Below are 71,796 nucleotides of genomic sequence, written 5' to 3' on the forward strand. Positions count from 1 at the left end.
TGCCCTGTTAGTTGACTGCAGGCCACCCAGGGTAACAAAGACATATGACAGAAATATAGTGTATATTTATGTTGGCTCATCTTGCTGCAATCTCCTTCAGGGTATGACCTGATTTTAATAACTCAAACTTGCCCTATCACTTTCTGGCTCCTTTCCTTAAGTGCTTATAACTTATACAGTGGTGTTTTTTTTGGTTTATTCTTTCAGCACATTTGGAAAAAAAAAATAAAAAGAACGAAGAAAATAAAAAGGAGAGAGGAAGTGGGAACCTGGCTACAAAAATTCGTTAAAATCCATCTACATCCTAAAAATATTTATTAGCATGGATCACCTACTGACAATGTTTCCCCACAGACAGCAAGAGCATTTTCAGAACAACTGGAAGATGTGAGTGCTGCCATCTGTTCCACCCTCAGTGAACTGAGAACTATAAACATCTCCAAGGCTCAGTCATTTATCATTACAAGAAAGTTTACAAAGAGGCAGGAGTTGAAGTAAAATCGGTTTCATCGTGGGAAGAAATCTGATTGTAAAGGCACCCAAAATATCTTCCAATGTATCTGCCTTCCTAAAAGCTTGCAATGGCTTGTACATTCAGTTCTCTGGAGCAGAGACTGCTTAAATTAATTTAAACCTGCCTGTTTACAATTCTTTCTGTACTCCTGACATTATTAGTTTAGATAGTTGTGTGGCATTGATATAGTTATGCTGCCAGAGTACATTCAGAGAAATAATGAACTTTAATGGGAATTTCAAATATGTTACTGAGATGAAGAGGAAGAAAACCTACTGAGCCTCAGTTTTTTAGGATGCAGCAGAGAGGTATCTGAGGTGGAAGCCTGCAATCAATGATCTTACCTCAAGACCTTTTAGTTTCCACATCCTCTGTTCCACACTGCCTGTTCACCCTGTCTTAAAGCAGGTACTTCCCAAAGCTGAGATCAGAAGAATTAGAAGAAAATTTCAGACGAAGGGAAGCTCATCCCAATGAGAGGAATGAGAAATGCCAGCCAAAGAAAGGGAAAAAGCAGCTGAGAGCTGATTGAATGAGAGATCCCCAGGCACAGTTGTGCCTCCACGATGCAACAAAGCGTTCAAAAAGAGCCAAACATCTTGAGGAAAGAAAACAAAAGAACTGGCCTCACGTGAACTTTAATTTTGTCCAGAAATTCCACTCTGGATCAAAGAGCTACAGTGAAAGTTGAGTTGGAAACAGCATTTTCCTGCACAAAAGTTCAGCTTCAGCAAGTGGAAAACTTTTCCCCTCCTCATGAAAGGCTAGTTTTGTCAAAGCCCTGGCCTGTTCTAGCCTAAGTCCAAAGGTATCTTTTGAGTAAAAAGCAAGTGTAAGCCATGTTTGGACTGTTATCTGGGCAGAAAGGGCAAGGCACAGAGGGAGCATTGGGTGACCCCTTTAGCCACTGCTCTGCCAAAAGCCTGGCAGCTGACTGTGGGTTGTGAAGAGCCAGGAAAGAAAGTGGCTGGTCCACGGGGAGATGTGGACACGTACCTTGGTCTGAACTAAGAGAATGTGAAGCACAAGGTGACCTGGAGAAAGAGTCTGAAATGTGTCTGCTGAGTTTGGTGCTGTTCCTGAGAGGAAAGGAGCTCCTGGGTGATGCTGAGGGAAGAAACTTCTGTGAACACTGAGACGAGCAAACAGAGAGACAGTTGTCCCCTGTGTGCCTCCTGTTGAGGCATTCCAGCACAGCAGGAGCACACAGACACACCTGTGAGCTGTGTCCCATTGTGGGACAAAATTTCACGTTCCTGAAAAGCAGGAGCTATACCAGCTCTGAGTATTAACCACCCATGCTGCCCTCTGATGAGGATTTAACAATTTGGTTTATAAAGATGAGACACAAGAGATTTACTACCTTCTCCCCACAGTTTATTATCTGTTGACATGGTTTTCTTTGCAAATTTCAGTTTCCAATGACTTGCTAGTGTTAGCACTGGAAAAGCCAAGTGCAGAATGATGCCAGTGAGCTCTGTTAGATGAGCTGTACATCACTCCCGGGCTGCTGCTCTCAGTTTTCCTGAATAGACTCAAAAAGTTATTGGAAATCTAAAGACTTTTGTCCAAAGCTGTAATTACTATGATTTGGGTTTTCAAGGAACTACAGAGGGAGGTCTTTAGGAAAAATAACTGACAAAAATCTGCCTTTATCCTTTGAAATAGGAGCAGAGCTCATATGTGTTCATATACACCTAGTAAACTTCATCTTAGGGGAGCAAAAAATCCAACCAACAGTTTGTTTCCCATACTCCTTGAATGAAAGGAATACTCTCTGATGGCTAGAGAGACTTTCTTTCAATAATATTCCACCAAGAATATTTATGGCTAGCCTACACTTCTTTGTTCTTGTGCCAGTGTTGCCCTGTTTAAATAGTTCTTTCTCTCTGGTACTTTACCCTCCAAAGCATTTATTGCCCTCCTGATATAATCCAGTGAGGATGGCTGGTACTCAGAGAGCTTTTACATCTTTCCTCTTGGTTTCTCTCTTGCTGTCAGAGAATGTAAGTATCTGTCCCAGGGGTCACTGCAGCTGGTGGCTCATCCCAAGGTGACAGCACAGCAACAACTGGATAACTCACAGATTACAAAGAGTTACTGAACATCTTCCTATAATGTCACTGTTAACTTCTCTGAAAATGGATGCAGGAAGAGGAATCTGACTTTTAATCACAAGGCCACCATTTAGTGACACCTCAGCTATTGGAGAAGTCAAGGCAGTGAGACATCTGCACAGAAAGAGTCCACAAAGGTATAAATGCACTTCTTCATTCAAACATCATTAGGAGTTAATTTATACTTTCACAACAGGGACCACGACTGGAGACAGGAGCTGGTGGATCAGTATCCCAGCCCACCCCACCTCCCCATGGTGCTGCAGGTACTCAGTGTCACACAGCAGCTCAGGGCTCTGGCAGATGTGTCATGGCATTTCAGACGCCCAGAAACCGATGCGTTATTCTCGCAAAAATTAGGATACAAATGTAAAGAAAGGCCAAAAAACAAAGTCACACCACACGGATCTGAATATTGGTTCTGCCCACCTCAAAACCTGTGGGTGTTTGCTCCTGAATGTTTTTGCTCAAGTTGAGGTTGGAAAGGAATCAGCTTGGCACGTTCGCACTTGGTGTCTTTCTTTCGCAGTGATCCCATTGTTCTGAAACATAATAGGGCAGAGTTTTCTATAGTCCCACTGGGACTGTATCAAAATTGAAATCAGCACTGAAAAGTGTGCTGTGTAATGCTGCTGCCTGCTCTTAACACCATGATTTCAGCCAAGAAACAGTAAGTTATTCACATTTACGCCCAGTGAACTGGAAGGTCTTTTATCCAGGCTCCACATCAAATTTCAGCTGCCAAAAATGGTCTCATTCTTATTCAGGTCAATACTTTTGACTTCTTAGGTTTGTACAGTTCCCAGGGCAGCTCAGGCCTGCAGCAGCTCTGAGGAGCTCTGTTCTCATGGTGTTGTTACTTGTCAGCATGTTGATTTTAGGGCACTGCTTTCCTTCAGACTCCTTCTATCAATACCCAGTAAAGGAGTATGGAAAACAGGCTGGTCAAAGGCATTGTATTCTCCCTCAAAATTCTGAATTCTTATCGACATCCTCACCTTTAGCATTGAATCTTGAGGCTAGACCTGATTGCAAGTATTTTGTACTTTTCATCTTTCACCAAAGACCTGTGTAGGGCTGAGGTGAAAGAGCAGAAGTCAGATTGACTAGCAGCCATTCTTCAGTGCCACATGCTGGCAAGCATAAACCCTCTATCAGTGTCCTCACAGTGCTTCATTTTACTGATCATATTTCTTCAGAAAAGTCACTGATTAACCTTTTCCCTGCCATTTACATGTGAGTCTGTACCAGAAAATGTCCTGCTCCTGGACATGCCTCGTCATGGTAAAATCCAGTTCACCACACCAAGCTTCATCCCCAGCTCAACACAAGGCTGTATCAAGGGTCATTTCCTCTGTGTCCTCAGGCTCTGCTGGGAGATGTGCTGCTGTGGCCAGCACAATTCCCTGCTGGGTCAAACCCAGGGTACATTTGGCACCTTGACATAAAGCACAAGGCCAAAACTGAGCAAAATCCACAGTTCACACCAACAAAGGGCAGAAGGTGCTTTGCTTCCTTCTAAAGACCAGCCAAGGTGGCATTAAAAACCTCACCCAATGATATGTGACACACCTGAAAAGGACGGAACACCAACACTGAGCTCCCTGCTCTGCTCTCCACAGGTTTGGGTGCTGGAAACCCCAAAGATACACACTGAGGAATTTTGGGACCTGTGGATGTTTCTGCACCTGTTTCTAAATGCAGCTAATCCAAAATTAGCCAGGAGAAGTGGAAGAATCATTTGTCAGCTCCTGGTCTCCTCAGCCATCTTGAAAAACATGTCACAGATACATTGACACTTCTGCTGCTGATTTAAATAGCAGCCACCAGCCAGGATCTGCTGCTGGGCGAGGGGCAACGTGGAGCTCCTGTCTCGGGCTCCTCCTGTATCAGATGACTCACCAACATGCCTGAGAAACTCCCTTACACCACAGACTCCAGTAGCAACCCCACAACAAACACTGTGTAGGGCTTGCAGCCACCCCTCGGGGTTTGGGATGTGATCCTGGCAGGGCTCAGGGAGGGGAAGGGAGGTGGCAGAGCTTTGCTCCTTCTGCTGCAGCCTTGTGGCCATGGTGCTGGGCTGGCACTCAGGTGACATGGAAACCACCACTTGGCCATCATTTCCTTTGCCTCCTAGTAAGTTGTTCAGTCTCCCAGTCGTGTTTTTTCATGAGTACATTCACGACAGCAAAATCTCCTCCCCAACCTCTGCAGCCTTTCCTGTGAGCTCCTTGAATAAAAGCAGGCTCGTATTCACATTGAACAGGGTGGCCAAGCCCTTGTGCTGCCCCATCTCTGGGCTGTGACTGCTTTTGTGGGGCTCCACTGAAGCGTCCTGATTCACAAAAGCATCCTCACAACACCGGGTTTGTAACACAGAAAAAGTCATACCCCGGAGCAGCTCCTGCACCACCCAGCATCTCCTGTCTGCAAAACAGCCTAAGGAGGGGTTCTGCTGCAGCCCACGCTCTGGCAGCAGGACCTGCCAAGGCTGCCTTTCCCACATGGAAATGGAGAGCTCCTAGCAGTGACTTGGAAAATCATTTCCCCTCTGCCTCTCCTGTCATGCTCAGGGCAGGAGTCCTGATTGCAGTGCCTCCACCCCGACCCCAGGAGGGTGTAGCTCCAACTCCAAAATACAAGTTAAGTGTTCTGCCTCCTCGACTCCTCAGCTCTGGAGAGGGCACTCCTAAAAAAACACTTCTCATGTGGACCAAGAGAAACTACAGAGCTTCCTGTCAGCTCGTTGTGATCAGCAACAGGACACTCTGCAGCTGCATCAGACACACCTTCAGTCTCCTCCAAAAGCTGCCCAGCTCCAGCTTTACTCACAGGAGTCATTTCTGTTCCACCAGGATCAGTGGGGCTGCACATGGTGAAGGGCAGGACTTTAACAGGGCTTAACAGGAACAGGCACTTTGTGCTTTAAGCTATCCCAGCAAGATCTTAGCACACCAAATACTTTCTCTTCACCTGCCAAGAGAATTTGACCAATATCCAGGGATTTCCCCAGAAACATTTGGAAAAAAACTCCGGAATACAGATGATGTATAATTTTCAATACAAGAGTGAAACTATTACATAAAGGACTTCAGAGCCAATACAAATCAACATCCTTTGAGGTTCTCATATATCTTCCAAATGAGATTCTGCTGTGGCCACATCAGTTCCAGTTTTGGTTTTTTGGTTTCAGTGTTGCCTTTTTTTTTTTTTTTTTTCCTTTTAAGATATTTGTTAAAGCAAGGGATTACTTACATTTTAATGAGAAACAAATAATTTTGATAGAAAACCAATTGCTGAATTAAATGTCTACAAGTCCTAGAATATAACCACTGGGCCAAGTACCATGATCCTTCTCAACAAGACAAAATAGGGCAATTTTTGTTGAAAAGATTATTTTATATATGTAATTTAATATTGAATTTTTCCTGCTGTAACTTCACTTGTGCCATCTTGCCTCCGCTGATTATTAATTCTCTAAACACATAGCAATTCAAGCTATTAAAGTCAGAAATTTACTTTGTGGGAGTTTTTAATGCTCTGCATGTTTATATCTGAAATCATGTCTTTATTTGGAACCCAACTCTCCAAGCACATAATTATGTAAATACTTCCTGGAAAGGAAAAAAAAAAAACCAAAAAAGTCTTCAGGATTTGTCAACTGCAAGCGAAGATCCCCAGTCTGCTGTGGCTGGGTCAGGAGCGAGCAAGAAATGCACACCCAGCTTGGGCTGGGGTCAATATTTGGCTGTATTTATTCTCCATTCAATACTCACCTTTTTCACACAGTTAAGGAGTGTGGTGGAGAGGCAGCCACAGGATCACTGGGTGTATCCCCTGAGCAGCAGAACTGCCATCCCTGCTGTCCCAGGTCACACACAGGTCCTGCCAGCCCAGAGCCCATCCCCAGCTGTGGGAATACACAAGAGAATAAGACAGACTTAATTATCATAACTGGTCTAGTGACTAGGATGCCGTGGCAAGGACAAACAGAACTTTGAGCTTATGAGAAGCTGGGATTAAACCTGCTTAAGGGAAAAGATTCGATCAACCCCCTACAATAAAGATGTTATAAAATGCATAAGTTGCTTGGATGATCTTTTAACCTAATTATTGTAGTAAAAATTATTAACCTTACTGAAATGGTATATAAGGCTTGGAAAAGCTGAGTAAAATCGAATTCTGATCATGAATCAGTCTTCTTGTCTCTCCATCAATTGCTGATACCCAAGAGCCACAGGTACCAGTGCCTGTGGGATTTGATGTCAGCAGCCCAGGAGCCAGCCCTGTAACACATGATGTGTATAATTCATTGTTCTCACAGACCCAGGAGAGGCCCAGGGCTGTGTGTATATCCAGATGGAAGCACAACCCTTCCCCACTGCTATCTACTGCACAGTGTTTATCAGGGCTTACAGACCACTTCCTTTTCAAAACCCTTATTGAAATCTACACAATAAACAATTTGCCCAATTCGGTTTAGGAAAGCCCTCAGACCTTTTCCTTTTGAGGTAAAAGAAAAAAGATTTATTTATTATACAGTCTGGACTCTGGAGAGGCTGGGGGAGTCAGAAGAGAAGGTTCGAGTCTCTGGAGTGAGCACAGATATTAAAGGGGGACATACCTGCCCCAGGAGACTGTAAGACCTTAAGAGACAAGAATATGTAGTGCCTACACCCCAATCTAGTAAAGGTCACCCAGATCCCAGGGTAAAGCCACTTAGCTGCAGTGTGGCAGCAGCACAGGTTCATTGCAGTCACCAGAGTCAGGAGTCACACACAGCACAGCCTCTGCCAATCCCTTCATACAGGAGCCTCCAACAGCAAAGTCTGAGCTCCCGGAGACCCCACGGCCCGTGTCTGCTGTATCCAGACACAGCTCTGCCCTCTGCTCTGGTTTTGGTCCCTGGATTTTCATTTTGTTCCTGAGGAAGCTGCAGAAGGCATCCCCAGGGACATGGGAACTGCTGAGAAATCATTTATTCTCAGAGATGGGTGGCACAGCAGGGAGCACGCACACTTTCCTCCTACTGGGTTGGGCTTCCAGTTGTCTTCCACATCTTCCAGGTGCAAAACTCACCGTGAATGCTGCATCCCATAGGAATTTGACTGCCCAGTGCATTAAGGATTTGAAGAGCAGGCACTACATGCCAAGCATGCACTGCTGCATTCAGGGCATCACATGGGAGGCTGAGGGACAAAGGAAGAATCTTTCTGAACAGAAAAGGTACATTTTCAACACCATTCCTCCAAGAAGAGGGGCCAAGAGAAGAAAGGCAATGCTTGCTCCTTGGGATATGATGCCCACTCAAATGAAGGTTTCTGAAAGCCACAGAGTTCCAAGGAGAACTAAGGAAATCTGCTCCCAGCTGAGAGCTGCTGAGACCAAAACCCTGCCCCAGGTGAGCTGTTACGAGGCAGGGATGCAAGTGCAGGAAGCTTTGAGCCTGCTAAAAATTCCCAGGCACAGAGGACTCTCAAAGGGGAGCAATAGCTTCTCTTATTCTTTTGATAAATGAAGGATTTCTACCAGCCTGAAGCCTGAACAGTTCCCTCTCCTTTTTCTAACATGAAAAACTCTCTGTTGGATTTTTGGTGAGATTTTTAGCTTTTCTATCTGAAGCTGTTTTTATTACAGGGTACAGTGGGGAGAAGACACAGTTATAACCAAATATAACCCAAAACAGTAGCTTTGGTGCAAGATAGAAATAATGTACTTTCCTCTTTGAACTGTCATCATCTGCAAGGGGCAGAAGAGCCAGGATGCCCTTCCCACCCTGGGGGAGGCAGGCAGCTGGTTTGGGCAGGAGCTCCCACACTGCCTGGAGATTTTGAGCCTTTGCCCAGCCAAGCAGTGGAGATAGTTTTGCTGGGGAAATGCTGACCTTTCTGCAGGGCAGGAATTCAAGGCAATGCTGTGAATATGAGAAGTGCAGCAGCCCTTGGTATGAGATGCCACATTAATGATCCACATAACACCGACAGGGGGGCTTTCATGTTAAAGAGCTCCACGCTTTTTTGATGGACTTTACACCACTGGCAGATTTGGCAGGGAATGCAGCCACACCTGGAGGAGAAGGAGTTAACCAGCCAGCATCAGGCACGATGCAGACAGAGAGAAGTCAGGGATGGAGACAGTGGCACCAGGCAGCATCAAGTGCAAAATGATTAGTGCTTCCAAAAAAAAAAAAAAAAAAAAAAAAAAAAAAAAAAAAAAAGAATCAAACAAACAAAAGAAAAAGAGGGTAGAACACAGATTTATGCTGGAGTGCTGGGTAGGAAGTATCACAGCTGGAGCTGGGGTAGCCCAGTCTTGCAAAATTCTGTTTGTATTCTCTCAATGCAATGAATACTTGCTGGGCAAGCCAAATGCAATTGATTCATGGTTAGAGCTGGCAAGTACAGTTCCAGGACCAGATTTCCACCCTTCCTGTCCATCCTGACACACACATTCTGCCTCCAAGAAATATACTCTCATCAGGAAAGAAAGTGAGGAGGAGTTCTGTGTTCTGGGTTCCAGCTCTGCCTCCCAGCACTGAGCTTCAATATCCAGCCTTCCAGACATTTTTTCTCTCTGCTTTAGCTGTAGTTAGCTTTCTTTGGGGAGGGGACGGCAATTAAATTCACAATTAATCACAATTTTAAAGCACTTCTCTACTTTTCAGAAGAGAGATGCCGCAGATTGGGAAGTGTTAGCAGGGAGCAGTAAAAGGCTGTGATTAAGCACCTGAAGGTCAGGGATGGCCTCAGCAAGGAGGAGGGAAAACTTCCTCCCCACTACCCCCATCCCTTCTTGATAGCACAAATTGAAAACAAAGACAGCTGTTCAGTCGGGAGTGACTTTAGTTTAAATCCTTCTGTTTCTTGCTCAATAACTCTTTCATTATAAGCTTCCTGCTGGGGAAGTTTGGAGCCAAGGCTTGCTACTGAACATGCAGCACTCCAGGGCTGTGGAGCACAAGCAGCCAGTGAGTCCCTGTCCACAATTTCTGAATCATTCCAGTTTCTAGATCTGATGGGGAAAATCCACCATTAAAAAATAAAAATATTTAGATACAAGCTGTTCTCTGAGCAGCTAATCCAATGCTGGAAAGTTTTTTAGCAGCCTGAGGAGGAGTCAGGAAAACAGAAGCTGCTCGGGGATTTGTGTGCAGCAAGTTGTTCCTAGCCCTGCACAGATTACAGTCATAAAATAACTTCTAATTGAAAGAGTTTGATCATTTATAAGCTAGTTCCAAAGTCCTTTGAACTCTGTAGGAAATTCCCAGGATCCTGGATGGGCTTTTGCTCAAGTTCTCCATTGTTTGCATGAAGGGAAAAAATGAATATTGATATAAACCCTGCAGCTTGGAGGCCTTGCTAACAAACACTGGATCTGAACAAGGGAGGATGGAGACAAATTAAACACAGTCAGAAAACTGACCTGGTCCACCAATGGAATGTTTAAAAGAGCTGTTAATGGCTCTGGAACACTTAAACCATTTATATTTGCTCTGTAGATGCCAATCAAAGAGCATCCCACTGGTGCCTCCAAAAGCTTTCTCTGAAGCATTACCCTTAGAAGTGACTTTATCTAAATCACTCCTGAGTGGCTGGGTGATGACTGTAAGTTCACTGAGCAATGTTATTTTCTGTGTTACCTGCCTGCCCACATAACTCCAGGGGCAATGCACAGACACCCCAGTGTGGGCTGTGACTGGACAGACACTGCAGGCAGGCAAAGCTGCTTAGTAGCACCCAGAGAGCCCAAATATCCCCGTGGCTGGCAGCAGCCAGCTTTCAACCTTTCAAGTCCCCCTAGCTCAGATTTTTCTTCTGCTGAACCATAATTAAAGTCAACGACCTCTTGTAAGCTTCAGACCTGTCCACACAAACTTGGTTTATTCAGACTTGTCAGCAGTTTAAGCAAACCATACTCAACTGGGCTGACTCCATCCCCACCAGAACACTGTGGCCATTCTTTTCTCTTCCAACACCCCTCGACCTACATGTTACTGACACCTGAGAGCCCACACCAGCCCTCCTCCCTGAAGCACTGCAGTGTCTGTTCCATTCCAACAGGTTCACCATCTTCATCCCCAAAGCTGCCATTTTCTCTCGCTGGGTTACTTGTTTTGGGTGTATTTATTTGGCCAAAGCTGGAATATCCCGTGTGTGCTGACACAAGTGATTGCACAGCAGCACAGGCTCCTCTCCCACACACAGAGTCTGTGTAGGTTCTTTTGGGGTTTGCTCAGACCACACAGGCAGCTGGATCTGTGAGACATCGATCAATCTTTCAGAGCAGTGCCCGACAAATTTGTTTTAACCCCAGTTTCTAACCAAAAAAAATCCTACTGCTCTTCTAATGCAAAAGTTGAAAAAATATCTTTTTTTTTCTTCCCCTATAGTGAAAGCTGAATACCAGGCCTGTTTCAGATGACAGAAAACATGAATGTTATGATTACAGAATTTAGCATGCAAGTGGATACTGCCTTCTACCTCAGCATGAGATTGCACTGTGCAGCAACAAAAACACACGGGGGAAGGTAAAGCTAATGCCAAACCCTGATGGCTTTCAGTAGCTCTGCAGCAGAGGCAGATTTTTATTCCTACAGCAATGATCCCTTGGGAGGTAACGCACCCCTCTGAGCTGAGCCTGAGCACACCACCATTCCCAGAGTTTCATCCAGTAATTTCTTCCATTTTCCAATGGCCTAAGATAGAATGTAACTTTGAAGAGAATCAAACCTATTAAAGTTTGAGAGCAATAGCCCAGCCAGTTTAATCCCTCATCTGAGAGGCAGAACATTCATTAAATGAGCTCGTAATGTGCTAATTCGGGGAATATCTTTTTTCCGAAAGGCTAGCGTTACAAAATAGTGTCACTAGGCACTACCAGGAAAACAATCCAGTCCTCTCTAAAGTTCAGCAGTGCTCATGACGACATTCCTGTCCCCAGACTGCCACCAAGATGTTCTCAGACAGCCCAGGCATATGGAAATCATAGCTCCCACAGAACAGCTGTGATTTTTGGAAGTGACTTCATATTTTTGGATGTTGTCTGCCACATGGAATCTAACATCTTCAACAGCAAATAAAGCTCTTCCTTTCATCCCCTGCCATGTTTCCTTCATGTAATAAAGGTGGTAGGTGATTTTTTAACTCCACAATCACTTTTTTCCCAGCCTTTCCTTAGAGCACAGGGACTGTCTCTCTGTAAGAGCCTTTGCAAGTTTGTGGTATTTCTAACATTAATTGCACTGGGATTTTACCCAAGGCTGGAAGGATTCTTCTTCCCACTGGCCTTACATCTGGGCTGATCTACTGACTCACTCTCAGACACTCTGGCAAGTAAGTCCCTTCCCCAAAACTACGTGTTTCATAATGACAGTTCCACCACATGTTTGCCTGGCAAGCCACACACATTGTTTGCTACCATCTTCAGGAGAGGTCCAGACTCTGTGCCAAAACCCACCCTGGGCCCAGCCATGCAAACCAGCAGCTCAGAAGGTGTGGGATTGCTGCTGACCAACACTTCTGCAACCTCTGCTAGTTAAAGGGGTGGTTGACAAATCTTGTAAGAGGGCAGTGAGAGAGGAGATGCCAGACTGCAGCCACAGGAAGGGATCACCTTCTGGGTTCACCTTCTTTATGGGTGGAAAATAGGAAAAACTTTGCTTTTGCTTGGCATCTGCCTTTCCCCAGCCACTCCCTGCAGGTGCCACACTTGTAAGAGGAGGCAAAGCATCCTGGAAGCAACATTTGTCCCCACACACTGGGGCAGACAAGCACAGGTACAACAGCAGCCTGTGGAGTCCCAGAACAAGCCCCCATAACCATGAGCCAAGGCAAAAACAAATGCTCCAGTCATCCGTCCTGCCCTGCTCTGTGTGATAACCAAGTGCCTCCTCACCCTTCTCTTCTCAGTAAACAGTGCTCAAGCCTCACTACAAACAACTGGAGAGCTTTTGTCCTTTTGTCTGCTCAGGAACACGCTCGATAAATAAACCCCAAACATTTCCATTTGCAATAACAACCATCTGCACACACCACGGCAGTGGATCTGCCATTCCATCTCACCAGTCAGCTGCTCGCCCCTGGAAAGCAGCTGGATCTCCACAGGAGCCAAGTGGATGAGCACCAAAGGCAGCTAACGAAGCACAGGGAATGCTGCTCCCTGACCCTGCCCTCAGCATCTGCCCCAGCTCTTCTGGTTTGAGCGGCTGTGCCAGTTTCTCCCAGATCCACTAGCATACGACTCTCATGAATTCAGTTCCTGTAGGTGACCAGATTTACTCACTGGTGTGCCAGGAATTGATAAAAGAACATCTGACTTAAGCATTTTGAAATAAACTCCAGACATACGTCAGGATGTTCAGCTGCTCCAGGCTCAGCTCATTTTTCCGCTTCACCCAGATCCCTCAGGCAAATTGCAGATTTCACAGAAGGGCTGAGGATCCAGATGCTCGAAACAGCACCAGTTTCCTAAGGGGCTTAGCAAAAAAATTTTCTTTTTTAATTTTTAAATCATTAAAGGCCTTATATGTACTTTAAAGTACCTTTGAAAGTGAGAGGCATGTTGGTGTAAGCAATACTTCGGTTCATTAGAAACTAATTAAAGGCACTAGCAGCTGAAAGCGAGCCAGTTAATCAATTAATTGGTAGTTCTAACGTGCACTAAAGGCCTTTGCTTCAAATGGACAGACCTAAAACATCAACATTTGCCCTCGAGATCTCTACTAGCTGCCTTTGCTTTCCAGGTTCCTTACACTGAGAGCACTGCTCAAGATCACAACATGTAATAAAACATATGTACATGTACATAAAACATATTTTCTATCCAGCTTAGAATTAAAAGCAGCAAGAGAGTGCCTTATCAAAAGATAATAACTCAGTAAGGTAAATCGAAGTACCTAACAGAGCCCAGGTGAGGAGTCTCAGACAGGGATTTGGAAGAGCTGCAGACTGGTTTGTTTTCTTGGGTAAGTCCTGTCTGGAGTTGAAAATTTGCATACATTTATCAATTTATATGCAAGCTTCTGCTAGCCAGGAGGGAAACAAACAAGGAAGTAGTCAGGAATTGGGAATTGCAGGGTGTCTTTTAGTTATTTAAGGTACTAGCTGAGCCAATGGGCATGCCTTTCCTGTTTTAAATAGACACAATAAGATAAAGGTCAGCAGGGGAATTGGTTACGTTTCTCTTTTCCACGTATAGGTATGGCTGTAGAGGATGTAATCCTACCAGAGCACTTTAAAGATACAGAATAATTTGGAGATTTTGGAAGCATCACATTGGCTTCCTCAGCCCAGAGCCAGTGCATTACAGGTACCAATTCCCTGGCAAAGCCAGATTTATTTGGGCTTTCTCAGACTAAACAGCAAAACTAAATCCTGTTATGCAAATAAGGGATCCCACAGGAAAAATTACTCAGCATCAAAGCTAAATACCCTGTATGCTTATCTTTATAAAAGAAAACATCACATTGTAGGTAAAGAATATTTTCAAATCAGCTTTTCTGTGCTTCAGTAGATAACTGAATCAGAAACCAAGCTCCTTGTGCACCAAGAGGCTTAATAACTACCAACAAAACCAATAATTGCTTAGGCCAGGCAACAAGATACTCAGTGACATTCTTCCAGACCTATTAACATGCAGACTTGATACAGACACTGTGGCAGTACAGGCAGCCTGTAGCTGGGCAGATAAATCTGGCTGTGATGGGAAACCCAGTTTAGCTCTCCTAGTTTGATAAACAAGTCCCTGGTTAAACAGTGATGGGACTCAAACAGAGACCCTCAGCCAGCCCTGTTCAAGCTTAGATCCAGACACAGCCCTGGCCAGAGATCACGGAGAGAGATCCAAACCAATCAGCCATCTAAACCCAGGAGAGTCAAACCCCCTATGAAAGGACCAACCATATTAATTCACTGCTGTTTGTTGAGGACCCTCAGTGAGTTTGTGTCATTTCTGTCTTCAAACAACGACGCCTAACAAAATAAGACACCACCCCAGCCACAGAACCCACCTTCATTTTAGTGACTTTCCTTCTCAATCCATAATGAAGCCCGTATTTTTTTCAGTTCACTGAACAATTATAGAAACAGCTCTTTCAGACAACAAGAAAGAAAAGATGTCACAGTCTTACAAACCTGCGTATCTCTCTGGGATCAGCAAGAGCCTTACTGAGAGTTCAGGCTGACTTGAAATTACATTTATAATGCACTTGGGTTCATTAGAAACTAATTAAGGGCACTGGCAGCTGAAAGCAAGTCAGTTAATCAATTACCAGTTCTAACCTGCAAAGAAAATAACGCTTCTTATTAAAAATTACTTTTAAAGATTAAATGGTTTCTTAAAGGAAGAGTATTAAAGGTTGAGATTTGTATATACATAAATACACACAGAGGAACACATTAACACAAAGGTGTGTAAATAAAAGCACAACAGAATTGGTCTCATGGTGAATTGTAGAAGGACCTCTACAATGGGCACAGTGGGCATTCTGAGTGCTGCTTCTGTAGTCTTCAACATGAAATATAAGGCTGACAAGTACCCAGCAGTCTGGCTGAGGCCCCAAGGATGCTGTGTCTTGTACCCAGGTCCCCTTTTACAGTTTCCTTGTAGCCTCCAGAATCAATACCCTGGAGAACTCGTTGTTAACTCAGCAAAAGGCAGAACCCTGCTGTCAGGAGTTCAGACAAAAGCTATCACAGAAGCCAAAGTATAAGGTGGGATGTTATTGGAATGTTCCTGAATAAGCAACTTTAAGCAATCAATTTGTTCCGCTTTTGTTTTGGAAAGAGAGTAATGAAATATTACTCTAAGGGCCCCAAAATGAACAAGTGATCCATTCCCTCCCTTTGTTGTAAAAAACACACATCTTGCAATATCTGCTGTAATGGCTTAATTCTGGTCCAGGGATTTCAAAATGCATATGGCTGTCCTCCAAACTTTCCTTGAAATAAGAGTGTATTTTGGTTTAACTTAGAAAAAATATTCTCATTGTGTGCAAATCCCTTCCCTGGCCTGCAGCAAAAATAACATCAGAGAGACCGAGAGCTGTGAAACCTTCATTGTACAAACCACAATGGCTGGAAAAACACCTCATTGCATCTTTGTGCTTGGCCACTTGAGCTGTCACTGAAGGGCAGAGGTAGAAGAATTTGCACAGGGTTTGGCTCAGGAGCCACATGCATTAACTCAAGTTTGGTCCAGCAGAGCATCAGCACCTCAGTTTAGCCTTTCCCATCTCTGGATTCTTTGCTTGATCCACAACAACAGCAGAAAGTCCCAAAGTCCAGCCCTTTCTGTGGCTTTTATCCCAACAAATGTATTCAGTGATTTGCAAATCAAATACGTAGGCCAGGGAATAAGGGGATTTGATACTGAGCTTAACTGCTGCTCTTTGGATGCACACAAACACTAGTGTTTGGAAAGGCTGCTTTTGCAGCTCATTGGGATACTACCAAGAACCTCTGGCATGGGAACAAACAAAAGAAGTGCTGAAGATGCTGAGGCTGGCTCTGTGAGAGAGCAATTTAAAAAATAATAGACCTCCAGTGACAAAGTCTCTGTGCTGTGCTATTCTGCTGGCAGTTACTGAGGAAGTTTGTCTAGGATTTAGCCAAGAGCTCCTAAGAGAGGCTTGTAAACAGCGTGGAAGTTGAGTTTCCTGTTGGCGATAGGAAGATTGACAGCTCACAGCAACCTTTTGTGTGGCAATGACAACTGTGATTACTGTGCAGTTCCCCTGCAATGTGATTAGATTGTAATCAGACCGTGGCTCTGCTGGATTTCTTGATGCCTTAATTGATGGCTCCATACCAAATTACTTTCTCCAGAAAGAAAAAAACCCTGAAACATTAATTCCTTGACACAGAGCAGGTTTAACACACTCTAGTTCCATTTCATGCTTGTTGAAATGAACCTTCTTTCCTTATGTTCTTTGGTCATAACCTATAGAAAGCATGGAAAGATGCAGTGACAGATTCCGTTTCCTATTTTCTTTTAGGGAATAGGTATAAATTTCTTATCTCAGTTCCATAAAGTTTTCAAGATCAAACTCCTTTCAGAATTAATAAGCAGTTGTCAACACTTAAACAACTGTGGGTACAGTCTTGGGTTTATGGAAATGTGAAGGTTGAGTTATTATCACCAGTGAGACAAAGATATCATTTGGTGCATTAGGAATAAAGTAAGCGCTGTAGTTTCTTTATATTATATAATTTTATAGGTGTGTTGCTCAGAGCACATTTCTAAATTTCGAGAATTAATATTTACAGATCACCTACTTCAGTGAAGAGTAAGGCATAACAGGATGATTGCTCACATGCACAAGGATAATATGTTTAATTGAACAGATGTGAAAACCAAACAAAAAACCCAAATATTGTCTGTAAAAATAATGCTGACAAAACTAAATCAAACTAAATTAATTTAATCAGCTAATGTAGTGGTGTGTTTTCGGTTTTGTCAGTTTTATGTATGTATTTGTTCTTCACCTTTATGCTGTTTTATATGAGTTGTAATGGTTTGTCCCTTGTACCTCCATATTTACCCCTTTGTGCTTTACCCTGGTTATTGTCATCAGTCAGTCATCAGTTATATAACTCCTGGGTCCTGTCCATCGCTTCAAACCCTCACCCTGTGTCTAGAAAGTTCCAGAGAGGGCAGTGGGTGATGGGGCAGGATCCCTGTTATTCCCTCCCTTGCACTCTTGATTTGTCCTACTGTTTGTCCTTTCTGTACAGGGTCACCCCCTTCATCCCCCCGACTGGTCCCACACTGTGCCTTCCCCTTGCTCCTCCCCTGTATTTAAGATGCTGCACAGAGAGGATCTCTGCTCTGTTGGGCAGAATCTCTGCTGGTGAAATGGTCCCACGTGGACACCAATAAACCCCAGCTGCTGCTCACCCTTCAGAGTCCTTCCTTCTCCTCCTCGTCATCGCTCACGCTTTCATGGCAGCAAAGGACCCAGAGGATCAGGGAAGTGTCCCAGGATACTGACCCTTCCCTGGGGTCAGGGCTGGCCAGGCAAAGCAGGACAAGGGTCCTGAGACCCTTGCTAAGAAAACTTGTCTCGTGGAAAGTGTAGCTAATAAGCCCATCTTGGAAATTTTTTAATTATCCAGAATCCCGAGCCACAAACTTGTATTTGGCAAACACCCCCAAAGTGTTCCAACATCATATGGTAAGAGTGTGTTATATAAACATAGCCCATGCATGAGAAAGTTGCCTATTTATGTTTCATAAATCAAAAAGATGATGGAAATATACGGGTATTTAAGAGATGCTATTAAAACATAAAGACCTCTTTTACCATTCTCCACAAGAAAGAGCAAACTCAGAGACAGGAGCTGAGTTCTCTTCTTGGGCCCACAGTCACAATTTCCCTTCAAACAAAAGCAACACAGCTTTTTGTTTTTTCCCTTTCTGGCATTGAGGTTGCTCAGTGATCACAGGGGAGGAGGCCACTATGTGGGTGTACATGTTTATTAACAAATAGACTAATAAGCCCTCTAAATGAGCTGACATTTCAGCACGTGTCTTTCCTCCATGGGGAGCCTGGGGTGTCTCTCTACGCTTAAAGGCCTTCCATCAGCAGCTGCCAGCTCTGCTACAGGCCCCTCTCTAATCTCTCATTCCATCATCACTTTGGGACACTTGTAATGCTTGATGGGACTTTAATATAAAACTTCCCAAAGCAGTTGTCAGATGGCTGTAGGTCTGACCATGACGTAATTCACATGGTCAGGAATGTAATTTCATGCTATGCGTGTTGCTGAACTGCAAGCTTTTGGTTCTGACTTCACGGTACTTAATCCCTTCCATGCCAAAAATTGCTTGATAGCATCTCGTATGTTCAGCTGAACTGCTGCACTAGCCCAAAGGGAAAACTTCGTTTCAAGGTGGATTTAAACTTTGCTGGAAAAAAGAGAGAAAAATCTAATTAGACTACTTAACATGATTCACACTGTTGCTCCTTCTGTCTGTGATGTGCAGGGAACACAGAAAGCCTCTGCCACCTCAATGAGCAAACTCACCAGCAAGGCACATCAAAACCCACCATCTGGGCTGAGTTCCATGAACCTCACAAAGACTGGAAGACCTAGAAACTAAATACACATCCCCAATCACTTTCATACCCACAGAACAACCCTCCCACTGCCACTTTTGAGCTGGGAAGAAAGTGAAGAGTCACTTTGCAAGGTGTCCTTCACACGGCTCCTGCTCACACTTGTCCCACACTTGTCCCTGTGATGAAATGATCCCTCTGCACAAAGCCCATCCAAAAGCAGCTAAAAAGAGTGGCTGAACGAGACGGAAATAAATAACAGCCATCCCCCACAGGTGGTGTGCCAACATCAAGGGACTAACGGGGCTGGAGTCTGAAGAGCAGCTCTCTAACTCCTGGGCAAAACTGGCCACTTTTTGCAAGTTATTTGGAGAGCAAGCTGTGACTGCAGCTTCTCCCCCAAGCACTTCTCTGCTTCAGTCTCTCCAAATCATTCCCCAGCCCAACTGGATGCCTACTGCCCTGTGACCACACTGCAGCTTTCTGCAACAGAGGCTGGCTCCCCAAAACCTAATGTTCAATGATGCCATGAAGCTGGGGAGACTGGTGGAGCATTTACTTCTTTCAAAGACAGATCTGCGCAGCTGAGAGCTCCCCAAGTGCTCTGCAAAGCTGATGCCAGTCACATTTTCAGAGTTCCAGCGTTTAACAAAGACTTCACTCTGGGGATAAGAGCATTGTCCAGCAGAGGAGGTGACAGAGACGTCAAATCTATCTGCCAGATGTCGGTGTCGTAACTTGTACCGAGGCTCCTTTCTCTTTGTACATTTGGCCCTGCCGCCTGCGACGTGCATTTCCCAGCTGGAAAGGCCTCACACACTCCTATTACTGGGAAAAAAAGAAAACTGCCCAAAGGGAGAAAGTACAAAAGGTTTGCCTTTGCTACAGGAAACTGGAACTGCCAACAGTCTTGCTGAACTGAGTGCGTCGGCAGAATTAGGGTTTAGCAAGGTATCAGCAGTGGGACAGAAACGGAGAGAAAGAATTTCCCAAGTCAGGTTATTTTTCTCTCAAAACAAAATAGAGTAGAGAAATAAAATTCAGTGATCAGAGCTCTTCACAGTCTGGAATTTCACGGCATGAAAAACTCCACAGTCGTTCTCATTTTGTTACCTTCCCAAATAAGGATGCAAGTCTCAGCCTCATGAGTTTATCTTTGCATGGATTTAGGTACAGAGTTTTCATAGTTGTGTGTATTTCATTTCAGCAAGATGAAAATTTTTCCTGTTATCCTGTTCTTTCTGATTTCTTTAAATACAATGCAGTTGAAAATTAAATGTGGTAATCCAATGATTACAACTTCCTGTAAAAATGAATAAGCAATAAAATTTACATTTCTGTGAAATGTTTTGACTTAATAAAATCATAGTTTTCCAGTGGAAGACTATTCCCTTGAGAGTTTCTGACCAGCTGTAACTGTAGCATTTGGAATTCATCCGTCACCCTAGGAAATGAGGGATTACAGAACCACAGGAGCACAACTAAGTGCTTGTTGTGAGGCTAAGGGATGCTCTCAGTGTTGGGAGCACCAGGATGCTGAAGTCTTCCTTTCTCATTCTTCTCAATTTTAAATCCTTACTACATCCGAACACAGAGCATTATATTATTGAGTCGATGTGTGACTATAAACACTAAAACTGTGCAATTAGAAAGCAGACAGAACTCCAGTAGATGGCGCTCAAAAATATCCCAAATTTGTGTCCCTGCTCGGCTGGCAGCACCTCGGTGCCGTGCAAAGGGCTTGGGGAGGCAGCTCTTGTCACCATCGTTCAGAGGGACAGGGGATGCTCAGAGCTGCAGACCCATAACATAGGTGGGCTCAGCAGCGGCTGGGAACACTGAAAATAAACTAAAAGCAAATGGATTAAGGTATCTGGGTCCTGTAAAAACACAGCAAAATTCTGGAGAAGTGCTGGGAGCCAGGGCAGCTGTAGAACATGACTTTCCAGGCAGGGAAATGCATGGCTGTCAGTTCCTGTGCAGTCCTGTTGTTTAGTAATGGTCAGCTCTGGAGTCACTTTTAAATTTAGTAGCTCTGACTGGAAGGAGCCTGTTGTATTTCAAAGGCTGTTGAGCAGTATTTCTTCCACAGAAGCACAATTGGTTTTACCACCACCAGGGGAATGGTTTTTATTGACCATTCTGACCAAAGACTAGAGCGAAAGTTGATGCCATCTGATGGAGTCTCTGGTTGGTGCCCCACAGGAGATGATCTAATGGCCAGTTCCTCTGCAGTCCCACAAAGCCACTGCCACAAGGGCACCAGCCACTCCACGCTGTGATGCAGCCCATGCTCTGGGGTGTTTGGCAATGCTTGGTGCAGAGCCCAGAGCTCCTGGCTGCCCTCTGCTTTGTGCAGAGGAAAACAAAACCCTTCACACAGCCAGGGAAGAGAAGCCTCCCCAGGCTGGTTGCCAACATGCTTCAGTCCTCCTCTGCAATACTCATCCCTGCTTTAGCATTAGTGTGAGCAAAACACACATGAGCACATGGATTCTTCCTGATTTTTCTGTCCCATCCCGAGCTCCAGGCTCCATGCTTTCACTTCTGGTCACTGTACAGACCAGCTGCACTTTTCTGTGTCTGTAGCTAAGTCCCTCTAGCCCTGCTTGGCATGGAGCAGCCCATGCCACAGTGAGGAAGAGGTGGCTGCTCAGAAAAGCCTCCTGAGCCCCACTGATGTCAGCACACAGAGCAAAGCAGTGACTGTGATGTGAGTGCTGGGCTCAACACCGATGGTTCGTGTCTTCCACAATACTTTGAGCTGGTGGCAGCTGAGGCTACAGCACATATCATGGCCCAGCTGCTGTGATGGAGGAACTGAAAGATTTTGCCAAGGGAAGAACAGCTTGTTCTCTTAAGTTGTTGGGGTTTTTCTTATAAAAGACTAAGGAGGTGTTGGTCCTACATGCATCAGTTGCTCATTTTGCAAGAGCTTAAACATTAGCAATAACTTGACCATTTTTATGATCTTTCACATGAGTTATATTATTCACTTCAGCAGTTTTGCCTTTGGGGGGCAAAAGGGAAAGGGGTGACAGGATGCTTTGCTTCAAGCCTGCATTTCCTTAAACTTCTGTTGTACCACTTTTGCCCCAGATTAGGAAACGATTTTCTTCCAGACCCAGTCATTAGGCTTTCTTGAGAAAACTGTTTATAGAGAAATGGTTAAGAGATCAGGATGCTTCTTTAGAAGTTCATTTTGCAATCCAGACTGAAAAGTCTTTTGTTCGTGTGCTAGCAGAGGTCATTCTTCAAAGCACCATCAGTTGGTAGGCAAAGAATGAAATTCTCTAGACAGAGGCACAGCAGAAGTGACAACAGAGACGGTCATCCATAACACAGCCCACGGCTTCCAGGGAAATAAGCCTGTTCAGGGGAATCTCAGCTAATTCACATGAAGGCCTAATTTTGTCCTTTTTTTTACTATGTGAAGCAGCAGATTTCTCTCTGCAGGGGAGAGAACAAAGAGCAGCAGGCAGCGAGAATGTGAACGGGGCTGGAGCCGCGCGCTTCTGACGCCCGGTGAGCCCGAGGCTTATTCATGTTCAGGAATGGGAGGGTCAGGGCCATCGACACACACCAGCATCCTGCTGCCTATTATTTCCTGCCAGCCCTGGCGTTGCACCAAGCCCTAACATGACAGGTGGATGGAGTTCACAAGGAAATAATGTCATGGGCCAGTTTTCCAGGAAAGCTGTTAACTCTATTCACAAACCCGCGCCTTCAGATGGAAAGGGAACGTGGCTGAGAAGAGGCAGGGAAGGGCTGCTCTGCTGTTATTTATGTTTTTGTCACAGATTATTCACTGACATCTCTTGCTGCAGCACAGCAATCTTTACCTCTGCACAGTGTCCAGCCCTTCAAGGGCTGACTGTGGCTGAATGCCTTTGAACTTAAAACACCATGGGGACACTGCAAATCCCACATGGCCATTCGATGTCAGTCAAGCTGCAAAAGATGGTAAAAGAATCTGCCTTTTCCTGAGCTAAATAGTTCCTGGGAAACAGAAAAATAAATATGAGGTGAGTATCGAAGACTGATGTTAACCTGGGGACTTCAGGCATTTTGTAAGAATGAAACTGAGGATAAAGTCCAGGATATATCAGAAACAAGACCTACATATTTTTAAAAGTCTCCATCAACAAGGCACATTTACTATCCTTTCATTACTCTATGCAGTGTCCAACATCTGCAGTTGTATGTTCTTCTCTTTCTTTCCTCTTTTTCTGTTTTTAAAATGTAATAATTTTTCTATTAGTATACAAAGCACAGAAGAAGAGTAAAGAGAAAAAGCAATCAATCCAAAAGAAGTGTTTTTCAAAACTGCCACGTTTGCTACAAATGCAAATTTTAGGATGCACAGAGTCAGGACAATAGGACTCCAACTGGCTGTTCTCAAGAGGAAGGATTAGGTCCTGTGTCATGTTAATAGTGACATCAACAACCTGAATAAAAGCCAAAAATTCAAGTTGATTTTGCAGTTTAAGACCATTGTTCTCCCACATCATTTGGCCTGTAAGATTTAGTCTACACATAGCTATCTGCCAGAATTTATACTTTTCACATCATACAGTGCAATTCTTGACATGTAATGTACTTCAATATATAAAAGCCCTTCATGACTGGCAAATATTTATATTGATACAGGTAAAATGTCATACAAGCTACAGGCATCAAAGGTATTGGAAAGAGAAAAGCAATATGATGTCTGTCAATGCTCAGAGGTACTGGTAATATCTATGCAAAATGATGGTGGCCAGTATTGCAATGCTCTTCTTATTTTGCACCCCATAGTAAAAACAAATTAGGCGAAACCTGATAATAATATGTAACAATTTCCATCTCAGATATCAAAGGAGCAGCTACCCTGGATTTGACTCTGGATAAGCAAAGCTGAGGCAGGAATATGGGATATTCCAGAGGGCTTGTTCCTGGCCTGACTCTTCCGGATGCTGATGAGCCTCTCAGGCCTCTCTTCGTTCCACACTCTGAGCTGGTTCCTGTTCTGTGGAGCTGCAGTAACACTGTACGTGTGTTTGGTAACAGGAGCTCTCCCAAGTGTCCATGGCAGAGAAACTTAACTCTTGACACAAGTCCATGAAACTAACCTTTCTCTCTCTCTCTCTCTTTTTTTTTTTTTTTTAAAACCTGGAAAATGATGGTATTAGAGCCAGAGCCATGTACAAAACACAACACGTGAAATGACTGGGGAATTGGAAATTGGGCGTTTTAACTTGAACAAAATCTAAGCATTGTCATACCAATCTGATTATTATTTTAAAATACTGTCCCAGGCTATAACTGCCTTTGTGTACAATAGCAATACAGGGTGTAGTTACAGACACAATTTCCTGTGCTTAGGTTTTGAAATTATAATTTAAGATCGCTGTAACATTTGCCTGGAGCAGCAGTGCAATTCCTCTATTAGATAATTTTCTATCCTTGTGAGGGCAGTTTTGCTTGTGCAGTGCTGCCAGGACTTTCAGGAAGGGATAGACAAGCAATTGTGATAATAAAATTTGCATCAGTTCCCACCCAGCCTCTCCCAGAACACCATTTTTGGCATACACAGCCTCTTCACACCAGAAGGGAAGGTGTTTCTGAACTGGAAAGTCACTTTGATCTCCACAGGGTTGCATCCTTCTGCTTCTCAGATCCCCATGAAAAACACCAAACAGCAATCGTGGAGTTTCAGATGGTTTTGTTTCAAAGACTTGGTGCACTGCAGCACCCAGGCATGAAACTCCAAATCGATCCAGATTAGGTCACAGGGTTCAAAATTTGCAGCAGAAATTTTTGTTGGGCTTTAAGGGCTGAAAAGGATGTGTTGTACCTGGGTGTGCAGAGAGAGAGGATAATAATGAAAATATCTGAAATATATAAATTTGCAAGAAGAAAAATACATGGACTGTGAGACATTGGTCTGATGTCATCACTGGTCAGTCAGAAAAAATGCTACTACTGCTTCAGACTGGCCCAAAATCAGTGCAAACAATTCATGGGGGAAAAATCAGTTTCTAAGGCCATGTGAACAAATGGCAACGAAACCTTTGGAAACACCTTCAACGGCATAAAAGTCTCTGCCTGAACTGCTCAAAACTTCTGCTTTGCTCCTGCAGGACACCAGGATCAGGTGCTGGGATTCTTCCCCATAAAATTACTATTTTGCTCCTCTGAGTAAAGGACAAACAAGCCTGACTTCCTGCACAGGCTTTCATTTGCTTCCTGGTATGAAGAAGCTTGTGCACATACCTCATCTCTAAAGGACACAGATGATGCTGCTGAGCTCAGCAGCCCCTCTCACCCAGAGACCTCCCAGCCTGTCCAGTTAGGTGCCACTGCAGGAGACCAGGGTGCCCCTGAAGCTTTGCTGTGCCAGGGGATCACATCCAGGGTCACTGCAATGTGTCTGTCACTGCTCAGAGGTTGGGTAATGCCACGTGCCCACAATTAGAAAGGCAGAGAGTGGTCCAGGAACTCTGCCATGTCCTTGCCTATGCACTGCAAAAGTCAGAGACAGCAGAGATAAGGAAAGAGAAATCATCTCTAGTAGTAGCAGACCAATTCTTACTCACTCCTATTTACCTTTCCTGAAAAAAAAAAAAAAAACCCTGCTCCAAAACCCCCATTGTCTCCATTCCACCAAGTTTGGGTTTTCCTTTTTGACTTGGAGCTGAGCCTCACCTTGTGCCTCTACCTTCCCTCCACAGCAAGCTCAGCTGTACCACAGTGATGGCCAAAGGAGGACCCGTGTGTGGGAAAGATTTCTGGAGAGGGCAGTGGGCAGCTCCTGCTCTGGGCTCAGCCTAGGGATCATGGAGCCAAAGTGGTGGAAATCACTGCATCTCTACAGCCCCTGCAGTTCTCTCCTCAGCAGCCCCCAAAATTCCCCTGATTATAAAAAGAAATGGGGAGGGGAAAGAAAGAGTCAGAAAAAACTAGTGTTCCCAGGGAGGGAAAAAGATGAACAGCTCTATTTAGCTTGTCCAGCTTTGCTGATGTCAATCACTTTTCTCATTTTAAACAGGAAAGACACCACTTTAGTCCACCTGTTCCATTATTTATCATGCTATGCATTTCCCATGAATTGTCACTCATGCAAAACCTGTACATCGTAAGGGGACACCCTAATATTTTTAATGACCTTAAGCAAAGTGATTGACACTAGACACCGGTGTCAGATGTTCTGGTGACGCAACATGTTCTCCTAGCAGCAGGAAAGCTTCCTGCCGTGATTAAGTGAGGGCTATGGAAGTGCTAAAATGTGTTGTCAGCTTTCCTCTGATGCAAGTGATTTTATTATAGCGTCTGGTAACCACGGAGTGTGGCAACGCAAATACTGACCCCAAACATCCCCTCCTGCACATATAGCTCGCTCTATTTAAAACACGAGGTGCAGTTTGCAAATCCAGGGATAAGTTATGGATGTAACCAGCTTAAACCACGGAGGGCAGAGGAAATGGTGGCACCTAAGGCAGAATTCCTGGGTGGTTTCAGCAGGAGAAGTGTAGGGATTCAGGATGAGCTGCAGAAGGAGCTCCCTGCAGCACCTCCTTGGGGCAGGTGGGCTCTGCAGCAGCATCACCAAAACTGTCCTGGCTGCCAGAGGCTCTGAGGGCAAAAAGAAGACACAGGCCTGTCTCACCTTGGTAGTGGAAAGCAAAAAGTCACACCCAGCCCTTTTCAGCCTGGAGAAAGTAAGGGGGAAAATAAAAGAAAAAATAGAAAGAGGGCCCCATGCAGCCCCTTTGCCTTCTTATACACACCAGGGTGGAAACCTGTGACTCAGCTCAGCACCGCTTGTCCTTCAAGAAGGAGAAATCATGTTCTGGTTTGCTTCAATTTGGGACAAGCCCCTCAGTAATCCATTCACTGAGAAAAGCTGGAAGACCTCTACAATGTAAGAGTTACAGAATCAACACCTCGGCCACAAGCAGGGGACACCTGGCACCTGCTTTTCATGAAGATTTGTAATCCCAAAGCACAGTCAGCAAACACTACACATAGCTTTGCTTCCACAGGTTATTATTAACAGTTATGTCTCAAACTGACTGTGACAGTGAGTGTCTGCAGAGCTGTCTGCTGTGATTTTTCAATAGCAGAGCTGTTAATCAAGCTGCAGAGGGTTGGACTGTCAAACCAAAGTCCACAGGCTGCAGAGGTTTTTGTAAGAGATCAGCAGTACATGTGTTCACAGTTACTGTCACAGGGGTTGTTCTACAAAAATAGAAATATAAAGCAGTCAGAGTTGAAGATACAAGCTATCTTGATAGCAATAAAGAAATATTTTCTAAAGGTCTAGCAGCACTGGATATTATTTTAATGAAATTTATTTATTAATTTTATAGCAAAATAATCAAAAGTGCTAAACCTGACCACTTTAATTTACAAAAAAAAAAAAGTTTCATGTTTTAAGCTATGATCATACCTCGTTATTTAGGTTAAACAATGTAAATTTCTACTGATTTCTATTCAATAGTGAAACAAAATCAATATTAGTTGGTTTAAAAAAGGGGGAAAGTACCACAGGTATTGGGAGAGGGAAGTTACATAAAATATAAGAATCAGCTTATTTGAGCAATTTGCAATGTGTTCTTATTGCTTTTTTTTTTTTTTTTAGCTACAGTTTAAGTCCCAGATACTCTGGCCATAAGCCTGTAGTCACTCCAAATGCTAGGACTTCTCCCTTGGTCAAATGTCAGAGTTTTAAGGAGACCACTGGCATCTCAAGTCAGTTCAAATTATTTTCTCGGTTGTCACAAGTTCCCTTTCCAACACGATCAGCATGTTGGAGAACACAGTTAGGATGGTTGCAGTTAGGTGACACAGTTTTCTGTGAAGGAAAAATGGGGTTTCCTCTGTCTTGGAAAGAATCACTATCAAGTCTGCAGTAAGAAATATATTGAGAGCACTTGCAGAGTCGTTACAAGCATTTCTTAATCCACTCCATTTTCATTTCAGTTCGTTTCCACAGTTAAATTAAAACCTGCAATCTCTCCTACTGATAAATAGCCAAGTTGACTTACAAAAGTTCTGCCTTCTGTCCAGCCTTCTCTCGGCTGCCTTTAACCAAACAAGGTTCTCTGGTTTGCCACGAGCGCTGTCTGGCTCTCCCGCCTCTTCGCCTTCTTCTTCTGCTGCCTGATCTTCCAGCACACCACGCTGGAAGCCAGCAGAACGAGTCCTGAGGACAGGAGGACCAGCCCAAAGACGGAGATGATGGATCCATGGGAGTTGAAGCTGTATGCCACGGCAGTCACCACGATGCCAGCTATCAGGATGACCACGCCGAAGGGAATAGTGCAGCGGTAGCAGGAGAGCTCCGCTCCCCCCGTGGCTGCTGTCAGCTGGCACTCGCTGACCAGAGGGATGGTGGTTATCACACAGTCATTGTTGTTACTCTTCTCTGTGGGTACAGACTCGGGGTGCTTTGGGGTGCCCAGGATCTCTTTGATTGGATCGTTTGTCATCTTGATTGTCTTGACTCGGCCCGTTCTTAGGCTAGAGCAGGCTCTGCTGAGCACGTGCTGCACTGTGGAGAGAAGAGCATGAGTTCAAACAATAATTACCAGTTATTTATGAGACAAATGAGGACACAGAAGTATTCCCTTGAAATCACAAAAAACCATATATTCCGACCCTACAAGGATTTATGCACAAGATCAAGAGTGACACGACTGATTCTGAAGGATCTGAATCACTTCTTAAAGCAGTCAACAATATGTATGTAAGTGCTAGAAAGAACAGAGTTACAGACCAAGACAGACAACAACATTAAAGTGTTGTGGGCCAAATCCTACAGTAAGTTACATCCTAAAGTCAGCATTTCTGGACATGATTTAGATCTCAGTGGCATTACATTTTCTCACAAAGAGGTGAAATTCACACATTGTTTTGATTTCTGCTCACATACTTTTTCTACACAGGTTTCTTTACACATCTTCACAATACATTACACAGATTTGCTCCACTGCACATCACAATAACATTGCCAAGTACTTGCTCAGCAAAAACTATGATGAACAGTGAGCCCTTTCTCAGTGCAAGTGCAACTTAGGGAAAAAATTCAAATGGTCATGACAAGCTGTAGATGTGGAGGGAGTGGAGATGCAAACAGATTCCCACACTTGGCTCAGCTCAAGGCTGATGAACTTCCAGTTACAGCAACATCAGTGCCAGACTAACAGCTTGCCATTTATCATCCAAAAGCAATGTAAATCCTAGAAATTACATCCCTGTTACTATGTGGGAGGTAAATTTACCATCACATTCACTGATCTCAGAAACAGCAAGTTGTTTTCCTCCTGTCTCCAGACTGTAAACACACTCTCAGTCCTGACAGCATGCAGTTTGCCTGAATCCACACAGGAGGCAAACACCTTTTGGCTCTGGGAAGCCCAGGGAATAATCATAGCCCACCTCAGAGCTCAGCCTGTCCTCTGGGGCTCTGGTGTCACTCTGGGGGTCACTCTGGGGCCTGCAGTGAGCTTTGCCAACACCGAGGCTGTCACAGATGTGCTGTCCCAGACCCAGCTCAGTGCACCCCAGCACATGCTCCAGAGATCAGGAGAACCACTGGGGAACCACTGGGGAGCCACTGGGGAGCCACTGGGGAGCCACTGGGGAGCCAGGGCTTTTCCTGCTGTGAGTAGCTCCCTGAACTCCTCCACCACTCTGCTGTGGGCTGTGCCGCTTTTGCTCTCATGAGCAGCATGATATGCAGCTCAGAGAACAAGGAAGAGCGTTGGCAATGCAGTAATGCTTTTATCACTTTTATCACCTTCACATCTGGGACTAGGAAGTTAATTGCCAGATACTTGTATTCTCCTTTTCCTTTCCCACCACTCCACCCTTGTTGCTAAGATATATTCGTTCATTGTGGAGAGCTCTTGGTTTTGTATCTCAGTACCTCCTGTAACTGACTGTGGGTTTTACAAGAAAGAAGATTTCACTCTTTAAAAAAAACACAGGCACAAACAGGCTAAATGCTGCATATAGTCAGAGTGTATACAAAGTCCCCTTGAACCCTCAAGAGAGATGGAAAGCCCAGATCTGGTTTGCCAAAGCTTTTGTTCTACCGCTCTGGGAAAGAGTGCTCAGCTGCCTGTTGTATGTGCTGTGCAGAGCTGCCTGTGGGCTCAGTCCTGCCAGAGGAGCCTGTCCTGCTGGGCACACACAAGACACCCAAGCACACACAGTGACAGCCTAAGGGACAACAGGCACACAGTGAAAACATTCTGTTTGATCATCAGGAAAAACCTTTTTTATTGTGAGGGGAACTGAGCACTGGAACCCAGTGAAGTTTTGGAGTCTCTTCCCTTGGAAATAATGAAAAGCCATCTGCACAGTCCTGGGCAGCATTGCCTCAGTGACTCTGCTGAGCAAAAGGGGGGTTGGACCATATCACCCCCAGAAGTCCCTTCCAACCACAACCATTCAGTGATTCTGCCTGTTTCTGTGAGAGTACTCAGTATCTCCAAGGGCAGGAAAGGGATTTGTTCAGTGCTTATCAGACACAGCAGATATAACTGTGCTGACACCTTAGATATCCTAAATTTTCCTAGGTTTGGTGGCTTTGTTCTTTGAATCATTATGCACGATTAAATGCCTTTTAAATCAGACAGAAAGAGCCTAGGAAAGGCATGGGTTTGCCCTCTAGTGACATTGATCTGTTCCCACAAGGACCTGAGCCCAAATTCTGCATTTTCAATAATTATTGACACAGCAGTGAGACATACACTGGTGCCATTATGTTGCTGCATTACCTATCCATAAAACGTTACAGAAGTCCAGCACAACATAAGAATGTGGTCCCCAAATGTCCCCTTTTTTGATCTTACCATTCAATTAGGAAAACATTTTATTATCAGATTTGAGGGAGAGAAAAATTGACTATTTTGCATATAAAAGGTCAACTGGCTCAAATACACTGTAATAACTATCCAAAAGTCCAAGTACTCTAACAGTCACTGAAATAGGGAAACTTCCAAATAACTTGAAAAAGCCCATAATAAGCATTATTATCCTGAAAAATTTTAACCTTTAATCAAAATGTATTTGCTCCTGTCCCTTAAGTCCTTCTCCCTCTGCTTCAGATACATCTTCAATGAGCATTAAAATCTCCTAGACCTCCTGTAGAGAGATTTATAAAGAAAGGAGATCTATTTATACAATCAAATCTAGCAGGAATAAAAAATATATTTTAATCTCTAATTGTTAAGTCAATGGCAAAATACCTGTTGATTTCTGAGGAGCACAGTTTTTGTCTGGAATAGGATGTAAGAAGGCAGGCATTCATATAAAAAATAATAAACAACTCTCTATTGAAATACTATTAAATAAACAACAGAACCTATTTGAAGTGTGAGCAAAGGTATTCAACCCTAGAAAAAAGGGCACAGGATCCTCATTGCCAGCAAAGTCATTCTGACTTAAGCAAACAGGTGATTTGGTTCAAGTTTCAGGGTAAGAAATTTAGGCAAAGTTACCCAACAACAGCAGCATCCTCTCACTAATCATACCACAAGTACTATCTTAAGGAGCTACTTTGAGTCGGAGGAAGAATGTGCTTCTGTGCCAATCTGTGGCTAACCCTGAATAAAGGGGGGAGAAAATTTTTAGCCACTAGTAAGTGTAAGTTTAGATTTATCAAAAAGACATAAAATCCATCAGCATACACACCTACCAGGAGATCCAGGAGAAATCCATGATAACAGATCCTTGGCTCAGAAAGCAGAGGAAGAGTGCTGAAGATGTCTTTTATGACAATTCAAGGCAGAAAGTGCTGCTCGAGGCTTTGAAGTGTCAGATGTTGCTGAGTGATGAACTGGAGGTGACAATATTCTAGCATGGAAGTTTCCTACAAGAAAAGTCGTTGGATATTCATCAGCTCCTTAAGAATAAAAGTCATGAGTGTAAAGCTCCTGCTGTGGGCTGACTCCTGCTCCTACCCTAACCAAAGCAGGAGCTGTTTCCCCTCTGGCTCTCCTACTGGCTTCTGCCTCTTTTCTTGGAAGCAGCCACCCATTTCTGGCCAAATATAACATTTTCCTTTGATGATGTGACCTCCCAGTAGTAAGTATCATAACCCAGTAAAGTCCTCCAGAAAGAGCCAGGCAGGAAAAGGCGACGCACAAGAAATACTGTGGATAAAAATCTTATTTAACTTCATTTCTGTTGCTCACTTCACCTGTGTGAATAATGATTCAGAATACATGGGAGTTTGTCTCTTCTATGTGTCCAGTCTCTTTGACCAAATCACTCCATCTCCCTGTTCCTGAGATTTCCTACCTGTGAACTGACTGTGACAACACACCACTAAAAAAACCTGTTAAACCCCTTCCTATAAACTATAAGAAAACCTAAGTAATATAATCCCCAAAACTCTTCTCAGAATAGAAAAAGGCAGACTTATACAGTCCAAGCACTCTCTGCAATTAACACAAGTCCATTGTATTTACTGTTGTTCATTTCTGTTGCTGGATTTTTAAAAACAAGATTCCTAACTCCAAGAGGGACAAGGCAGACTGCAGCAGGGCAGTGACAACTCCGCAGAAAGCAGAGCAATGGAAATTGTTATCAACTGCAGAAACAGCTGTGAAACCACCAGGCAGCTGGGTAAAACTCATGAAGCAGCAGAGATTTACGTTGCTAATCTTATTTGACATTCCCTTTCTAGAAGTGTATGATCATGGAAGATCATTTCAACACAGAAACTGGAGTCCTAAGTGGGGATGAGAGTGAATTCATGAGAGTAAGTTTTTATATTGATAAACTTCATGAGTTCTTCTGTTTTTAAGTTATTTAGACCCTGTTAACATTTCAAAAACACAAACATTTACAAGCACAATGTGCTGGACACACAGGCTGCTGTTCTCCAGAAGATCCTTGGAAGAAGCTTGTGACATTGCTGAAGTATATTTAGCTGATTATTGAAGTTAGCTCATAGTAAGGAAGTCTACTTGTTTATCTCCTTGACTATATTCTTTTCCACACAACCTAGCAATTAGTTTAACTTTTTGAAAAGTTTGGAGGGAAATGCAGGAAAAAAAAAATCCTGACTTCAGATAAATAATCTAGATTTCATTAAAACAAACGCAGACCTCTGAAATGGGCTTCCAGTCAACTTCCACTTGGATTACAGCAAGGTTACATTTGTTTGAAAGCTCTTCCCAGCACAACTGTGCCCCCTAAGCCACTCTGCCAGCATCTTGCTTGGAAAAGATTAATTGCTCTCTCAGTTATTTATTTGTATTTATCCCTGATGCACAAAGTTTAGGTATTTTTATTTTAAATTAGTCTTTATCAAAAAATCTGACAAAGCAACTTCTTAGAGATGAAATTTCCTCCCTTCTACTCCCTCTCTCACCACAGAACTGAGAAGCAGAAACACATGAAGTATCTTCATGAAGTTTTAACTCAGAATCATTTCAATGTGGTCCTCTCTCAGGAGGCTTCCCACATACAAATATCTCTGTGCAAGGGCAAAAAAGCCACTAAAACCCTTTTCTCTTTTTCATGTCTTACATATAACCAGTGGGACTTTGAGTTTTCTGCCTTCAAGCTCTGGACGAGATTCTATCTTACACAATACTTCAGACACCCTTTTTTGCTTATGTAAAATCCCAATAAATCACAAGGCTCACACTTCACACTTATGGCTATGCATTAAAGTGACTATGGAAAATAGCCTAAGGAGCCCTTCTGTCCCCAGAGGAGAACCTGAGTTCATTCCGGATTCAACAGACTACAGCAGTTCTCAACACAACCCCGCAGCTCTGCCCCAGGGGAACACCTGGAAATCACAGCCAGGATTTGTACTCACAGCACTGCAGGACCATGCCCTGAGCTCAGAGTCAGAACACATCGCCTCCACACCAGCTGCCTCAGGATGCAGTAAGCTTCTCTCACCAAGTTTTTAAGTAAGAACATGAACGGATTTAAACTTTTTCGTTTTCCCGACGTAAGCGGGGTGTGTAGGACGGCCCCAGCCCTCCACAATCCAACTCTGTTACGTGCCAACCCGCAAAACTTCCAAACGCGCCTGCTACACGCCACACACACCCCCACACCTGGGCTAAACCCCTCCGTGTCACGGCTGTCCCCGAGTATCCCTGCAAGAGCCGAGCGGCGAGAGGCGAGGGAAGTGTGCACGGACATCCCCCGGGACCTGCGCTCCGCGGGACCCCGACCCGCACCCGGGCAGCGCCTCCGGCTGCCGAGCGCCGGCGCCCGCTGGGAGCGGGGAGAGCCCCGTGCTGGGCCGAGGGAGCAGCGGACCGAGCAGCCCGGGCAGCGGGGCACCGGAGCGGGTACCGGGAACCGTGCGGCTCCGGGGCTCGGCAGCGAGCTGAGCCGCGCCGTGCCGAGCTGAGCCGTGCCGTGCCGAGCTGAGCCGTGCCGTGCCGAGCTGAGCCGAGCTGAGCCGTGCCGCTCCGTGCCACAGGCTGGCCCAGTGTGCCAGAGCACGGCTGGCGTGCCATAGCGAGCCGCGCCGAGCCGTGCCGAGCCGAGCCGTGCCGAGCCGTGCCTTACCTCCCGGCCGCCGGGCGGGACTGCGGCGGCCAGCAGCCCGCAGCCAGCCTAACAGGGGATGCAGCTCGGCGCACAAGGGACCGTAAACAAAGTTCTCGGTGAGAGCGAAACAATTAAGGGAGCAGAGCGAATTCAGCGGCGGGAGCTGCGGCGGGCGGGGCGAGAGCGGGCCGGTCCCGCGGGGGGGCCGCGACCGTGTCCGGGGGCCGCGCCTCTCCCTCCGCCCCGCGCTGCTCCCGGCCCGGCGCGGGGATGGGGACAGCGGGGACAGCGGGGACAGCGGGGACAGCGGCTCCGCAAAGCGCCCTGCCCGCCGCAGGGCACACACACCGGGCCGGGGCCGCGTCCTGCTGCCCGCTCTGTGCCCTCCTGCAGCCCCTCCTGCGGTCCTTTTCCCTCCCTGAGCCCCTTCTGCAGTCCTTTCTCCCTCTGTCCCTGTCCTCTCTCCTCCTGTGTCCCCAGCCCCGGGCCGGCGGCCACATCGCGGCTGTCGCAGTTCGGGGTGAGGGTCACTGCCTGTCCTGAGCCCGCTCTGGGTGTCGGACGTGGGTGGTTTGAAAGCACACTCCCTGCCTAAAGCCAGATGAACCCCGAGCTTAACTGCTCAGGAATTAAAGGAGGAACATAGCTTCGGATGGCATTCTTAGCAGATAAAAGTTTTATGTATCATTTAGAAATATTTTAACTGGCTTTTCTAAGCTTTAATTGCTCACTTCTGCAGCACATCAAATACTACAGGGGTTTGGAGTGGATGGGTGTGGGTGTGTGTTAATTTTTTACCATGATTTCTGTTATTTCAGACAAAAAGCGGACAAATTATGCGTTTAAGTCTTGTAAAAGGGCATCTGAATTTTGCAATTAAGCTTATCCAAAGTTTATATTTAAAAGACAGTATTTTATCAATGATTGATAAAAGAACAGCGCACCAGATGTATTTAATCAGCCACTCTGTCTCTGAAAGCATGCATGTACTTTTGACTCCCTTTCCAGGGTGAAATCGTAGCCTCACAGAAATTAATGGCAAAACTTCTGTCAACTTCACAGGGGCCAGAGGATTTCATCCTGTGCATCGTTAAGAAATGCCCAGTGATGGAGACCCTGCCAAGGGTTCATCTCCTCCAGACAAATCAACCACGTTCTGGAAAAGCTCCACAGTTTATGCAAGAAACTGTCATTCCCCCCCCCCCCCCCACTTGCTGATGCTCCCATCAAATACATCTGCATTTGAGCAGAAATGACAAACAAACTGGATCTGAGGGGAACTTCACTGGGAAGGATCTCTTGGACGATTGTCTGGTCCTTCCCAAAGCAGGCAGCCATGTCTGTAATATCTTTATTATAGACTTGACAAGTTCCACCTCAAAAAAACCCCCAGGTTTCCTACTCCTCCTTTTGGAGACTACAGGCCTTATTCTGTTGATATCTAGGAACCTTGTTTTTAGTTGCATGGATTCATAGACAATTATACATGGACAAGTAAGCTTTTGGCTGAAGCAGCTATTCTTTCTTTTGGCAATTAACCCTCTAATGTCCTAAGAGGGAGAAATTAAACACTCTCAGGCTTATTTCCAATCATTTTTTTGCAGATGTCTTACCAATTTATTCCATGGAAATGCAAGTATTTTCCTGGCCTACCAGAAATACTAACATTTCATAATTCACTTCTGATTGTTCAGGATATCTTGGTTTTTTCTCCAGCATCAGTTTCATTTTTCACTTTGTATCAGAATTTTTTGCTGTTAGCACATGTGTGCATGACCTAAATTTCACCCCATTCCTATTACATCAGTTCCTCTCTAGTCCTTCCAATCTAGTATTTGGTCCTCCTACGTTGACAGAGAACCTCCCTCCCAGGCTTACACCACCCACTGCTCCACTAGTACATTCTTACTTTTCTATGCCAACTTCATTACTGAAAGTATTACATAAAATACTGAAAGTTTTACATAAGGTTTCTTACAAAACTGATTTTTTTAGGAGCTATTCTAATACAAATAAACAAGCACCGAAGCCGGGCTCAGAATTCTGTACAAATAAATGCCCTAACAACAGGCTAAAAAATCACCTACTGTCCCAGACATCGTGCAATTCTTATTTCTTGCTGTGAAGCAGAAAAGCTGCAATGAAGAGTGATGGGAATGACGTCTCCTCTAGTGCTGAGAGATCAGCGGGTTCTCCCCAGAAGGATTTAAAGGCACTGAAGGGTTTAAAACAACTTGGGCACCAGCCCTCCGGCCTTTTCAAGAAAGAAATGACTGACTGCCTCTGTGTTTTAAGGTTCTGCCGTGTTCTGAGCACAGCTCTCCAAGGATGTAAGGGAAGAAGGACCAGACACACCCAGAGCAGCACTTTCGGCACCTGTAGAAATTCAGTGCAAACAGCTGAGGAAACTTCAGGGCTGAGCAACAGCTGCAGTCAGGGGCTACAGGTTCACAGTTTTGGACTGCCAGGCTTCAGTGATACACAGATCCCCTTTAGGACCTGCCTTGAATGACAAAATCTCCTCCTTGGGGGCCTAAACACAGCTGCTTAGAGGGAAGTGCAGCCTGAAAGCTGGGCTGATAAGCAAGAAGCATGTGTGATTCTGGAACCCATGGCACCTACTGAGAGAACAGTTTTGTTCCTCAATTGAGCAACGCTGTTGCTCTGGCGACTGAAACACACTTGCAGTATTTCATGGCTTCCTCTGAGTGTCTAACAGTCTCCTGGGCCTTAACAGCACAGCAAACAGTGACTCACTAATCTGGCGAAGTACAACCATTGTGGGCTCCCTATTCAATTAGTTTTTCTTGCCTTTTCCCTAACCCTCCACTGATTTTTTCTTTTATTTTATCCCTAAGCCCCCCTACAGACACAAAGTGTCAGTTTACTGCATTTCCTGAAACTTGCAGAAAGCATCCTTTCAACGTGTTTAATATATTATAAATTGTCCTTGCCATGCCATGCAGTGTATGTGTTTTGTGATGAGGAATAGAGTCCAAAAGGAGCCCAAAGCCAGTTAAGCCAGAGAAGCAAATAATTTCTCATAAAATTGTATAGCTCCCCTCTCATTAACACAGTTTACAGCCCAGTTGGTTAATAACTCTGCAAACCAGCCACTCTGTGGGTAATCAGGCTCATGAAATGGATGTGCCTATAACGACTGTGAGAAACCTCCTTGGTGGCTGGGAATATGAAAAGGAATTTTCTTTGAACTCCATTAGATCCTCCTAGTACTTTGGTCAATATTGGTTACCCTGCTGTTCATGTGAACTTTGTTATTGCCTTCCTCGACTTTCACTTAATCTTCCTGAAGTGCTGAGGAAGACAGGATATCTGGAGCTGAAAACAATTATTCTTATCTCCTGCTGCTTTCATAATTTCATTTGAAGAGCTGCATTCCTTGTGTGGACATGTGCTTTTAATGAGCAGAGGGACGCATCACACCACCAGAAGCCAGTTCCTCAACCTTACATAAGTTGGTTGCAGAACCTCTGAATCCACAGCCACCGTGGCAGCTTTCTGGCCAAGTCGAGGGAAAGCCTGGGAGCAAATTTCAGGCACTGTAATTTCACCATAACCAGGATTTTTGTTAGAGACTATTGTAGTAGGATGCAGCAGATTCAGCTGAGATTTAAGTTCGAAATACATATTGGTTTTTCTTGGTTTTTCACCTGCACCGAGTAATTCAAAGAGTTTACAGGGCTCAGACATGAAGGGAAATGCAGACAAAAACTGAAAAAATGACTGGTCCAAGCTAGTGGATAGTGCCAAGAGATATTTTCATTTCATTTGCTTCCCTTCTCAGTAGGTAGGATATAAAGAGCATACACTGTTCCCTCTGCAAATGGTCTGTCTAATAAACATGGAGTGTTTCAGCCAGATGTTATTGACTGTAGAAAGAAAATTATGAGTTTTAAACTAAGCTACACAGGCCATTGGCTGAATTACTTCCTGTCTGATGAGTCTTTGTCCTACTTCACTACAATCCTTAGGACTAAATTTATACACAAGATCTATCTAAAATACTGCACAAAGTTAAAACACACAGTTTTTCTCCTACATGACAGATTACTTCTGTGAAATTTACAGTAAGTCAAGTGTCTGACCTAAAGGGTAGTTTAAAAAGAAAAAAAAAAAAAAGAATTAGAGCAGTAGGACCAGTTCTTACTGTTCCCACAAAAGAGCTTTTCATATATATCATCTGCTTTAGCATTACCTGCTAATGGAAATATTTAGAAATATTTCTACATCCACGTGAACAGGTTAAGAAAGTAGAGGCTGTGGTAGTTATAACCATTTAGCAAACCAAGTCAAGATCTAAACAGGCTGTCTTATCTTTTGAACGAGTCATTTTAGGTCATGCAGGTAATGGTGAAATCTCTTCTTTCCTACAGTGAAGTTTAAAATTACCCCTTTTTCCTCAGGGCCAGGTAAATAGGTCACACCTCTTTATCTCCAGTTTTGCACTGGGAGGACATTACTTTCCAGAAAAACTGTGGCTAAAAGATGTAAATCAAAAGTAAACATGGCCAAATGAAAGAGATGGTTCTGACACCAGGAGTCCAGCATAAAAATTTACCAAAGGTAAAACATACTTAGTATCAGAAAGGCAGAAAAACAGCAGAACTCCAGTTACTGTCTGAATCCTCTTCTATTTGGGTGGAACTCTGTTGAAACTCAATACAGAAACAGTCATAGTTTGGGGTTAAATTTGACTCTGTGAAGAAGGGCATTATATATCAGTATGTAATGGCCACTTACAACATCTGACAGCTCAAGCAGTGCATGTCTTGTGCTAGTTCTTTGCAAAAATCACCCTAGGTGACCCTCCCTGCCTAAATACTTAGGAATAAAAAATGTATTTTATAAATAAAATATATAAAATATATAAAGGTTTTGATGTAGCAGACAGGCTGTGTTTTCTGTGTATTCTAAAAATGTTGAAAAAGCAGATTTCCCTTTGACTCATACAAGAGAGGAGGATATAGACTGCATTACACATGCATGGCTGTGATAGGAGATACTGTTGTTACTTCTCAGCTTTTTGGATGAAGAATCTTCTTGCAAACTGTGAAAGTCATAAAACAATTTGTGAGAAAGGCTTTTACATGATGTAGTCAATAAGCAACAGCAGCAGAAGCTTATAATTGCTTTGGTTGTGTATACTAGAAATACAAATGTACGTACTGTATAAATGGTAGGGCAGGACTACCCAGCAGTTTTGCAAAATTTTTGGAATGCACTGAGTAAAATGGAATTACAGTAGTATATAAATGTCTGCCCAGCAGTTGAATCCATCAAAATCCCACATCTTTAGTTCATCTTCAAGAATTTCTCAAAGTGCACCAGTGCCACACAGAGACAGATAGAGGAAAACACAATATAGCTGGGAACATTCTCCCACATATAGACACCCATATCCAAAACAAACACTGAAAATCACCTGGGGCCTGAAAACATCAATGTAGTATTCATTGCTGGTTTCACTTCTGGCCACATAGGATTTTCTGATGCAGGAGTTGCCAGTTTTGTGGTTTTGTTCCACGCCACAGAATTAATTCTATTACCCTCCATTGACTTCAGTAACAAAGTGTAGATGTTAGGGGGGAATTCATACAGATTATTTCTATTCTAAAAAACAGGTGGAAGATTTAGGCACGTTAATGGCATTAATAGCCCAAATCAGCAAGTTGTCTTGAGGTATATTTCCCACTCAGATCAGCAGCAGCTAAACAGAATCGTAAAATCACAGAATGGTTTGGATTGGAAGGATCCTTAAAGAACATCCCATCTCATTCCCGCCCTTTGCCATGGGCAGGGACACCTTCCACTAGACCAGATGCTCAGAGCCCGGTCTAACCTGTCCTTAAACACCACCAGGGGTAAAAGCTAAACCTTCCCATACCAGAAAGCCTGGCTGAAAACCAGGTATCCTAACTACTACGCTATAGGGTAACTGGCCTGAGATCCACTAAGTATGTAGATCAAGTTATGGGCACTTTTGAAACTCCCCCTCATTGCCCCAGAATAGTATCCATTTATTTTCATTCAGATGGTATTTAGGTCTTTGATCCATGCGTAGGACTGGATTTTGCTGTATTCAGGCTGCTTTTGGGTTCGTGTTCCCAGACCCAGCTGCCATCCCGCAGTGTTGGGGCAGAGCAGTAGAAAATCAGTCCTGAAGCCTAGAGCCACTACTAGGCAGTGAAGATTTTAAAGGTCTTGGGTTCAAACTCCAGCTTCTATCCCAAAGCTAAAGCCAATACATGGAAATACAAGTGATAAATAATAACACTTACATAAACATACATGAAAACAGAAAATAAACTTTCAGAACAGCTCATGCTTTCTTAATAATCACCACTCCTTATTTACCAAGAAAAAAGGCCACATAGTAATGCCTTTTTTGAAAGCTTTTGTCCCTAGAGTGGCCTTATGAGATAAATATCTTTTTCTATGAAAGTGCTGGGATAAGAGGGAGTGGTCAGGCAGCTGAAGCCAATTTACTGATGCCATGTAGACAACCATATAATGCAAAACATTGACTCTAAAATAACAGGCAACATTGAGCTGTTGCCTTCAGTCCTTTTCCACAAACAAGGAGATCATGTATTCTCACTGGCACTTGTCCTTGCTGCATGTTAAAGATCAGTTCTTGACTCACAACTCCTCCTTCTCCATACTGGGTCAGAGTCACCTCTGTGCAAACAAAAGCCACAAGCTCTTTCAGTTTCACTGAGCCCTATTCCAGGAAATGAATGGGACTTAAAAGGGAGACAGCAATCTGATAAAAGTAAAGTAAAGAAAGTAAAAAAATATTTCTGCAAGAAAAACTAAATTGGTCTCACCTCCAGGCCATTACCTCATATTCCATTTTCAAGACCAGCTCCTCAGCTGGGTGGGCGGCACAGCTTCACTCAAGGCAACTTAGCCATGAAATTACTCACAAGGGGCAGGCATAAGAAATGTATTGCCTTGATATTTGGAGAACCAACTGGGCTCACTGAGAGCATGCCATTTTAATTAATGTTTAAAGAAAGAACAAAACCAAGCCAAAATATTTATACCTATTGTATAAATATCACTACTACTACTACTAATAATAATAATACACTTAAGATCACTAGAAAAATAAAAGAACTGAAATGTTTGCCTAGCAGTCTCAATTGGGAGGTGAGAGAAAGTAAGATATGAGCCGGTATTATTATCGTTACTGACATTATTTTATAAAGATGGTACATGCCAAGTTCTGGCATGAAATTTACCTAGTGGGAGGAAGTTTGTGAGATACAATCTTGCCTGTCACAGCTAGTCTTTAGCTAAGACAGAATAAATCTGGTCATGGCAAGTCCAGTTGGGCTGACCTGGCTCGTTCTAGAAGTCCCTAGGTGAATAAGAGAGCTTGTGCAGAGACCTCAGTCAATCACAGCCAGTCCAGAGAGCAGACATATCACTGGTCAAGGAGCTGGGCAAGGCTAAGACTCAGACAAATCACTGTCTAGAGGCACGAGTTTTGAACTTCCTATATAAGAAGGTTTTGAACAACAAAATAAGTGGTTTGTCTTGTGATTAAGAGCTCTTGAGTCATGATTTCTGTCTCCCTACCAACAACCATCCTGTACTACTTGCCTTCTGCCAAAGTGCTCTCTCCAAAGGTTTTCTAGACTGTGCAAGGATGAGGGTCAGCCTATACGTCCAAACCAGTCAGCCAGAAATCCTCATGCTCTGCTTGCAAACCAATTGACTGGAACTGGAAAGGACAGCTGACATAAGTGAAGTCTTTGTCAAAGAGCTCAGCCACTTGGCAGGGAAGTTAGAAACACTACATTATTCCAGCCTTGCACAGAAGTTACCACCAAATACATTGGGTGGTGCTGCCAGTCAGTAGGTTTGATGACGTCCCACTGCTGAGAGCTGCCTGTTTTAATTCTGAAGACGCAGTGTTCAGCAGGAAAATCTCACGGGAATTAGCAGAATAAAGCTGTAATGAAAACAGATTTACGACTCTCCGGAGAAAAGCTGCCGTTTTGCAAGTCTTGAAGGTCTTAATGCTTTGGCTGAGTGTGATAGGTGGTGTCACTGCAGAGCCTGAGCGAGATGCAAAATGTGTCCCTGCCAGTGGGTATCTTCTGCTAGTGGATTCCTCCTGCCTGGGAGCTCATCCCAGTGAAAGTTTTCTGTCCCCTTCTATCCTGTCCAGCCCAGTCTGCCATGGGCAGAGCCCGCTGTCCCCTGCCCTTTGCCAGGCTGCCCGGGGCTCGGTGGCTGTGCCGGGGCCACGCTCACCTGCTGTACACCTAGGGCAGCTGTATGGCACTTACGGGTTCTTTATGTCACACTCTCATACGTACAGCCCATAAGGAAAACTGCCTTTCGAAATGTGAAGACGTACAAAAATACATGTGTCCACAGTGTTCGATCTGTGTCCTTGGGGGAACACCCCAAAGGGAAGGCCCTGACCATCGCACCCACGGAAGATGTCCCCGTCCTGGTACCGGGCGAATGTCACACACACACTTAAAGGCACCAACCACCGGGACCCCAGCGATCCCGGGAGCGCACCGGCAGGGCAGGGATGTCCCCTGGAGCCGCTGTGACACCCCGGAGCCGTTCCCCCGGCCCCGCAGGCTCGGCCCGGCCACGGGGCGGAGCGGGGCGGGCCGGAGCGGGGCTGTGCCCGGCTGGGGCTTGTGCCCGCCCGGCCGCCGCCGGCGGGGCTCCGGGGATGGCTGTGCCGCCGGAGCTGGAGGGAGCGGTGGGCATGGCTGTGTCCCCGCAGCTGGAGGAGCCGACATCGCGGGGCTTCTCGGAGGAGCAGTTTCGGGCCGCCTGCCGGGAGCTGGACCAGCCGGCGCCGGCCGCGGCGGGGCCTTGGCAGCTCCAGGTGGAAACCATGGGCGTGCGGATCTACCGGCTGTACCACGAGGTGGGCGGGCTCCGGCAGCGCGGCCCGGGCCGGGGGGGACGGGAACGGGGCCGGTGGGTGACGGGGCCGTGAGTGAAGGGAGGCCGTGGGGTGAAGGGGACCGGGGGCGGTGAGTGACGGGGCCGTGGGTGACGGGGACTAGGGCCGATGGGTGACAGGGCCGGTGGGTGACGGAGAGCGGTGGATGAAGGGGACTGGGGCCGGTGGGTCACTGGGGCCGTGGGTGAAGGGGACTGGGGCCGGTGTGTGACGGGGCCGGTGTGTGACGGGGCCGGTGTGTGAGCGGGCCGGTGTGTGAGCGGGCCGGTGTGTGATGGGGCCGGTGTGTGAGCGGGCCGGTGTGTGACGGGGCCGGTGTGTGACGGGGCCGGTGTGTGACGGGGCCGGTGTGTGAGCGGGCCGGTGTGTGACGGGGCCGGTGTGTGACGGGGCCGGTGTGTGACCGAGCCGGTGTGTGACGGGGCCGGTGTGTGAGCGGGCCGGTGTGTGAGCGGGCCGGTGTGTGACGGGGCCGGTGTGTGACAGGGCCGGTGTGTGACCGGGCCGGTGTGTGACGGGGCCGCTGTGTGAGCGGGCCGCTGTGTGACGGGGCCGGTGTGTGATGGGGCCGGTGTGTGACGGGGCCGGTGTGTGACGGGGCCGGTGTGTGACAGGGCCGGTGTGTGAGCGGGCCGCAGGAGCCGCCCGCAGCCGCCGGTTCCCGCACAGGCCTGGGCTCGCTTTCTCCCGGCTCGCAGAAAGCAGCTTTCCGGGTAATGCCATTAAGTGCTGATGGGAAAGCCGCAGTGACCCGCGCCCCATGCCGGCCTGTGAGCGGCTGCATGGGGAATTCCCGGTGACAATTCCATGGGCCGGCCTCGGAGGGGCTTTGGGGAGGGGAGCGGACCCCTAAACACCTGCCCCGAGCCCCGCCCGGGTCACAGCATCCTGCCCTCCCGGGGCCGCCGCTCCTCCTGCCCCTCTCCACAGCTCCCTTCGCTCTGATTTTCCTCCGTTCGCCTTCTAAAATCAGGAGCTAGTTCAGAAAGGGTTGGAATGAATTTTTCTCCTCTTTTGGGAGGGGCTAAAGAACTTCATTAGTTTAGAAACTGGCATGTGGTTAATAGTCTTTACATTCTGACACAGATTTATTATTCAATACTGACTTCTAAATCCAAATATAAATATAAATATAAATATCCTATTTTTTTTTTGACCAGATGACCATAGTTTCCTCTCAACTCCTTCTGGACTTCATGCTGTTCTTTGTGTGACAATTTTGTATTTGTATTCTGAGAAATCATTTCAGATGTGGTAATGTTAGAAAAAAACCAGCAAGCATATAGGGTTGTGCTAAAGGCATAATGGGGTGGGGAAAGCCTCTTTAAGTCACTTCATAGACCTTGGAATTGTGAAAAACGAAGTTCACTTTTTTGGTAAATTTTTAAAAAAAGGTTTAATCAAAACTAAGTCACTTAGGAGACAGAAAATTAAGCAAAGGATTGATGGCCAGGTGACTTAGCATACAGCCAAAGCACAGCCTGCTATTTCAGAGGCATTCTTTAAATATACTTTTCTATGGCATCAGTCTGTTGCATATTCATAAATCATAAATGCGTATTCAAACTTTTCCATGAACTAGTTTCCATATTGCAGGAACTGTTCAGCATGGCCCCTCCTTGGCTGCACCATTTTAGAGCTCCGTGTTTCTTGGCTGTGTCTTCATTATCACCTCCAGCTTGGGCCTTGGTCCCTGCTTTCCACAGACAGTCAGTGTTGATACCTGTCAGCAGCAGGGTCCTCATCGTGTGTTCACTGGATGTAATCCCAACCAAACAGGCCATTGTTCAATTACAAGCATAACTATGTATCAGCTATCCCACTACCATGTCTCAGTTTTGCTAATAGCAGAAATAAAAACTATATTCTTACCGCAGAGTTGTTACACACATAGCATTCATCTTAATATTTGCAAAAAGCCAACTTTATAATGTACATTTATAACAGAATTTTCTCTCGTGATAAATAGTCCCCGTTTACAGCGTGGATGTGGTGACTGGCAATGGCAAGATGAGCTTATCAGTAGGTGCACAGGCTGGGGTGAGGCTGGGGTGCCTGCCAGGTATCCATGCAGGAATTAGTGTGTTGATGGAGTGCAGGGTGCTGGGGTGTTCCTGCTGGAGTGGATGAAGTAGAGGTTTTAGGATCAGAGTTCAATCCAGACCTGTAAATGCAATGAATGAAGGCAAAGGAGCTTTGGGGAGCTGGAGCCTGGATTTAGCCAGGCAAATGGGACCAAGGAAACTGTGGCTTACTGCAGTGGCTGAGCTGCTATTGTATGGATGGCAGCTGGTGAGATGGAAAGTAGCTCCTCATCCTCTCATGCTTTTGTACAGAAGGACTGTAGAGCTAAAGGGAGTAGATGAAAAAAAAAATTTACAGGTGTCTGTCTTCTTTTTTTTTAATGTAGTGTATTATGCCCCTAGTTTAGACTGGATGGACAGGCTAACAGACTACATAGGATGTAAGGGGTCAAGTCCAATTTTCTGATTCTCCTGGGAAATAAATCTCCTGTTTTGTCTTTCAGTTGCTTTAGATTGCTACAAGAGAAGATGAATGAAGTCTAGAAGAAGGGTTAAAGTTGTTTAAAGTTGTTACTGGAAAAATAAGCTTTTAGCGCTTACTGAACTGCAAGTCCCCTGTAGCAACAGGAGTTGAGGAAGCTGAAAGCAGCAATTATTCTTGTTGCCTTCTCTTTTTGCCTGTCTTTCCACCTTCTCTGCAGGCTGCAGAAATAGATCTGGGCCTTCCTGCTCAGGGCTGTATTCCAGCCAAGCTGATTGACTCTCCTGATGACAGGCCTCAGAAAACCCGAAACATTTCACTCTTGTTTTAAATTTTTTACTGTAAACCACCGTTCTTCTTGTGAGAATAAAAATGTTGATGCCTCTTATAAAGATGGTGAGTGCATGGGGTTACACAGGTGTTGAATACTTCAGGTCTGAAGCTGATGATTGGTGCTTTAGTGAAGCTACAGTGAAGATGAATAGCTTAAGCTTCTTGCTCACATTAATATTTTCAGGTACTTCAGGTCTTAATCTTCTAGAGTTGATTTGTGAAGGCGAGGAAAAGAAGAAAATTCATCTAATCACCAACAGAATGTTGTATAATCCTTCTCTTCCTTCCCTTAGGAATGCTTGGATTTTGTTTCTACACTGTATATTTGAAATACCCTCATTGTTATAATTTAGTCCTGAACCCGTACTAACAATGGTTCAAACATTGCTGTATAGGCACAGATGGAATTACCATATGTTGAAAGTAACATTAAAACAGGAGATATCCTGCACCACACCCCTTTCTGAAATAAAATAACTCATAAATATTCAAGGCAGATATAAGAGTGCATTGTATGTAAGCATGGATGTTGTAAAGCATTCTTTCTATGGTATGCTCCTAAAGTATCCCAGTCTGATGTATAAGCATAACTAACTTGCCACAAGAATTTAATGCTTCTGGTAAGCCTCAGTGTGGGCAGGATTTAGTCCACACTGACCACTGGAGATGAAAAGGGGACTGTGTTTGTGAAGAAACATGTTCCTGCAGCTCCTGAGGAACTCAAAGGGTACTGGTGTAAGGGAAGGAACAGCCATTGTGCAGGGAGGGCAGGTCAGCCTGGCTGGATTTAAACTTTCATGTATAGATCAAAAAAAAAAAAGTCCAGAGGTTAAAGACTGAATCTTGCATTGTTTTTTGAACACTTGCTTTCACAGCTCCTGAGCATTTTTGGTAGTTTGTGCCCCACCTAACTTCCTTCAGCTGCTCTCCATGATGCAAGTACCTCCCTTTCCTGTGTGACTTTTCCTCTTCTTTCTGTTTCCACAGCAATCAGGACTTTATGAATATAAAATCTTTGGTGGTCTTGCTGACGTTCCCCCAAAATTGTGCGCAGATGTCTACATGGACTTGGATTTCAGAAAGGAGTGGGATCAATATGTTAAAGGTAAGCTCACCTAGGCAGTGTAAAAGCAAGCTGGGGTCCACATTGATTGTTTCCACTAAAACTTTCCTCAAAGGAATTTTGAAGTTACTGCCTCCAAAGACTTTGAGTCAGACTTAAATATCTTTTGGGATAAGGTTGCTCTCTGCAAACATACAAGTAAACACTGATATGGAATCACTAAGGTCTCAACAGCATTTATCTTTCCTCTGGAATGAATACTTTACATGTTGGTTAAAGCATATGATTGGCATCACTAGTTATGCTGGAGCACCCTGTCACTTCTAGTGGTAATGCTTAGGTTAAATTTTAGTAGATGTCTTGGGGAGAAATGGAGATGGTACCTTTTGTGCATCTTTGCATATGGCAGTGGAGCAGTGCATCATAGAGCAGGTTGGAAGGGACTTCTGGGGTCATCTGGTCCAAACATCCTTGGTGAGAGTCAAGACAAGATGGCCCAGCACCCTGTTCAGCTGAGTCTTAAAATTTGTCCTTGGGGAGATTATTTCAAAGGCTGATTGTTCTCATTGTGAAAATTTTTCCTCAGGCTTCCACCAGTTTGATGATTTAATATCTTTTCCTGAAAGCATTGGTTGTTCTTGGCACCTTTTTCAGTCAGGAATGGGTGTATTGAGAGAATATGTGGTAACTTCAGGCTTTTACAGAGAAAGGAATAACTAATTTAGTTCAGTTTATTTAATGTTGTCTTTGAAAAAGGGCATTGAACCTGAATATCTATATGGTGTTAAAACAAGTCAACATTAACAAGGTAAGGGTTCAACTGATGTAGACATCCAGTAATCCATTTATTTTAAAGATAAAAAGGGAAGCCTTTTGTTTTTAAGCCTGTGCTTGAAGTCAGAGCAGGCCAGTAAAACTGAAAAGTGGTCTAAGTATTTTGCTGAACAAAAAGCAGTGTTAAAAACCAAAGACTTGTTAAATGCTGTGCTTGTTAGGTTTAGGACAGCTCCACTGTGAATCATTGCTGATATTGCCAGTGGCTGTATTGATACAGAGACCCATAAATTTAGCTCATGTAAGTCTTGGTCAAATTTAAGGAGTAGTGCCTTCATTAAGAAGTGTTAATTGTCAAAATGGTCAGTAGCTTTTTTGTAGCAAATGCTATTTTGCCATTAGTGAAACAAAGAGCCAAAGTGGGACTCAGCATTATTGTACTGGATGTAAAAATATTCTGTTGAGCTGCTTAAGTAGTCTTTAAGTGTATTAGGAGAAATGAATGCTTCTTAAATAAACACTTTTTTTTTTTTTTTTTTAATTCCTTCTTAGAGAAAAGAAAGGAAGCCAGTGGGGGAAGCTACACCCTTAAACTAAAAACTAGATAATGTTGCAGAGCTGACATTTATATCCTTGCTGACCATGGTTTGTTCATCTGTTAATTTATACTTGTGCTGGTGCTTTAAGTCCAGCATTTCACAAAATTAACTCTTAAAGGGCATAAATATAATGTAATGCTTTCCTTCCCACTTTAAAATTGACACAACCCCACCAATTTTTTAGGATGGTACATATGATGAAATAATGCTAGCCAATGTTTTAAATGTAACCCCAATCCAGCCTGGGCTTTTTCTTGCACATTTAGGGAAAAAACCCAGAAAATTTCCGTTGAGAGCCTTCTTGCCCTTGGTGTTACTGTTTGTATTCTTTGGTGCTCTTAGAGCCTTGCAAAGTCCAAAGGAGAGGTCTCTGCTGAACTGCTGGCATTGAAACAAAAACCTGACCAGAGCAGAAATAGCTGCCTTTTTAGCTGAAAAGGCAATTGCTCCTGAATGCTTCCAAACAGCCACGAGATGTGGACATCCTGAGGCCTGGTTTGGGCTGCAGCTGCCAATTCAGCAGGGAAGTTGTGACTAAACTGTAGTGGCTGAGGTACCACATGCTTCTGTGGCATGATGCAAAATGGTTGGGCCTGCACAATACTGAAACCTGCTACTCCAGATTGCAGCACCCTCCTGACTGCCATCAGACTTGCCAGCAAATTATCAGTAATAACTGACTGTTGGAGCAGTAAGTGCTGCAATGCCTATTATGGATAGAATGGACTCGAGATCTCCTGTGTAGTGATGCTAAATGAAATGAGATTTTTGATTAAAATGCACTGTAATCTGCTTGAAGTGAATGCAGGTGGGATGTGGTTTACCTGTTGTGTAGGTATGAGGTAGCTAATGACAATTGTATTGGGCTGTTTAAAACAGTTTCGTGGTGCCTTTGAAAAAGGAAATCTCTGTGGTTAGAAGTGAAAGTGAAGTGAATAACCCAATGCTCCAGTGACCTCTGGTGGAAAACATAAATGTTGAGAGTTTTTACAGCACCAGGTGCATCCAGTAGTGCTCAGCTGGAGAAGAGGAGAAGCTGTTTCTGTGGGTGACAGCTGATCTGCAGGGCATACTAACAGAAGTCTGGTTTGGAATATGATATATAGGGAAAGAATCTCCTATGTGGGGCACTGTTCTTGCCTTATTAATGAGATTATCAGTTTATTCTGGCTTCACTTTCACAAACCTGGCTCTGGAGGATATACAGCACCTCAGGCACAAGTCTGCTCTAAAGGAAGAAAAGACCACTCTGGCTGTTAAGGTGAACCACCTTTCTGGATGACACCTTTCTTTACTCCAGGGCCCGAGCCAACGGGAGTTCACCCTGGCTCAGCCCCATGGCTTGTCAGTTCCATTGCCCTCACAGTGGCAGTTGGTGAACTGTAGATAGGTTTTCAAACTCAGTTATGGGGGTTGAGTAGGACTAACTTTTCTCCTTCATGCCAGACTACTCTCTGACTGAGTCACTGCCATGCTTTAGGCACTATTCTTAGGTTACTTTTTTTTCATGTTCTGCTACCTTCTGATATGAGTTTCCAGGTAGACTGAAGGTGGTGTAATGAAGGCTCATAAACTGCTCAAGATTCTAGTTTGCTGTTGCATGTACATACAGCTGTGAAATTCCTAACAGCTTTTCCAAAATTCATTAATCCCTCATGTAAGATGTCTTCAGGTGTCTTTCTGTATGAAGACGTCTTTCTGTAGAAAGCTGCACTTATCCTAGTTCCATGTTAACTCAGTATAATTTACAAGGGTAATGACATGCCTGTGAAAAAGCGCATTGTACTTGTGACTTACATTTGTGCACAGAACATGAACAGATGAGGAAAAAGCTTTGAGATGGAGAGGCTTTGAATGAGCAGACTTTTGGAAAAGGAATTTGACTCTGCCTCCCCCAAAATTGTTCTGCTTTTATGTTCCGGGGTTTTTGGGGTTTGTTTTAGGGGTTTTTTTGTTTGTTTGGGGTTTTTTTTGTTTGGTTGGGTTTTTTCCCCTAATTAATCCAATAGGCACAGAAAAAGAGGCCACCTATTTTTGTGTATTTGATTCTTGAACAATCTAGCAGTCTCTTACTGCTAGAATTCTACATATATATATATATCAATTTTGACATCAGAATTGCGTGTAAAATGTGTTTGTGTCAGAAATCTGAGCAGTTCTTGATGCCATCTATATTTCTGTTGCAGTAGAAATTAAAAATATCTAACAGTCTTCTTTCAACCGTAGAACTGTATGAGAAAACATATGATGGTGAAAAAGTAATCTACTGGGAAGTGAAGTACCCCTTTCCTCTCTCAAACAGAGATGTATCCTTTCAAGCTTTTGTTCCTCTTGCAGTTTTTGCCACTTGGTCATCCAGGAATCCCAACAATCAACTGATTCTATCGCTGCTGCAGGATCTAAGATCTTGCAGTGCTCATGTCACATGAGTGTATATGGCATGAAGAGGAGTGTGGGTGTCACTTCCCACACAGAGCTAGAGCTCACATAGCAGAGTTACTGCTCTGCAGGATTGAATCCTGTAGGGACATGAGAAATAACTCGAGGGAGCTGCTGTTTGTGATGGAATTCACTTGTCAACTCCTCATCCCTCACACTGACATTGTTTTGACATGCCTCCTCAACTCGCAACGCAGTATGTCTATATTCGGGAATGCCGGGAGATGGATGTGGATGGGAGGAAGATCTGGGTTGTGCTAGCAAAAAGTGTGGCTGTTCCTCAGTGCCCTGAAAAGCCTGGTATTATCAGAGTTAAAAGCTATAAACAAAGCCTGGTAATTGAAAGTGATGGCAAGGCTGGATGTAAAGGTAAGAGGTCAAAAAAAAACTTGTGACAAGTCATGTAGCATGGGAATGTATGTGTAAGTAAAACACACAAAGAGGGGGACTGGAAATTTTAAGCCAAGAGTTACTTTAAAATGAATCAAACCTTTGGAAATGTCCAGTGCAGTGCACTACTGTGAAAAATCTTTTTATTTAGCAATTGGGCTGGGTGGTTAAGAATAGTCTACTGACCACTTCCTTCTGCCCTCCCGTCCCACCACCAGTCTGAACTTCTTTTCCTGCCAGACAGTTCAGCTGGGGAGACTCTGCTGCAATTTTCTTAACTCAGCAATGATTAAAGTATTGTGTTTGACAGATGTATAGATTAAAGGGTTTGCTGAGAGCTTGACTCCAGTCTGAGATTAGTCTTTTAAAGACAGTATTATTTTATAAGACAGGGTGCCAAAAATGGTTTGCAGTAATCTAAATTTCTATTGTGGCTCTGTCAGCTTCCCAAAGGTTAACCAGGAATGCTTGTATTTACTTCACATTTCACTTCAGGCCAAGTTGACTTTTTTGTGCAGAATTTAGAGTAGAACTGTTGTAGTTGGTGCTCCAGTTATGCACACTGAGAGCTTCTGTCACAGTACATTAGAGCTGAATCTCAGGTAACTGTTTGGTAACTTCTCTCTTCCCTCTAGTCTATATGTACTATTTTGATAATCCTGGTGGCAACATTCCATCCTGGCTGGTCAACTGGGCTGCCAAGGTAAGAAAAGGCGTCAGTGATCACAGACAATGATCTTTGGCTAATCTGTTTAAAAAAAAAAATTCACTGCAGTCATACCCATCTTCTATGTGTTGGGCAGAATAAATTTTTTCTCAGACATATATCAACCTTCTTAGCTTTTACACAGTCCCGTATTTATAGTCTCACTATTGTATGCTCTCATGACAGTAGTCTTAATTAATTTACTTATTTTATTTTCTGTCAAATTCCTTTGGTTTGTCAGCCAGGCAGGTAAATTTCTGCAGCAAACCCCAAATAATGTTTTTCAGAGCATATATGAATAGCCTCAAGCAAACTTCAGTAATGAATTTGTTGCCAAAGTATTCAAGGAATGGATGGATGCTGTGTACCAGATCTCAGACTTGTATCTTATTAGACAATTGTACATTAGATCTTAGAACTGTATCTGTTTGAAGGTCTTGATCTATATGATGGGAATTCTCATTTTGCTTATGGTTTTTATTGATTCCATTATGCAAAGATAACTTGTCTGCTTTTCTCTTTACAGAGTGGTGTGCCTGCTTTCTTGAAGGATATACAAAAAGCTTGCCTTAAGTATTCTAAGAGCACATAGGTGTTGAAATTGATCTTAATTGTTTCATTCCTAGATTTCTGCTCGTACAGGAGCAGCTGTTACGTATTACACTGGCTAAAATCTACCTCTAATCTTGGAAAGAATTTTATTTTAGTTCAATTATGCCTTGAGTTTTATCAGATTTTTTTATTTTCCATCTCCAACTGAAGAGCTGGCCACTGGCAAGGTAACACCAACATCAGCTGCAGCTTCTGAAAGTACTCAAGTTTAGCCTTGTTCCCCATGCTTTGCTTATGCTGGTTGTCAGGTGTGGTCTAGAGGAGTTCTGTGATGGATGTGTTACATCCTTGCACAAGAAGCAACAATCTTACTAGAAAAATGTCTGAACTTGGACTGCAAACCGTGTGCATGTGTTACACCTGCATCTGCCTTTGTTACCTTGCAGGGTGGCTTCCTCCTGAAACTCAGTAGTGGAACTTGCATTGCATAGGAGGAAATGCTTTTCCTACATGAGTTTATCATTCTTAAACTCTCTGCCGGATATAAACCTAAAAAATGCTGAGAGATGAGGTAAATTACTAGAAATACACAGTAGGAACTGGGAGTCTGTGATGCTAAGCTCCCTTAAATCTAGATGTAAAATGATCAAGCTTAAAGCCTTGCATTCACGGCTCCACACTTCTGTATGGAAAGTAAAAACTCTCAGCTGTGTCCAGAAGAAAAAGGAGGAAGTGACTTTTTGCATGTCTGATTTGAAGGGAACAAGTTTTATCTTCAGAGTCAGTAGCCTTACCTGTAAGGCAGCTTGGATATCAACTTGAAACTGGAAGTAATTTTATACTTGGTGCCTGCCACTGAATGTGGATGAGCTTGATGTGGAACTTGGGCTTGCTTACATTTTGAAATTTCATGCTGATATAAAGAATGGATTGTGATGCACTAAAAGCTTAACTGAGCCGGAAATTAAATTCCCAGCACCTTTTTTAGCAGGGGGAGGGGGGCAGGGAGTGCATAAAAGAATAAGAGAATTCTCAGGGATTTAAATTATTCTGCATTGTTCCTAAATCTAATCCTGTTTCTGAATAATAATAGTCTGGTAATGGAGTAGCTTTTTCTTTTCTTGTTAAAAAATAAACAACTGAAATTATTGCCTTTATACCTTGTGTAAATATTTGCTTCCAATAAATCATTATTTTGGCCAAGTAGTGTTCTTGTTCTGTGTCCTAGGATTAAGAGTGCCATGCTGGGCAGGTCACAAGTGAGCAGGCTGATACCATGAGCTGCCTTATTTTTAAAGGATTTTTAAAGAATAAGTGGGATTAGAACTAAGCAGGATTCTTGTGTTCTGCCAGCAATTCAGGCGTTTTTCAATATCTTTAACTTGGTGACTGTCACTGGATTGAATATTACGGTGTTACACAACATGATATAACGAAACTTTGAAAGGGGGCTATCTGAGGATGGATACTTCCTGGAACAATGATTCAAACTAATTTCCAGTTCTTTTGGAACAAAACTGACCTCTGTGCCCCAATAATCCAAAACTTACCTGTAATTGTAAACCTACTTCAAAATTTGAGTTAGTTGAAATGTTTACAAGCAATGTGTACCTAGTGAGCTGAGTATGTGCACAGAGGTGAGTCATGTACAGAAGAGGTCATTTTTTCATTCTTCTTCTCCAGACAATCTATAATTTTTTTTAGTCTTTAAGGAAATGAAAGCAGGAGAAAGACTGCAAGCATTTTATAATCATGAATTCACTTTGTCTTAGTTACTTGTCACAAGACAGGGTATCCATGTGTGTGCAGTGTGCTGAGACACTGAGGCTGAGAGTCCAGGAGCTGAATGGCCCCATTGTCAGTCCAGCTGAAAACTTGATTTCCTACAGACCCCGCAGTGGGTGTGTAGAATCCATGGTCTTTGCTCACTTATCCATACTGAAACCATTGCACAGGCAGCTTCTTGTGCTGTACACAGCTTTCTAAATTAAAACACACTGGACTAAACTGTGGATGCTAAAACCAGCTTTTCCACTCTTTACAAGCAACTAAGCAATGATGTGAGATGAAAGCAACATCAGATCTTGTCTTTAGTTCCCCGTGGGCTTTTAAAGTAACATAAATATGCAGTGACACTTCAGTTTAAGTGTGGGTTACTACACTGATCTTTCTAGGGAAGAAAAGTTCCAGCTTTGTGTCAGCTTCATAGCTAAATGGAAGATTGTGACTGGTTAGAGTTGGTATTTTTAGTCTTTAGATGTAAAGATATTCTTAAATCATTTTAGGGCATTATTAATGACTGAATAAATACTGATCTTCCATAAGTTATGGAATCATGTATCATGTGAGCCTTTCTGGGCAGCTTGAGCAGGAATTTACCTGCAGTGGAAGTTTAGTCACCATGCATTTTGAATTCTGGTGCACAGGGTTATAAAACATGAAACCCCCTTCCCATGCTATTTGTTAATGTAGCACCTCAAAGTTAGTTTTATTTCACCAGCTTGCCTAAAACTGGAGTGCAAAGTTAGTTCTTATAGTGATCTATTGTAAGCAAAGGAGTGTTGGAATAAAAGAAAAAGAATGAACATTTCTGTTAGGTGATGACTGAGCCTCTCATCCTCTCTATCCCACCTCAATTAACTGATTGGTAGATATCATAATACAGATTAACAGGGACTAATGAAGTTTTCCCAGCAGCCAAATAGAACTAGAAAATGCTGTTGTTTCAGTCAACAAACAGTCATCTGCTCCAAAGTGCAGTATCAGAGTTTGCATAAATCATAATAGTCTTGGATCTATTCTCAATATAGAACTTCTGTTTTAAATTTAGCAGCCCTTACTGAAACTTGTTTTGGCATGTTCTTCACAGAAAGAAGTGGTGGCTTTTTTGGAATGACTGGTTCCCCATCCCTTGTTTCCATAAAGAATGATGCTGTAACAAAATGAATATAAACACTTCTTCTACATTGTGTTCCAGCCATTCAAATCCATTCTTCCCATGCAATCTCTCTGTAAAACTAATGTGTTTGACTTGGAAAGTAAAGTAAGGGAAAGATTCTCAGTAACCCAAAGTCAACATAGAGAATGATGTCAGATTCCTAGTCGCTGGTGCTGCCTCTTAGAAGATGATGTGCAAAGGGAAACACAAGTTGTCTTTGCTCAGGAAACACCTGGATGATGCTTCACTTCTCAAGCAGGTCATCGTCTGTTTCTATAGTTTAGCGGAACAAAAAATGTGGGAAGACAGCAGGAGAGACCTCTGATGCTAGTCCATGCTAGTAGATGATGCATCTTCCCAGCAACAATTTTTCTTCCTATTATATCAGTTCTCTATGAACAAAGAACATTTTCAAAAGGGATCTAGTGATACTGAAATGTCACTTAGCTGAGAGTGATTTCTCCCTGAGCACAGATTTGCCTTCCTTTATTGAGATGATAATTCGTAACCAAATTTACTGTCTCACTGTAGTTCTGTGGTCAAACTACTGCACTTTCAGACAAAAAACTTTTTTTTTTTACTCATCTCAGTTAAAAGGTGCTGAAAACTTCCATACAAAAATAGAAAAGAAGGTTTATACCAGGAGCAAAGTTGTTACAAATCCAGATGGACTGCGTGAAAGATAACTGGTTCTTGAGGAGCAATAAAAAAGAACAAATCTCTACAGCAAATTTGATTTTCCTGGGTTTGTTTCAGACCACTCTTGTTTACAACTGCCGACTCTGGAGCCCAGATCATTAAGGTAAATAAAACTGGTGTTAAAGAATCCTACTAATTCTTCCCTGTAACTGCCAAGGAACAATGAATTAGGATTACATGTGCACCCAGAAGGAGAATGTCATCTTTCTGTTAGCTCTGTTCTTTCAGAACTCGACTATAAACGATTACTCTCGTTTGGAATTTGAATGATAAATGTATCCTGGAGTCCTGCTGTGAGACAGGAATATTTTAAGTGGGAACAACTCTCCACTGGAAACCTTCATTTCCAAAGCAAGGACTGCATCCTGTGGATAACTGTTTTGATGGAACCTGCTGTAATAATCATGTTGAAATACATGAATGAATACATATTCATTTTAGCTTGTGAAAAACTTCCTGCATAGCAGCTGTAAAACACGTTAAACTGAAAGCTGTTCCTGCAGTGAAAGCACAAGTACCTGTAATATTAAGATTTAAGTGAGTTTGCCTTATCTGTAGTCTCTAGATTTCCTGCAAATTCTAATATTTTTATAAGGCCTATTTCAGCACTGGAGATTCTGTGGTGGACTGTAAGAATCAGGTTTTTCTCCAAGCTTAATTGTCTTATTATTCTTCATCTATGGAAGAAACCCAGGAGAATTAATCATGCTATTCCTAGAATGACAAGTTTGGGATTGAAGCAGTTCTCCTACAACACATAAGGCCAAGGGTTCCCTCTGTGCTGTACATACTGTGACCAGAAGCCTGCTGTGAAGTCACAAGGCTCATTGCATTTCTGCCTGAGCATATCTCGGAAGGTTTTAAATCTTTAGCTGTTTTGGTCACTCAGAGCCATGGAGGATTTGCCTTTTATTATTCCTGGTGCATATACACGTCTTCCAAAGGATGATAGAAATTGTGTGTAATTGCCTGGAAATGGATATTTCATATTCAGCTGCAAGTTGGAATTATAGTTTAAGAGTGGATTTTAAATATTATTTTTATTGAGACCAGGCTGCTGCTGTGCATTTTAAAGTTAATGTGTTTTCTCAGCATGGAAGCCATATAATCTGTTTGTACATTTGAGTGGATCTCACAAGAAGCCAAAATTGCCTGGCCAACCATTTACCCTGTGAAAGGCTCATGATGCTGTTCAACTATTCAAATTAAAACAAAGAGTAGGAACATGCCTTCAGCAGGAAATTGCTGTGACACTAGAAGTGCCTATTGTCTCAGAGTGTGAGGTGGGTATGTGAAAGAGTATGTTGCCTTCCACTAACTTTTTTCTTGTAACATGGGAATAAAGTGACCCTTGATGACATTTAAGGTGTGGTTCTAGGAACCATGAAATTAAGAGCATTACCACTGAATTCATTACAATGACAGACAGGCATTTAGAAAAACTACTTCTAAATCCATCTGAAACAAGTTAAAGAATAAAGAATAAAGAATAAAGAATAAAGAATAAAGAAAAAAGAAATAATCTGAGGATCTTTTAGGGATCTTTCAGGAAAGACAGGCCTAGAAGTACCTGCTAGTTCACCAAATGCAATTACAGGCAGCACATAATAAGTCCTTCCCTTGTGAAACGTAGAGCATGTTTCACAATTTTGTGCTTAACCCATCCTTTCTTTCAGACTTGGAATTCTGTACGCTCAATATCTTTCTCAGTAAGTTTATTGTTAAAATATGACTTGTGTAGAGAACTTGTATTTTGCTCCTCATCACTTTTCTTTTTTTTTTTCCCTTAATGGCAAGTAGATACCGAAATATTTTATGCCAAAAGAAAGTTTTCTTCTCAGTGATGATAATCAGCAACGAAACAAATTGCTTTGAGAGACTGAAATTTCTGATTTTGGAGATACTCAAAGCTGAGGTGGTGAAGGCCCTGGGCAATTTTTCTGACCTAGAAATTAGAGCCAGCTTCAAATTTGGTGCTGCTTTAGTCTGTGGGTTTGACTGGATGATGAGATTATCCTATATGTCCCTTCCAAGCTGAATTATTACAAGGTTTTCAATATTAATAAATCTAGGAGATTACAGTGTGAATCCTTCTGAGAAGGCAGCATTATTTTCTGTCCAAATGCTGTTATTCAACAGACCAACTTCAACTGAGATAGAATGAGATGCACAAGTGTATGGAAAAGCTACAGTCAAGATTGGTATTAGAAACAGGTACATAGACATTTTTGGCAAAAAGATTACTGTGGGCTGCTTTATTGCTTTAGTTTCTTATTTTAACTAAAATTATTAGTATGAGTTTGGTGAAAAATCTGGGAAATTTAAACTAAACCAAATGAAGGCAGACTCTGAATCTTTGTTAGTGAAACAACATCATAATAAGCATTACATTATGTTACATTACATAAGCAATAACACTGATGAGTAAAGCATGGTGACTAAGTTTGGGAAAGGACAACAAGGGCAGACAAACTGAGGCTGAGCTGCACACTCCCAGGAATGTTACTGGTGCCAATTGTTACTGCTCATTTCCTGTTGCATCCAGCAGCTGCAGATGATATCTGAAAGGTTAAAAGCTGGGAAAGGGCCAACTGGGCAAGGCTGAGATGTAATCAAAAGAGAAGATGAAATGCAGATTTAGAATATCTAAGCATTCCATGATGACCCTGTAGTTTTACCTTAACTGTCAAGGCAATATTTTTGAAGACAGGATGCTAAGCCAAGTAGCACTCTATACATGGTGAGACTCTCTTTTTGTCAGACAGGAATATATACTCAATCACATTTAATTAAAATTAAATTAATATTAAAGGATATTTACTGTTAGTAAGTAGGCTCTTCCTCTCCAGATCTGGTGCTTATTACCAGCCCAATTCAATATTTAGCAACAGAAGAACAACAGAAATCTTTGTGTTGATCCCACAGTGGACACTCCTCTCCCAGCCCAATGATGGATATTTCCAATCGACATGTACTGCTGAATACAATGTCCTTTACTGTCACATGTCTTCCCCTTTCCCTTCCCTTTTCAATTCTGTGTCAACATTTGGGATGAGCCCAAATCCCAGTGTGTGATCTGACCTTGTGACATCAGAGCCCACTGAGCTACCAACCTGGCCCTGCTTCCTGCTCCAGAGAGCGCACAAACATCACTCTCAAGGATCATCTTCTGCCCAGCTATTATTTTTATGTCTGTTGCCGCTTGTGCATTTTATTGTATTATAAAAATCTTGCATGGGTTCTTGGTTGCCTTCCCAAAAATATGTATTTTGATCTGTGGATCTGTATTTATGTGGGAATAGGAATTATGTCTTTTGGAATTTGTAACTGTTGAAATAAAGACAAATGAGGGGGAAGGATAAAAACTGGACTGAAAAGACAGCAGTAAATATGAAATTATGTTGGTCAGTGTTAAGCAGGGCAAGAGCATTCTGAAAACATATTGTCTTTTTCTTTAAAATTATGTAATAAACTATATTCAGTATATTGTATAATAAAAATCTTCAGTTTAAACAACAGGGCAGTTTGTCAGGGGCATTAGTCTCTTTTTTTCATTTAGCAGAGACATATTATGAAATATGCAAATTGCATGTTTTGGAGTTCTGGGCCAAATAATAAAGGAACTGCCAGAATCCCAGGAAATGGGACTGTCTTCTGATTTGAAAAGCTGCAAAACTGTATTAGTTTAATGCTGTGGAAACATCAAGTTCTCAGGGAATTCTAGATAAGATAGCTTCTACTTTTACTCTTTCCTGTTTTCTCCTGATACTTTGAAAGGTAAAAAAAAAAAAAAAAAAAAAAAAAAGTAATCTGCATTGTTCCACCCTTGCCTTGCACAGCAGTTCCAACTCAAATACTATTTTGCTTGGGAGTAAGTTTGTTGCTTACAGCTGCAAACAAGGAGGAAAACAAAAAAGGTTCCTTTTTAAGTCCTCAGAATTGGAGTTTCAGTAAAACACCTTCAGTGGTTTCCCAGCAGAGATCAAAGGGATGAAATCCCAGTGGGCTTGGACAGTGAGGTCTATTTTTGGCAGTGAAACATCCACACAGTTCCTCTGCTTTACTGGGGATGTCAGAGGAAATTGCAAATGCTGTAGAAGCTTATTCTGATGTCACAGGCTTTTGGGTGGGTTAAAAGGACAAATACTGAGCTTTTCACTTTGGATTCCTCTCTGTTAGCTGCTGTTTATCAAGCAAAATTGTGTTTTTGTCTATGTCACCTACATTGTCTCAGAAACAGCAATTACTTTTTCTCAAGTATTGGGGAAATCTGTAATGTGGTAGACTACATGAGCAAATAAGTTCTAATTTTTCACTTGGTTTTAAAACATACAGTAAAAATAGTTGTTTGGTTTGTTTTAAATGCAAATGTGAAATATTTAAGCTTTTCCCACCTCATTTTCCTCCCACTTTTCAATTATTAATTACTAAAAATAAAGTGGAGCTAGAGAAAGATATTAAGAAAAGTACAGCAGTGAGGAAAATACGTCTTCAGATTTGGGCAGAAAATGGGCACAATGCTCCAATTGTCATTGAAAAATGAGGAAAATAGTATTTTTACTTTTCCAAAATAATTTAGCATTTTTCAACTACTCTCAGCATTTTCCACTGCTGCAGAGCAGTTAATTCTCTGGATAAAACAGTGGCAAGGTATTAAACCTTCAGAAGCAAATATCCCCTTCCTCCTTCTCACAGCTGTATGACATGGGCAGCACTTGAGACTCATCCCCTCTCACACTTGCCTAAAGAGTTTTAACACTGGCTTTGCTCCATTTCTCTACTTCCCTCTCAGTAGATCCTCTAGAAGGATCCTGCCTCCTTTCCCCTGGATGGATTCTGCCCAGGATGAACAGTGGCTGTACAGGGCAGCACAATCCAGGTACAGAAACATCCATCTCTTCAAAATGTTGATGATGCTGCCTCATAAAGGAATAAACTCAGAATGAGTTGGAGCAGAGGATTGGGAACCAAAGGGGCACTGAAGGATAGAAATAAATATGTGTAGTATTATCCTAAATTTGGCTTCAGTAGTTACCCAGAGAGACAACCATGTCTGCCCAGGGAATATGATGGTTCCTTAATGGACCCCAGGCAGCAGACAGTGATAACCTGAGGATGCTGACAAACAAAACTGCTGTGTTCTGATCCAGTGGGTGATGTTCTAAACTGGCAGCTTCGTTGTCTTACTGCATGACCTTGCATCCTCCAGCCTGGTGAGTCAGCAGGATCACTGCCTGGAATGTGGCACAGGGGAAGGAAAGCAAAAACACCTCGGCACAGAGAGGCATGCATGGGAACTAACTGAGGGCAAAGCAGCACCTGGAAAAGGGCAGTAAATAGAGTTTAGTAGTGAGGAAAGACTGCAGGAAGCTGGGTACCCAAACAGAGGAGAGCCAGGAAGGAATATCAAAGCGTTTGCAAAGGGCCAGATGTGCCATGTGACAAACAAGGGCACCACCGGGCACACAGTGTTCACTGGTCTGTGCAGGGACAACAGGAGCAATGGAGACACAGTATCTCTTTTTTAAATCTGAGAAGTCACATCAGCACTTGGTTTCCTTTTTCCTGATACTTTCCTGACGTTTCATGTAGCTTTGGAAAAATACTGGAAAAAAACCCCTAAAAATCAAATTTTATTTAGGTATAAAAGAACAAGTGTTTTCCTAATTCATGCTATTCAGATGCTAAAGTACATCTCTAACACTTCTGTATATGAAAAAAATGTAGGATCTGGCCATCACTGAAGAAAACACTGAGGCAAACTGAGTTGGGACTATCAGTTCCTAGGAAGGACCTCACTCAGGTTTATGTGGGAATCATCCACAGAAGTAAATTCTTGTGCAAATATTATACTTACATAATTTTTACCCTGCAGTTTTACTATCTCAGTGAATTGAATCAGAAACCTCACTGCAGTACCTTTAAAATCTCATTAAATCCCTCTTTACTCCAACACATATGTGCCTGCACAAAACACATCCCATGTAGTCATAGGCATCTTTGAATATTTGCTTACGGGCTCTCTAGCTGTGAGGGATGCAAAAATGCTTGAAAACCAAGTACACCCTGAGATCTGGCGGCTGGAAGTTTTAAGTCTCCCCCAAATAATGAAACTCAGCAAAATGATGAACTGCCAACTTTGTTCTTAGATATATTGATTACAGTTGGAACTGCCTGCACAGGGTGAGGTCCTGCACTAAGACAGTGGGAGCTTTGCTTTGGCTTTCACCTGCCCAGGCTTTTCTCAGTTCCTGTTCATTTCCAGTGCAATCAATAACTTGGCTCAAAAGAGGGATTCTGGCATTAATACCTTCATTTGAAGAGAACAAGGTTCAAATATATATAAACCTAACATTATATGTCACCACATAGCTCATGGCAACAGCATATGAAAGTTTGCCTCTGAAGAGCTTTATGCTGTGAGGACCCAATCTGTGAAAAGTTAGAGGAAAAATATTGTAGAGGCTTACTGGTTCTGTTGATAAAATACTGGTTCTGCTGAAGGAGTGTGGGGTAATGAAGTGCAAAGAACAGGATAGAATCCTCATTATGGGTGAAATGAAATGAGAGATTAATCTCTAGTAATTGCAGTGAAAACTTGCTTTCATTAGTTTATCTTGATGTGCTTTCATCAACACGTGCATTATTTACGTGCTAAAGGCAGAATATGAGAGAAAGTGCTTCACTCAGCCAAAGGCAGAGCAAGAAGTGAAGCTCAAGTTTTCTGAATCGTCCACTACAAAACCGTACAAGACACTTTGACTTTCTCGTGAAATAAACAGCATATGGTCAACTCTACACTGCTCCTTTGGGTTGAACTTCACTCAAGACCACACAAGTTCACTCACACAAACCTTTATTAGTCAGTTCTTTGTCTCAGCAAAAAAGCCTACTCAGTCCACAATCAAGAGGTGTTTTGGGGAAAGCAAGAGACAAAATTTTCTCTTTGATGAGAGGGCTTGGATATTCCTGAAATCATAGCTCCATCTTCCATCTATCTTCTCAATATCAGCACGTTACCAGCAGGAGCTTCTGCAGGGAAACCAGGCAAATGTTTAACAGTTCACAGACTGTTCCACATCTATTTTGGACAATAAGAACAGAGCTTCTTCTGCAGTTACCTCAATTCACACCCCAATATAAGACCAACTGAACACACATTTTTGTACACTGTCCTTGACATCATTTACATTTATCTTACATTCAGTGCAATTTCATGATGGCAGATTTGTCTAAATGTGACAGGCATGAAATGCTTTGATTTTGCTGGTGTCTGAACTAACAATACCTACAGTTCTTTTGGCAGACACAAAAAGAGCTTAGTCAGGTGGCCCTTGCTGGGTTGGGGACTGTCTGCAGCCTGAGAAACGGGGACATCTCAGATCAGCTTCAGACCAGTGACCGAAACAAGCTCAGAGCAGAAATGTGGCTGTATTTTGCACTGAAATTTCCCATTTCCCAGGCCGGCTCAGCAGTGTCCGGAGGGGATGGAAGTGCAATTTTCCTGGAAGTGCAATATGGCACTGCCCTCTAGTGCTGTGTGCTGACCCAGCACCGGCCAAACAGCTCCAAGGCACAATTGTGTTATAACACGTGGAAGAATTAGATTAAAAGATTACATTTCCTATCCACTGCTCTCTGTATCTTAGGGTCTGTGGAGTAATGTGATGACTTTTGGTCAGACTCTGTGATCTGTTTTCTGTTTATATGGAGTAAAGTCACACTGCAACAATGAAAAACTCCAAAATCGGGCAAGAGGCATGAAAGAAGCTATTCTAAGAAAGTGAGACAACATCAGAGAGGGGTTGTTCAGTGAGCCAAAAATCCCCAGGCAGGGTAGGGTTGTCTTTCCTTCTATTAAATAAAACCCCCCCAGAACTCTCAGGTGGCTTACAGATGGTTTCCCATCAAGGTTTTCCTGAGATCATGTGGGAAAAATTTGTCAACGTTCACGACAAAGGCAATTTCTTGGTCAGTACCTAGTCCCTCGACTCATAACAAAAAGAATTATAATTAAAGTTTTGCTCTAGGAGACAAGCTTCTGGATGCTGATAAAACACTCGGTGGGAAATGATTCTGAACCACAAAAAAAAGGGCTGCCAAAGGAAAAACACATTGGAACTGCACAGACTGAGTACAGTTAGGTAGGATGTGACTGAAATAACTTGGGCTGTCAGCACTGAGTATATCATGGTTATTGATGGCTGTAATTGTTACTGCTGCAGTAGGAGGAAAGTTTGAGATTAAACAAAAATATTCATGCTGAAATAGTTCAAAACTTGATTGAAAACTTTATCAGAGTCCACATGACGTTTGATTTGAGTTTTGGGCCAGTATTTCAAAATGTGCAAAGAGAACTTTAAGCATGGCTCATAATTGGCATGAACAGTGTAGAATTAAAATATCTGCAGGAGAAGGCTCATGAAAAAATATTTTCTGCATTTTTCTCATTTAAAACCCATTACTTTTTCTCCAGATAGAAATGCTGCTCAGGAACTGGAAAGGTTGGGATAATTATTCACTCAATTTGGATAGCTGAGTGAAAACTCCCTCAGCTACAGTGTTCTTTTAAAAAGTATAATCTATAGCAAGGTGATGAACTGAATGTAAGCAGCATGAGCAACATCCACTTAAATTTTTAAGTGTTCTCTTTTTATTCAGTAGTCATCTGTCTAAGCCCTGAAGGCAAAATTAAAAGTTTAAATTAAAATCTAAATTTTTTTTAAGGATTCAAAGTTTGTGGTTTGTTGGTTTTGTTTTTTTTTCCAAGCACAGCTTAAAGTAAAAATGAAACAAATGACATTTTCTCTCATGTCTCTATTGTGGATCAAACCTATGAGTTCTCATTTATGCTTTCATTTTTACTGAAGCAAATGAATAGTTACCTCATGGTTTGTCCCACTGAGATGAAGTTGTTTGATAAATTCTGTATCATACCAAAACGTGATATTGTAGAACTGCTCTCTTTTATTGACAATGGATGAAATGCTGCTGCCAAATGCAATCACTCATATTTTTGTAAGACATTTGTGACAATCTCTCAGTATAATCAGTTTTATATGATTTAGATAGCTGTCTTCATTTCTCTGTTTGGTGAAAGCACACCATAAGTAATTCTTTTTGTCATTTTTTTCCAGTTAATTGAATTACATAGCTTGGAACTAGAGTAGGAATAGTACCTCTGATTTTTTTCTAGGAGAGCACAGAGAAAAGCAACACATTGTCATAGTTCAAAGCAAATCTTTTTTCTATTTTTAAACACTTCTAACCATGCAACATGCAAGAACCCTACAATAAGATCTTGCCAAGTACACTTCAGCCCAACTTCACCCTATAGCAAATGAAATGCTAAAAATGGCAAAATCCAAGTCAAATTTGTAACATTTGTTTCTTGAATTTAATAAAAATGCCAAACAGGAGTGCTGGTGAGATCTGCAACAGCCCTCTGGTGTTACAAGAAGCAGATTACAGATCAAATCTTCATTTCCTTTTGCCCTCTATTGGGCTAACATTTTATGACCTTTATAAAACAACAGAACCAATGGAATGCTGTCATTTTGCACTGTTGTGTGTAAAAAGAGCCCAGAATCAATCCTGTCTTGGATTTACCATTCGGCCTGCAAGTCATCCTCCCTGCTGCAATGACTGCAGGAACTAATCATTTACCTCTGTGTTATCATCGTAGGATATTGCAGTGATGTACCTATAAATGATCTTCTTGAGACCCATTCAGTCAATAACTCGAACCAGGCATACAAATCTCCTGGCTTGGCAAAGAATTCATCTCCCCTCAAGCTATCAAAAGACTGAAAAGAGCACCGAAAAACCTGGCCATTAGCTGGTGCTTTTATTTGCAATGTACATAAGGCCAAAGCAATGGCAAATGGAGTTATTTCCCACTGAAGAGAAACTATTTGTTTTTTCTAAGCTGCAATCAAAACAGACTTGATGGGCATTAGTAAAATAATATTGCTTTCGAGTTTTTTACCATTTTCTTATTGTTGGAACAACAGCAATGGAATAAGAAACTGAGTGAAATTTAGGGAGCTATTAATGATGGATCTGAAGCTGGTTTTGTTCTGTGGCCTTAATGAGAGGTGTGATCTCAGAAGGGAGGCTGGTGATGCAAGTAGGAAACAGCCCTCTTCACAAATCAGACTTAGTTAAAATCAGCTTCTAGAGGAGATTGAGGCAGACTAATTCAAAGTCTGACAAAGTTAAGGCCATTCCATCAAGGAAACAGAACACAAGAGTTCAATTCCTGAACAAGCAGCACTACTCTACTGATCCATCCTACGTCCTCTTTAGAAAGCCCAACATCTTTCTTCTGCAGTAACTGATGTCATTTAAACTTGGCAACACAAGGGTAACTGCAGGAGCTGATCCAGAAGAAGAACATAACCAGAAATGGATTCAACTGAGAAATCAATTGAGCAAGGACTTTCATACAAAAATGAAATTTCTGGTCTGAACTGTAAAAATGGGCCACAAAGGTCATAGCCACAAAGATCAGAGTCTTACCAACCAAATATGCAAATATTTCCCTCTCTGAGCCTGAACAAAATGAGACACATTGCCACAGTAAGATGACTTCCTTCAGATTGTATGGAAATGATGGACAGGAATGATCTGTGGCCTGGGAAAGTTTGCTCTTGTCACAAGGGAAAGAGCTACTAAAAAAGCAGCCTTGGGTTGTCTCAGGGGTAAAGGTTTTCCTGATTGAGATTATTTATAGAGGATTAGTTTTTATGGTGGGCGTTTTATTATTTTCTTTTTCTCTTGAAAATTCCATCCATTCCTTGTCATTCATTTCACATGTTCCAGATGAATGAAGCTTATCAAGGTGTCCTTTGTAGGAAAATTCCAGCAGCAACTCAGTAAACTCACCATCAATGTAAGTAAATCCAACAATCAGAAAATTGCTAATATTTGTCAAAAATAATCTGTCTTTCCTCTCCTAATCAGCTAGATACTGGAATAAATGGTGTACTTTGAAGAGAATCCTCCACATCCTGGAGTGTGTGTATATGTTATGTTGTTGTAATGAATTTCTCTCCAGGCAGATGAGAACACTCATGAGCAGTCTGCATATTTAAAATATTTCCTGAGCTGTCTCTGCCAAGAAGGACACTTTGCATGGGAAGCTGATTGCAGCTTCTGCTTTATTGCACTCACAGCACAGGCTCATTGCCATGGCTGTGCTGTACCAGGGTTACCACTCTGTCTGCTATGCTTCAGCAGTTCTATTATATTAGAACTTATTATTATAATCTGAGTGTCCATTCTCTGGAACATTTATTCTTCTAAATTTCTCATCGGTGATTCTAAGGAAAATAACATTTTCATTTTCCATTAAAATATCTCATGTTCATGCTTTCATTGATGGAAAAGGATCTTTTAAATCAACCTTCAAAACCATATCTAATAATGTCTGTTTACAAAACCATAAGCCACTTTAGGATGATGATTGTATGATTTAAAATTCAGATTAAAAAGAAAGATACAATCAAATATGATTAAAACTTCAGGACAGTGCTTAGAGGGCTATATTGATAGATTATGTTCTTTTTTGTCTTCCAAACTGTTCTTCAGATCATTCTGGCTCTTCTCTGGACCTTTGATATTCTCCTCCCCAGAGAGACTGCTGGAGGTGAACTGGTGCACTCTATCCCACAAAATGCTTTATATCTCCAGCCTCACATTGTCCCACGTCCATTTCATAAATACAGAGGCTTCTGAGGGTTGTCAGGAGCCATAAGAGCTGTGGGCAAAGTGTTTTCTGTGCACAGATCATATGGATGCAGCTTCTGTTACAGTGGGAGTGTGGCAGTATTCGCTTTCAAGTTGTTTCTCAGCCAAGTCTACGAAGTGAGGATGAAATGATGACATGCTCAGTGGTCACAGAAAAGCTGTTCATTTGTCCTTAGAATCTGTGCTTTTTTGTCAGAGGTTTGTCTGGCTTTTTTACACTTACCAATGTTGCTTCTTCACAACTCCCCACGCCACTTTTGTGAGTGACTTGGACTTTATTTTATTTCATTTCTCTGTGGCATTCAGCACCAGACAAAAAGAGAATTCTCCCTTTCTCCATCCCTGGTCAATTTTAATAATTTCTGTGGACCCTTGACCACTATGCAGTAACAGATGCTGTGAGTCATGAAACTGGACTGAGGTTCTAAAATATAATCCTGATGAGTCCTGAAACAGCTAAATCCCCACAGAACAAAACAATAAAACCAAACAGACTAAACCCCCAACATTATGGCCCTTGAGACAATCCTAAGGCTGTGGCAAATCCCCACTACCTGCTCTGACTCCCATGGAATTCTGACTGTGTCAGACATCTGAGACTGGTCCTCCTCATGCATTAATGTGGAGAGATTTATGCTTTAACACAGCTCTGAAAAAGGGCAATTTTCCCTTTGACTACCCTTCTCAATTTTTAACAGAACAATAAAGAAGGAATGGACTGTTTCTTTTCTTTTAAATAAAGTATTTTCCTTCAATCCCCTCTTCTTGGAAAAAAAAAAAAAAAAACAACCCAGGAATTGTAAAGGCAGTTTTAATTTCCACTCTTCTTTCTTCTTAAAAGATAATTCTCTTTTTCAATGAAAATAGAAATAAGCAGCTGAAGATGGATCTTCCTCCAGATAACATATAATTAGAAAGCAGTTTCTTCAAAGAGGAGTGATTCAGTAAATGACATTCATCTGTTTGAAGACACAGGCTCTTTTAGCATAATTAGAATGGGCTCATTTTACAGCCGAGTACTTTGTGTCTCTGCCCTCCCACCTTTGGGTGTTGTATTTCACCCAACGCTGGCCAATGGCTGCCTAGGAACACTGAGGCCCACTTTGAGACATTGCATGTCTCAGTCTTTCCCCTCTGAAGCATTTGTCATTCTGGATCATTGCAAGGAACGTGCTTTAGATAAGCAAAATTTATTTATGTTTGAAATGGGCAAATCCTTGCTTAAGCAGTTTATGTTCTTCCTACTTCATATCCCCTTCAGATCTGAATTACTGAAAAATTTCTTACTTCTTATTCTAAATACTGAAGTTTATAGTTCCTTGTAGAAAAATGCTTGTTTATTTTCTTCCAGAAATTACTGGAAGTATGAGTTTGATCTTTGTATATTGCACATGAAGTGTTCCTTTGATGTGTTTTAGATTGCACAATACCATACAAGTGCAAATTCTTTCTCTATAACCACAATAATTGTCAGAAACTGCAGCCATTGCAATAAACTACTGGAGGTGGAAGAAATCTCTTCTTGCAGGGAACAGTTCATTTGAATCTGCCCCAGAGAAAATGGAAGGGTCCACATTCTTAGCATTAAAGAAATTATAACAGTGATTATGGACTTCTTAGTTAGAGAACTCCCAAAACAAAAGTGCCTCATAGTGTATTTATTCCTTTTAATTTTTTTATTTGCCTTCTAATTTTACTGTATTTAAGACTTTTTCAAATGACAATGTGTTTGTAATGCAAGGGATGGGAAAGCATCAACTGGTAAACACTTCTACTTTTTTAAATAGACCAAGAAAGACTTATTTCAACTGCAAGTCTGATTAATTAATTCTAACCTCTTCCAGGTGAGAGATTCCATCCAATTCTTTTAAATAATTTGACCATCTAAAGATCTTCTCGAAACAAAATGACTGTCAATCAAAACAGTCCAACTGATTTTTCATTACATCTTTATTGTGAAACTGAACAGAAATGGGATTTTAATCTGTTCTGGTGAATTTTGCCCTTTTCAAACAGTATACAGCTGCATGAGCAGGAGTTCAAAGAATCCACTTGCCCCATAGAAAGATTAATGTTTTGTTTTCCATTTTAATACCAGAAATCAAGGCTATTCAGTGTCAAGAAGTTTTTCTACCCTAGAAGTGTACAGCTGTAGGAGTTCACAAAGGCCACACACAACTCACGGAGCACAAGCTGGTCAGGGGTGTATCCCTGACATCTAAAGGCACTACTGATGGCATCTGCATGGGGCCAGGATGTTATTAGCCCCACCAAGGTGTGTCACCACCTGAGGGATGCCCCCAGCCTCAGAAATTGGCTTGTAAAAATAGCGAGATGGGAGGTGTTTGAAAAAACAAAAAGGCTTTAATTAAGATGAAAACAACAAACTGTATTAAACAGAAGTGGTATAAGCCGTGCAAAGTGCAGGGAGAATCCTTACAATTGTTATCACACCCTGAAAATGCACCAAAAATCTCCGTGCTCTCCTTTAAGTGTACGATGATCAAAGAGGGCTGCTGCCCCATAGAAATAGCTACAGCTCTTGAGATGCAGCTCAAACTGTCCAACAGGTGCCTTTGTGTTGGAACCAGGACAATTATAGTGAAAAGAACATCCAAGTTTCTGGTTCTTTGCCTTCTAAGATCGGGGATGCAACTCAAACCCTTCCCTAATACGGGAACACCCGCTAAGCTGGGGGTGCATTACTGCACACTACTCCTAAGGATACCAGAGTTTAAGTTCCTTTCTTCTGATATAGTGCAGACAGATACTCCAGATCTTGATTCCTCATCTGGGAAATGAAAAGCCATCTTCTGTTCACTCAGGTGGAGTCAGTGTATGAACCAGAAAGCCCATTAGCAATTTCAGTGATATGAAGCACTGAATAACTACTAACTGTGCTGCAAAAAGATGAGTTTTTTTCTGGGTAGCCTGGAAGCTATTCAGTTCTACTTTGTTAATAACAATAATGGTTTACTGTGCTAGAATCTGAAATGCTTTCAAATCTGCCCTCTGCCCCACGAAACTTCAAGATTAGGTCTGGCACAAACAAAAGGCTGCTGCTACAATGTGTGGAGAGGTGCAGGAGCCATTTCATCTATCAGCATTCACCAGTGAAAGACCCTTTTTGTCTGCAGTCCATTAGAGCAAGCAGGAAAAACTAATGGCTTTGACTGGAGGAGGCCAGACAGTCTGCAGACAAGCTCCATGCAGATCTCCAGGCGAAGGCTCCTCGGTTCTTGCCCTCAACACTCCCATTATTCCCTGGCAATTGCTGCCAGTTGGCTCCGTAACCATGGGCATATTTGAACAGCTGAATTCTTCCCTCAGTTACACTTGGCGCTGCCATGGACTTCAGGGGAGCTCCAGGGTGTAACTGAGGGCAGGACTTGGCTGCTGGCACCCACCACACACCAGGTCAAGGCCACCAGTTGTGTTTTTACCTTTCACACTTTAATCCGCAGCATTAGGAACCTAAAGCGTGCACAGTATCACCTTGCCTTGAGAAAGGCCCTTGGTGTGGGCATAGGGAAGTGTTGTGCACAGAGGTGTGTCCATGTGCCAGCCCGTTTTGGTGGCAGCAGCCCAATTCTCCTGCCTGCAGTGTGGGCTGGTGTCACTCAGCCAGGGCTGCTGTGCTTGAAACGCTGCTTTGTCTTAATCATGTGTTTTTATTTCATGGAACAGACCTAAGTAGCCTGAAACTAAAGGAGTGTTTTTTTCATGCTGCTATAATTTGTGAAATAATGAGACATTTTGGTCTGTTAACTCCTCTTAAGTCTCACCACAATGTTGTGCTTTGACTTCATTTGTGGTTGCAAAATATTTACTTTTCTCTTTAGCAGATTATGTGAAGCTGTGTATTTTGTCTT

At 42.9% G+C, this 71,796-nt stretch overlaps 2 protein-coding genes across 3 annotated transcripts; one reads left to right on the top strand and one right to left on the bottom strand.

Annotated features, from left to right (window-relative positions):
* Positions 1–27,286: 27,286 nt before the first annotated feature.
* TMEM100 (transmembrane protein 100) lies at positions 27,287–34,351 on the bottom strand. 2 transcript variants are annotated; one of them, XM_066332157.1, is made up of 3 exons: positions 34,229–34,351; positions 31,380–31,553; positions 27,287–28,226 (listed from the first exon to the last, which is right to left on the bottom strand). In XM_066332157.1, exon 3 carries the CDS (start codon positions 28,162–28,164, stop codon positions 27,760–27,762), a length of 405 nt encoding a protein of 134 aa, XP_066188254.1. In that variant the 5' UTR covers positions 28,165–28,226; positions 31,380–31,553; positions 34,229–34,351; the 3' UTR covers positions 27,287–27,759. The 2 variants fall into 2 exon arrangements, with proteins under 2 accessions (XP_066188254.1, XP_066188253.1); XM_066332156.1 differs by lacking the exon at positions 34,229–34,351 and having other exon boundaries at positions 31,380–31,697.
* Positions 34,352–42,935: 8,584 nt separating this feature from the next.
* PCTP (phosphatidylcholine transfer protein) lies at positions 42,936–53,731 on the top strand. The gene is made up of 6 exons (XM_066332158.1): positions 42,936–43,136; positions 47,001–47,118; positions 50,676–50,755; positions 51,086–51,257; positions 51,914–51,981; positions 52,511–53,731. The coding sequence occupies exons 1-6, from the start codon at positions 42,936–42,938 to the stop codon at positions 52,574–52,576; spliced, it is 705 nt and encodes a 234-aa protein (XP_066188255.1). The 3' UTR covers positions 52,577–53,731.
* The last annotated feature ends 18,065 nt before the right edge of the window (positions 53,732–71,796 follow it).

Source organism: Sylvia atricapilla, chromosome 18 (genome assembly GCF_009819655.1).
Source record: "Sylvia atricapilla isolate bSylAtr1 chromosome 18, bSylAtr1.pri, whole genome shotgun sequence".
NCBI lineage: Eukaryota > Metazoa > Chordata > Aves > Passeriformes > Sylviidae > Sylvia > Sylvia atricapilla.

Bases quoted from the DNA above. Each gene is read 5' to 3' on its own strand.
- TMEM100 (XM_066332157.1), bottom strand. From the start codon at position 28,164: ATGACAAACGATCCAATCAAAGAGATCCTGGGCACCCCAAAGCACCCC.
- PCTP (XM_066332158.1), top strand. From the start codon at position 42,936: ATGGCTGTGCCGCCGGAGCTGGAGGGAGCGGTGGGCATGGCTGTGTCC. The intron at 51,258-51,913 runs GTAAGAGGTCAA...TCTTCCCTCTAG, and splicing joins TGGCAAGGCTGGATGTAAAG to TCTATATGTACTATTTTGAT. The intron at 51,982-52,510 runs GTAAGAAAAGGC...TTCTCTTTACAG, and splicing joins TGGTCAACTGGGCTGCCAAG to AGTGGTGTGCCTGCTTTCTT.